Genomic DNA, 71,870 nt, shown 5'->3' with positions numbered 1-71,870 from the left:
TCCATTCCTCTGGTTTGGAACTGTGACTCTATGAGAATGTTCCATGGAGATCAACCTCTTCCACTTCAAAGGTGACTTTAAGATAAACCAAAGATGCTAGCTGAGATATCAGAGTCACCAAAAAACTGGCTAATTTAAATGAGATATACCATGCCTGAATTTTATAAAATAAACATATGCACTTTGTGATGTTTTCCCTTCTTTCTAAATTTTAAATACATATAGAAAGTGTCTTCAAAAATATCCAGAATTGTTCCAATGAGAACAAGTCCTGGATTCAGGGGATTTGTATAATGAATTCTTATCGGTCAATAATTTTATATCTGAGTTATCACTGGGGAAAAAACACCTTTATATACATTGTATGGCTAAGAATTAAAATTATATCTACTTACTGGAATTGTTGAGGATGGAAACTGGCAAGGGAACCAACCCCCGAAGTGTGGTGAGCTATCTAGGATGTGATTTAAGGCAAATCAAGTGAAGTCCAGGCATCACCCTTCTAGAATCAGCCCACTCTGGATTGGTTTTCACAAGGGAAGACCAGCCCTACACAGTCATCAGGCACACTGACTACACACAAATGCTCCGATGCACTATTGCTTAGATCATCTCATTTCACAACAGCTTAAGGAGGTGCCTGGAAGCCAAGAGCTTTATTATGCCAACTGCACAGAGCAGAAACCCTTGGCTGGGGTCAGGGTTCAGTAACTGGTCCAAGGTCACCCAGCAGAAAACAGCTGAGCTGAGACTTGACCAACATTGTATTCATACTTTCCATCTATTTTATTCCCCCTGGATATTCCTTCCACTAAACTACTGAGTGAATAAAAATGGAAAATTTTTATTCTATTCTATTCTAGAAATAAGGAGAACCATGTTCTATTCAAAAGAAGTTTTTCTCTTAGTGGGAGTTCGTCCAAAATATTAGAAACAGTTTGGCTGGTCATTAAAAAAAAAAAAAGAATATCTTTATAAAAAATATTTGCCAACTCTGGCTCAAGAACAAGCACTTGTCAATTTAGTGGAGTGCCTCTCTATAAAGCACTGTTTCTCAGAAGAAGTGGGTATGATGGGTGTCAGATTCACCCAGAGAACTTTTTCAAACCCCTACTAGAGTTCAAGCTTCAAGATGCTACCCTCAGTTAAAAAATCACTCTGGCTTGGGATTGACACGTCCACACTGCTATATTTTAAATGGATAACCAACAAAGTCCTACTGTATAGCACAGGGAACTCTATTCAATGTTATGTGGTAGCCTGGATGGGAGGGAGTTTGTGGGAGAATGGATACATGTATATGTATTGCTGAGTCCCTCTGCTGGTCTACCTGAGACTATCAAAATTGTTAATCCACAGACTCCAATATAAAATAAAAAGTTTTAAAAATCACTCTGATAGAACTGAGTTGCATCTTTCAGCTGTACTGAGGCTGGAAAATACTTAGACAATGAATGGGGTAAAGAAATACTGCTGCTGCTGCTGCTGCTGCTGCTGCTGCTGCTGCTAAGTCGCTTCAGTCCTGTCCGACTCTGTGCGACCCCATAGACGGCAGCCCACCAGGCTCCCCCGTCCCCGGGATTCTCCAGGCAAGAACACTGGAGTGGGTTGCCATTTCCTTCTCCAACGAATGAAAGTGAAAAGTGAAAGTGAAGTCGCTCAGTCACGTCTGACTCTTTGCGACCCCATGGACTGCAGCCCACCAGGCTCCTCCATCCCTGGGATTTTCCAGGCAAGAGTACTGGAGTGGGTGCCATTGCTAGTTGCCTTCAATTTAAGATCTGCAGCATACAGCCTTTCACAGGCCTCTGAATTACCTGTGGTTTCTCAAAAGAAAAAAAAAGTTCATATAGTAAACAATGACTCCCAAAAAATATGATCCACATAGTAGAGTATCATTTTAAAATATCTTAAAACATCTAAAAGTTCCTTCTAGTTTTCTATCCAGTCATCACCAGATGATTGACTTAGGATCTCATTTGTTTTGGTCATTTTTTTCATTGTTTCTTTAGCTGAAAGAGCTACGTTCTGAATGACACTTCACATAAACATGTTATCCTTTTTGAATGATGTCTGTATCTAAGTGGGGACAATATAATAGTGAAAAAGATGGGAATTCCCTGGCAGTCCAGTGGTTAGGACCCGGGCCTTTCACTGCTCAGCGCCTGGGTTCAGGCTCCGGTCAGGAAACTAAGATCCCACAAGCCCCCAATGTGGAAAAAGGTGGAGAGGGGGGCCAAGAGTCAGAATTACTAGCTACTGTCTGTTTTTTCCCCGAGGGAGAGAGTTAACCTCTTTGTCAGATGTTCTCAACAAAATAAAGCTGTCAGGACAGTCCAGACATCAGCCTTCCAATCCTTTTCTCCTCTCTCACACTCCTGCATTATGGTTTTTATTTTTGTTATTGTTGGTTCTTGGAGAATTTTCTTAATATGTGGAAATGTTTACAAAGCTAATAATCATTTACTGTGTTTACTATACAAAGCTAATAAACCTGGAAAAAAATGGATGCAAAAATCTGTACCGTACAGCACGGTCCTGAATGTTATTATGCAATTATGTAAATATATAGAAAAGAAACAGACCAAGGTGTTTACAAATAATAATCTGTGAGAAGTGAAATTATGGATTATATAGATTTTCTTCTTTGTGTTTATCTGCATTTAAACACTGCACTGTTACTTCAAAAATTATTTCTTATTTCTTAAAGGAATAATTAAGGTTGGGAGGAAATTGCCACGTAATGTCTAGCAGTTTCTTTAAGCCTAAACCACACACATATTCACTGAAAATTTAGGTAGAGACGCTCACCACTTCTGGCTATGTAAATTGAAATGAATTAAAATGAAAACTTCAGTTCCTTAACTGCACTGTCACATTTCAAGTGCTCATAGCCACATATGGCAACCACATTGAATCCTACCGGCAAAGAACATTTTTCCACCATCACAGGGAGCTTGTATTCGACAGTACTGTTCTAGGAAATAGAGATGAAAAAAAAAAAAGCTCTGACCTCGACACTATTATAACTAAGTCCAGCGAGATCAGAATATTAAATTTTAGGGAATTTCCTGTCGGTCCAGTGGTTAGTTTTTCCACTGCAGCAGGCACAGATGGGTTCGATCCCTGCTGGGGGAACTAAAAGCCTCTGTGCTGTGAGCTTGCCCTCCCTCCTCCAACCCCCGCAAAAAAAAAAAAAAAAAGAACACAATTAAAATTTAAAAGTAATAACAGACTGGACCCGGAAACCTTAATCTACTTCCAGTTATATTCAGGCCCAATATATTGGCACTTCTCACAACTGAACTATTAATAGTATCACACTAAGTGAAAACAGGTTGCTAGTCACTCCCAGGCATTTGATACCACAGGTCTAAGAGGAGCCTGAGTACCTGCATTTCTAACAAGCACCTAGGTAGTCCTGCTGCTGCTGCTCTGGGAACCACGCTTTGACAACCACTGGTTCCATTAAATGACCTTGCTCAGGAAAGTTAATTTCTCCTAACCTCAAATGTTTTCTCACCTGTAAAGTGAGATTACATAGTCACTTGGGTTCCCTTTACCAGTTTGTGGAGGAGATTTTAAATTTATAACGATTCGAATATGTCAAGGCTTGGAACACAGTTGGGAGAGCAACAATGGAAGTAAAAGAAACAGTATAATCGCTTTAGGAGAAATTTCAGAAACTAAATATAGCAGAGCAGAGTCTAATCATGTCACTTGGTTGGGGGGAGGGGGGAACCCAGCAAGTTGATTTCTGAGGCACACAGTGACATCTCTCTCGATCTAACACCGGTGGCGCACAGATTGACTTGGGATTAATTTCAGAAGACCTGATCAGGAGCGGACACAGGACACCCAGCCCTTCGCCAGGAAACAGTGTAAGCTCCACCGGGCTCGCCTGGAGAAGGAAGAGCTGGGGGGCAGCTCCACCCCGAGAGGACCCCTCGGCTCCTCCAGGTGGCTCTACGCCCCGGGTTACGTTTCTGTCTCTGGGCTGCCCGGCGATCAGGTGCGGTCAAGTACACAAAGTCAGGGCAGCAGAGAGCAGGCCTGCTTGGACTTCGCACCCTCCCCTCCCAAAGCCAGAGGACAGAGGGCCCGGGAGGCTGCAGCGACGCCACTCCAGGAGTTGGAGCCAGCAGCCGCAGCCCCACCGGGCGGAAAAGTCCCCTCTTGGGCCTTCAGGACGCATCTGCCCTGGCCCGCTAGCGCCCGAAAGAGATGTGATCATAACGAGGACAGAGGCTGCGGAGCCAGGAAGAACCAGCAAGAGTCAGCGGGGAGGTTATGCAATGCGCCCTGAAATCCGCCACCCTTCACGCTCGAACCCCGCGAACCCAAAGGATACAATGGTCCCGGCCGAGCGGCAACCGAGGTGTCGCAGCAAGACACTCAAGCGCGCGGAAGCTCGGTTTCGGTCCATGGCCGGCGGGCAATACCGGGGCGCCTGGCCTCCAGGCACTTAATTCAGTTGGGGGCCCCCGCCTCCTCTTAGAGGGAGGGGCTTGGAGCGGACGTGGCTCGACGAGGAGGCGGGGCTAGGGTAGCACCGCCTCCCACGTTGGCCAAGGCGCTGCCCGCAGATTCGCCCCCTGGGCCACTGGGAGAGGGTGTTTCCTGCCGGAGCTTATTGCTTTTGGAAGGAAGCGAAGTCGCTCAGTCGTGACTCTTTGCGACCCAATGGACTGTAGCCTACGAGGCTCCTCCGTCCATGGGACTTTCCAGGCAAGAGTACTGGAATGGGTTGCCATTTCCTTCTCCAGAGGATCTTACCCACAACCCAGGGATCAAACCCAGGTCTCCTGCATTGCAGGCAGACGCTTTACCGTCTGAGCCACTAGGGAAGTCTATAAAATGAAAGTCGCTTAGTCGTGTCCAGCTCTTTGCAACCTTATGGACTATACAGTCCATGGAATTCTCCAGGCCAGAATAATGGAGTGGGTAGCTATTCTTTTCTCTAGGGGATCTTCCCAACTCAGGGCTCACACCTAGGTCTCCCATATTGTAGGCAGATTCTTTACCAGCTGAGCCATCAGGGAAGCTCTTATTGCTTTTATGAGAGTCCAAAGACTGGCTCTGTCATACCGATCGGGAGACTAATCTCCAGGGGCAAATCTCCCCGGAGTAATAGAACCAGACAGAACTCACATTCTTAACTGCATCGTTCCACTTTATTCTACAGGACTGATCCTTCCAAACTCTGAATGCAGAGTTCCAAAGAATAGCAAGGAGAGATAAGAAAGCCTTCACAGTGATCAATACAAAGAAATAGAGGAAAACAATAGAATGGGAAAGATTAGCTATCTCGTCAAGAAAATTCGAGATACCAAGGGAACATTTCATGCAAAGATGGGCACAATAAAGGACAGAACTGGTATGGACCTAACAGAAGCAGAAGATGTTAAGAAGTGGCAAGAGTACACAGAAGAACTATACAAAAAAGATCTTCACGACCCAGATACTCTCAATGATGTGATCACTCACCTAGAGCTAGACATCCTGGAATGCGAAGTCAAGTGGGCCTTAGGAAGCATCACTATGAACAAAGCTAGTGGAGGTGATGGAATTCCTGTTGAGGTATTTCAAATCCTAAAAGATGATGCTGTGAAAGTGCTGCACTCAGTATGCAGCAAGTTTGGAAAACTCAGCAGTGGCCACAGGACTGGAAAAGGTCAAATTTCATTCCAATCCCAAAGAAAGGCAATGCCAAAAGATGTTCACACTACTGCACAATTACACTCATCTCACATGCTAGCAAAGTCATGCTCAAAATTTCCAAGCCAGGTGTCAACAGTACGTGAACTGTGAACATCCAGATGTTCAGGCTGGATTTAGAAAAGACAGAGAAACCAGAGATTAAATTGCCAACATCTGTTGGATCATCAAAAACCAAGAAACTTCCAGAAAAACATCAATTTCTTCTTTACTGAGTATGCCAAAGCCTTTGACTGTGTGGATCACAACAAACTGTGGAAAATTCTTCAAGAGATGGGAATATCAGGCCACCTTATCTGCCTCCTGAGACATCTGTATGCAGATCAAGGAGAAACAGTTAGAACTGGACATGGAACAACAGACTAGTTCTAAATCGGGAAAGGAGTACATCAAGGCTGTATACTGTCACCCTGTTTATTTAACTTATATGCAGAGTACATCATGCAAAATGCTGGGCTGGATGAAGCACAAGCTGGAATCAAGATTGCCAGAAGAAATATCAATAACCTCATATATGCAGATGACACCACCCTTATGGCAGAAAGCAAAGAACTAAAGAGCCTCTTGATGAAAGTGAAATAGGAGAGAGAAAAAGTTGGCTTAAAACTCAACATTCAGAAAACTAAGATCATGGCATCAGGTCCCATCACTTCATGGCAAATAGATGGAGAAACAATGGAAACAGTGGGCGACTTTATTTTGGGGGGCTCCAGCAGATGGTGACTACAGCCATGAAATTAAAAGACGCTTGCTCCTTGGAAGAAAAGCTATGACTAACCTAGACAGCGTATTAAAACACAGAGACATTACTTTGCTGACAAAGGTCCATCTAGTCAAAGCTATGGTTTTTCCAGTAGCCATGCATGAATGTGAGAGTTTGACCATGAAGAAACCTGAACCCCAAAGAATTGATGCTTTTGAACTGTGGTGTTGGAGAAGACTCTTGAGAGTCCCTTGAACTCCAAGGAGATCAAACCAGTCAATCCTAAAGAAAATCAACCCTGAATATTCATTGGAAGGACTGATGCTGAAGCTGAAACTGCAATACTCTGGACACCTGATGTGAAGAGCTGACTCATTGGAAAAGACCCTGATGCTGGGAAAGACTGAGGGCAGGAGGAAAAGGGGACGACAGAGGATGAGATGGTTGGATGGCATCACTGACTCAATGGACATGAGTTTGGGTAAGCTCTGAGAATTGGTGATGGACGGGGAAGCCTGGCAGGCTGCAGTCCATGGGGTCTCAAAGTGTCGGACATGACTTAGCAACTGAACTGAACTGAACTGATCCTTCCACTCATCTGCTGAAGGAATGAAAATTTACATGTTCAGCACTGAAAGTAACATGTGGTTTCCAAAAGTGCCCTTTAATTTAGCAGGAATCCAGTCTGAAATATTAGAAACCGGTTGGTTATTTTTGTTTAAAGTTGTTTAGGAAATGTGATTCTATGAAATGTCTAAGCCATGGTATAAGATGTAATTTTAAATTTGCTGAAGAACCAGATTCTTTTTTTCCAATTCATTGAGTTTGGGGAAGAGTATGGGTGATGGTGTTGACCCTTTAAATTCTACATACAAGTAGTATCAAGTAGCATATATCCTTCTGTGAGTAGCTTATTTCACTTAGCATAATGCTCTCAAGATTTATTCCATGTTGTTCCATATGCCAGAGTTACTTGTTTACTAAGGCTGAATAACTTTCCACGTTTATACATACTCCGTCTTCTCTACCCATTCATCCACTGATCACAAGTTGTTTCCGTATCTTGGCTATTGTAATACTGCTGCAGTGAACATGGGGGTGTAGGTATTTCTTCAAAATCCTGGATTTCAAGTCATTTAGAGAAATACCTAGAAATGGGATTGCTGAATCATATGGTAGTTCTATTTTAATTTTTTGAGGTAATGTTATATAGTGGTTACCATAGTGGCTGTAAGAACTAGAAATTCTTTCCATAAGATCTCTTTCCCATCCCATATCTACAGATAGCTGACTTACCATTTCATTGGGTGTTTTTCCTCTTAGTTTTTGTTTCTTTATCTTAAAGAATTACTATCAGAATGTCTCATATCATAAACCTGTTTTCATTTTTGAATGATGCCTTTATATAATGTGATGAAACTGCCATAGTCAAGGAGAGAAGCAGGACTTAGTTACTAGCTGCTGCCTGTTTTCTCAGAGGCAGAAAGAAGAAAGGGCTGCCCTTGGGCTTCCACCTGAGTTCTTTATTCTTTTCCCATGATTCCTCCTTACCAAGACTCCTAGATTCTTTTACTTAACAGGACCATGGTATCCTTATCAGCTCTTAATCTGATTCCCCTCAAACTTCTCATCACACAGCTGGAGCCTGATCCTGTATTTGTCAACTGGATCATCAAGCGTTTTCAAGAGGTGGACTTATGTTTATCATAGTTTGAAATGAAGTGTCTGGCTTTTGATAGCTACAGAAAAGAGAATCTGCATCTCTGAAACTTTCTGAGAAAAAGCCCTGCTGGATTGCACGTGTGTGCTTAGACGCTCAGTTTCGTCCGACTCTTTGAGACCCATGGACTGTAGCCCGCCAGGTTCCTCTGTCCATGGGGACATTCTCCAGGCAGAATGCTGGAGTGGGTTGCTATGCCCACCTCCAGGGGACCTTCCCGGAGGCAATGGGAATGGTCAAATGGGTGTCTCATACTTCCTTCACCTGGTGAGACGTGGGGACTGCGGAGAGGATGGAAAAATAAATAGGTCAATTCAGTTTGTATCTACTCAACATTTTTCATTTTTTTGTTTTTTATTGAAGTATAGTTGTATTGTGTTAGTTTCAGGTGTACAGCAAAGTGATTCAATTATACATGAACAGTTATGTGTATATAGTCTTTTTAAGATTCTTTTCGTTATAGGTAATTACAAGATACTGAGTATTTCAATAATTCTCTGTGCTATGCAATACTTGTTTCTGCCTATTTAATATATAGTAGTGTGTATCTGTTAATCCCATACTCCTAATTGATCCTCCTTCCCCCTTTAGTAACCGTAAGTTTGTTTTCTATACTGTCAAGTCTTTCTCTTTTGAAGTTCACTTGTATCATCTTTTAGATTCCACATGTAAGTAATATCATACATTTGTCTTTGTCTGATTTGTGAAAACCAAGTGGATTTCTCTAGAACCACCCATGTTGCTGCAAATGGAAATAATTCCTTCTTTCTTATGGCTAAGTAGCAGTCCCTTGAATATATATATATATATATATGTATAAGCTTATCCCATGAACAGAGGAGCGTGGTAGGCTACAGTTCATTGGGTCCCAAAGAGTCGGACACGACTAAGCGACTACGCACACACACACATTCTGGCAGGGATTTTTCTCAGAAGTTTCAGAGAGATGCAGATTCTCTTTTCTGTACATATCAAGTGTAGTGTCTACCAGTGGATGAATGGGTAGTGAAGATGGAGTATGCATATACAATGGAAAGTTATTCAGCCTTAATAAAGAAAACCCAGCCATAGGGGACAACATGTAGTAAATCTGGAGAGTATTATGCTAAGTGAAATAAGGTAGTCACAGGACATATGCTACTTGATACTACTTGTATGTAGAATTTAAAGGGTCAACACCATCACCTATGTTCTTTCCCAAACTCACTGAATTGAAAAAAAAAAAAAAAATCTAGTTCTTCAGCAAATTTAAAACTATACCTACACTGTGGCTTAGACATTTCTTAGAATCATTTAAACTCTAGTTCCCCCAGTAATCTCCTCGAGCATCATGACATTAAGTTCCCCTTAACTGGTCATCCCCACACTTCTATCTCTGGCCTAGGCTCTCCAATATAAATTCCCGACCCCACGTATCCTACTTGACATCATCGCTAGGATTTCTAACAGATGCCTCAGAATTTCTGATCTTCCCTCACAAAAGCCGCCCCTCCAAAAGATATGTCCATGTCCTAACACCTGAAAGGGTAAATGCGACCTCATTTGGAAAAAGGGCCTTTGCAGTTGTCGATTGAAAAAAAAAAAAAAAAAACAAACACCTTGAAGTGAAGAATTAAGTTTTATTCAGCGAACTTGTTGAGGACTTGAGCCCGGGGAGCCAGCTCTAAGACAACTCTGAGAAACTGTTCTAAAGAGGTCAAGGAGAAGCCTGGATATACAGTTTTTGGGACAACAGACAAAACAAAACCCCCAGGTAGTGCCGTATCAAAAGATTACCATTTATTAAGGAAAAAGGAGACATCTCAAGTTACTGATTTAGCCCTTTTCTTTTGCTTAGGAAGATGCAAGAGTCTGGGCTCATTGAAATCACTCCCTTGATATGGACCTAAACTATCTAGGGCCAGTATCCTGTTTTCTCCTCAACCCTGAATCCCCTCAGCCTGCATGGTCAGGGGCAGCTGCTGACTAGGTGGCCGCAACACCCTCTGGTTACTGCTATGGCAGGTGACACTTTGTCCACACAGATGTGATCATGTTAAGAACCTCGAGATGAGCTCATCCTGGGTGAGCCATAAACCCAAGGAAAACCCTCTCCAGGTAACTTTCACATATCATCACCCCCACTCTCATCCTGATGAGAACCATTGATCTCTGGCATTTTGTGGTGAAGATAGTAGGGTAGGGAGGAAAAAAAAACAAGAAAAAAAAAACAATCACACACTACTTATTTCCATTCCTTTAGCTCTGGATTACATTTTCTACCTCTATCCCATGAAGAGCATGGTCTTTTCTTATGGAAATAATTTAAGGAAAACAGGATAAAGATATTTCTAAGGGCACAACTATGCCCTTCATGAACAGTATGGAAAGGCAAAAAGACAGGACACTGAAAGAGGAACTCCCCAGGCTGGGAGGCGCCCAATATGCTACCAGAGATCAGTGGAGAAATAACTCCAGAAAGAATGAAGGGATGGAGCCAAAGCAAAAACAACACCCAGTTGTGGATGTGACTGGTGATAGAAGCAAGGTCTGATGCTGTAAAGAGCATAGGAACATGGAATGTTAGGTCCATGAATCAAGGCAAATTGGAAGTGGTCAAACAGGAGATGGCAAGAGTGAACATCGACATTCTAGGAATCAGTGAACTCAAATGGACTGGAGTGGGTGAATTTAGCTCAGATGACCATTATGTCTACTACTGTGGGCAGGAATCCCTCAGAAGAAATGGAGTAGCCATCATGGTCAACAAGAGTCCAATATGCAGTACTTGGATGCAATCTCAAAAACGACGGAATGGTCTCTATTAGTTTCCAAGGCAAACCATTCAATATCACGGTAATCCAAGTCTATGCCCCGACCAGTAATGCTGAAGAAGCTGAACGGTTCTATAAAGACCTACAAGACCTTCTAGAATTAACACCCAAAAAAGATGTCCTTTTCCTCATAGGAGACTGGAATGCTAAAGTAGGAAGTCAAGAAAAACATGGAGTAAACAGGCAAATTTGGCCTTGGAGTACAGAATGAAGCAGGGCAAAGGCTAATAGAGTTTTGCTAAGAGAATGCACTGGTCATAGCAAACACCCTCTTCCCACAACACAAGAGAAGACTCTACACAAGGACATCACCAGATGGCCAACACTGAAATCAGATTAACTATATTCTTTGCAGCCAAAGATGGAGAAGCTCTATATAGTCAGCAAAAACAAGACCAGGAGTGAACTGTGGCTCAGATCATGAACACCTTATTGCCAAATTGACTTAAATTGAAGAAAGTGGGGGAAACCACTAGACCATTCAGGTATGACTTAAATCAAATCCCTTATGATTATACAGTGGAAGTGAGAAATAGATTTAAGGGACTAGATCTGATAGACAGATAGCCTGATGAACTATGGACAGAGGTTTGTGACAATGTACAGGAGACAGGGATCAAGACCATCCCCAAGAAAAAGAAATGCAAAAAAGCAAAATGGCTGTCTGAGGAGGACTTACAAATAGCTGTGAAAAGAAGAGAAGCAAAAAGCAAAGGAGAAAAGAAAAGATATACCTATTTGAATGCAGAATTCCAAAGAATAGCAAGGAGAGATAAGAAAGCCTTCCTCAGGGATCAATGCAAAGAAATAGAGGAAAACAACAGAATGGGAAAGACTAGAGATCTCTTCAAGAAAATTAGAGATAACAAGGGAACATTTCATGCCAAGATGGGCTCGATAAAGGACAGAAATGGTATGGACCTAACAGGAGCAGAAGATATTAAGAAGAGGTGGCAAGAATACACAGAAGAACTGTACAAAAAAGATCTTCACGACCAAGATAATCACGATGGTGTGATCACTCATCTAGAGCCAGACATCCTGGAATGTGAAGTCAAGTGGGCCTTATGAAGCATCACTACAAACAAAGCTAGCAGAGGTGATGGAATCCCAGTTGAGCTGTTTCAAATCCTAAAAGATGATGCTGTGAAAGTGCTGCACTCAATAGGTCAGCAAATTTGAAAAACTCAGCAGTGGCCACAGGACTGGAAAAGGTCAGTTTTCATTCCAATCCCAAAGAAAGGCAATGCCAAAGAATGCTCAAACTACCACACAATTGCACTCATTTCACACGCTAGTAATGCTCAAAATTCTCCAAGCCAGGCTTCAGGAATACATGAACCACGAACTTCCAAATGTTCAGGTTGGTTTTAGAAAAGGCAGAGGAACCAGAGATCAAATTGCCATCATTCACTGGATGATTGAAAAATCAAGAGAGTTCCAGAAAAATATCTATTTCTGCTTGATTGACTATGCCAAAGCCTTTGACTATGTGGACCACAATAAACTGTGGAAAATTCTGAAAGAGACGTGAATACCAGACCACCTGACCTGCCTCTTGAGAAACCTGTTGCAGGTCAGGAAGGAACAGTTCAAACCGGACATGGAACAATAGACTGGTTCCAGATAGGAAAACGGGTATATCAAGGTTGTATATTGTCACCCTGCTTATTTAACTTACATGCAGAGTACATCATGAGAAACGCTGGGCTGGATGAAGCACAAGCTGGAATCCAGATTGCTGGGAGAAATATTAGTAACCTCAGATAAGATGACACCACCATTATGGCAGTAAGTGAAGAACTAAAGAGCCTCTTGATGAAAGTGAAAGAGGAGAGTGGAAAAGTTGGCTTAAAGCTCAACATTCAGGAAAAGTAAGATCATGGCATCTGGTCCCATCACTTCATGGCAAATAGACGGGGAAACAGTGGCTGACTTTATTTGGGGGGGGGGGGGTGCTCCAAAATCATTCATGTGATTGCATCCATGAAATTAAAAGATGCTTACTCCTTGAAAGAAAAGTTATGACCAACTTAGACAGCATATTAAAAAGCAGAGACATTATTTTGCCAACAAAGGTCTAGTCAAAGCTATGGTTTTGCCAGTAGTCATGTATGGATGTGAGAGTTGGACTATAAAGAAAGCTGAGCGCCAAAGAATTGATGCTTTCGAACTGTAGCGTTGGAGGAGACTCTTGAGAGTCCCTTGGACTGCAAGGAGATCCAACCAGTCCATCCTAAAGGAGACCAGTCCTGGGTATTCATTGGAAGGACTGATGTTGAAGCTGAAACTCCAGTTCTTTGGCCACCTGATGCGAAGAGCCGATTCGTTGGAATAAGACCCTGATGCTGGGAACGATTGAGGCCAGGAGGAAAAGGGGACGACAGAGGATGAGATGGTTGGGTGGCATCACCGACTCAATGGCCATGAATTTGGGTAGGCTCCAGGAGTTAGTGATGGACAGGGAGGCCTGGCATGCTGCAGTTCATGGCGTCACAGAGTCAGACATGACTGAGCGACTGAGCTGAAACTGAAAGGGCACAAGTATAATTAAGCTGTGTGTTGTCGTTAGAAGACAAACTTCCTATAAATTCATTCCAGACAAAGAGATTTGGGCTTTATTTTCTGGGAACCCATTTCGGAAGTCAGCCATAATTATAACCAGTTGAAGAACTGAGACAACGTGTGGTGTAGTTTTTTAATCTTTTAGTAGGAACTGGAAACTAAAAGATATTATATGTATGTATGTACAAACTCGGCAGGAGATGAATGGATAAAATTATCACTTATGGAATTGTTGGGATTGAAAACTGTCAAGAGGGCTAGGGTAAATTATCAGCCACGAAATGAAGATAAATCAACCAACACAACTTCACACACTTCTTGGGTACTGAATTTGCCCAGGGCTGTCTCCATCTACAGGGAAAAACAGAGAGGGATGCAGGCAACCATTCATATTAGCAGAGGGTTCAAAGTCTAGTTAAAGAGAAACAAAGTAAGTACCTGTCATTGCTTAAGGATCTTCACGAGGCACTTCTTGAGAAGTGCAGGCAGAGGGCACAGGGGATGGGGAGAGAAGCTGGTGGGTCAGAAGGAAACACCATAAACCAGAGGAGGGAAAGACCTTTAGAAGATACAGCAAATCCAGATTCTTTCTGTTTTACGATTCAAGGAGTTGGGGATTGGCATGCATGCGTGCTCAGTCATGTCCAACTCTTTGTCCATGGGATTCTCCAGGCAAGAATCCTGGAGTGGGTTGCCACATCCTACTCCAGAGGGTCTTCCCAACCCATGGTGCATTGGCAGGCAGATTCTTCACCAGTGAGCCACCTGAGAAGCCACTCGGGGGTTGGCTATTTCCAAAATATTTGTTTCCAAGAATACTGCTCACAATCTACTGGCTTATCCTTGCACCGCAGAAAGGCAGGGCCACATAAGCAATTTCTTGTTAATTTACTTAAAAAGTACTGTGTTTGAGCCAACACTTGCCTGGAACAGGAGTGAGCTCTAGCAGGCTGCCCTGGAGGGCTCTGTAAATAGCTACAGTACTTGAAAAATCCCCAAATCTGATTAGCTTGGGCATGGAAGAACAGAGGGTTTTCAACATTTTAAGGATTAGTGTTCCACAGAACTGAAGTGAGGGAACTGGACGATCAGAAATAACTTCAATATCTCTATTTCAAGGTCCGAGTACCCCACAGCCATACAATGGGACACAACATCAGGGCTAACGTGAATGGGGATATTTCTATTATTAAATATGACAGATTAGGTCCAGGCTATATAAAGTGAGAAGAAACAAGTTGCACAACAATGTATCTGCTGCTGCTGCTGCTAAGTCGCTTCAGTCCTGTCCGACTCTGTGCGACCCCATAGACAGCAGCCCACCAGGCTCCCCCGTCCCCAGGATTCTCTAGGCAAGAACACTGGAGTAGGTTGCCATTTCCTTCTCCAATGCATGAAAGTGAAAAGTGAAAGTGAAGTCGCTCAGTTGTGTCTGACTCTTAGCGACCCCATGGACTGCAGCCTACCAGGCTCCTCCATCCATGGGATTCTCCAGGCAAGAGTACTGGAGTGAGGTGCCATTGCCTTCTCCACAACAAAATATATGTCAAATTTTAAAAAGCTCCATTACCCGTTTGGTATTTCTCTTAGTTTTATTTACCTCCATTATTTCATACTCTGGAAGTTCTTTTCCGTTTCTTCCCACGAAGATTTAATGGGCTTACTATATGCAGTCCTCCCAAGCAGACTCCCTCTAAAGGCAGCAGGGCTAGAAAGACCATCAGAACCCACTGAAAACATCAACTGCACATTCAGAATTGGACAGCGAACATTTAAGGACCGTGAAACACAGGAACTCGACTCACCCAGTGTTTGCTAACCCACAGCAGGTGGCAGAATTTGATTCAGTCAATTCTTGAACGTCTGGAAACCTGTGAACTCCCCATTTTACCAATTATTTCATCGAAGGCCTGCAAATCCACCCACTCCCATTCTTTCCACACAGACTTAACCAGAGGCAAAATGGTATTTCCATGTTCCACCTTTAAGACTAGGGCTCTGTGGGTTTTACTGGAGGACCCTGGCATGTGTGGCCCAGCCAAACAGGGTGCTCATTTAAGGATTCCCTTAGTTCCACACCCCCAAAATTCTGTTGTCGGCCTGGGTCGGAGCCCAATAATTTGACTCTGACAAGCATCCTCAGGTGCTCCTAATGCAGGTGTGACCTGGACCCACTCTCTAAGAAACACTCCTGTAAAGCCTAGTTATTCCTCTTCAGTTACATGGACCTCTAAACACCCAGCATTTCCTCTTTATAAAACATGAATCTTCATGATCATTTCCTCAGAGTATCACTCAATCAGCTTACTTTCTCGACAGACCTGCCACCAAGGAAACCATCAGCATTCAAGACACGATCAACTCTGAAAGTAGTTCAGATTTAGCCATCACACCGAACCTTAAAGGGGGAAAAAAAAAAAGAAAGCTCAACAGTATGTTCATCTCACTCAGAGGTTTCCAACACATTTTATTTTGCTGATCACCAGTTTGCAGCTTCTGAGGACCGACACGGTTATCAGTCCCTACCCAATGTCCAGTTAGTTTCAGTTCTGCGGCAGCCCCTTGGTCCTACACACTGAAGTTAATGGCTTGAGTTCCAGTAACATGTGCGAAGAGGCTGTGCTTTGGCTCCTCAAGGAGGGCGAATCCAAGGTAGAGCCTCTTCCAGACTTCGCTCCCACGTGGTGGTTTCCTTTGGCAAGAAGTTGAGCCATTCTCGACTTTGGTGCCTGTAGGCAGGAAGCGCTCAGAAGCAGGCGGTGGGACATGCGGGGACAGTGTGACATGTGAGGAGAGGAGCCTCTCCTACTGGTTCAGTAGGTGAAAATAAAAGGAAGCCTCTGTTTTTAAGGAACACGGATAAACACCTTTTTAGATCACCTATTTGTTCTAGAACTACAAAATTTAATTCAAGAAAATATAGGTCCCATGAAAGACTTGAAAGTTTTATAAAACTAAAATCTAGTTTTCCCCCAATAAATTGTATTTTAGCCAAAACCCTCTTGATGCTTCTAAAATAATACTAAATGGGACATCTGATTATACAAGAGCAATAAAAAAAATTAAATATTTATTTGAATAACAAGTTGAAGTTCGAGCTGCATGGTTGGCCAATGTAGGTTTCCACACAGATCACAGGAAGCGTGCATGGAGAAGTACTGGCGCAAAGGACAAAATAATGCTAAGAATCAGGCTAAAGAGCTGGATTTTAAGGAAACAAAAGGTCTGAAATCACTATACAAAATATAAAATGTATTAAACACGACTATCCACAGAACAGTCTTTATTATTGATTATATTTAAAAATTATTTGTGTAGTTAATTATATGCTGACTTGTAAATGAGTATTATACATGAACCCCCTTTCAGAGGCAATTCCTTGCTGTGCTATTGAACATCTAATTACATTGCAAAAAGTGTCCTTTTTTGCTATCAATAAAGAAAACAGTTAATGATACTACTGCAAGTATTAGGAAGGCTACAAAAAAAAGAAAGAAAGAACATTTCTTTTTTGTCTTCAAAGTGCTTTCCATGCAGTTAAGCACTTGCCTGGTTTAGCTGAATGCACCCTTGGGTCAAAGAGATGCTCTTGAATCAGAAGACTAGAAGGATTCATGCAACCCTCTTGCTACCGGGACACCGTTGCGTCACTCCCTCACCAATCCTGTCTTTCCAGAATACCACCAGAATACCATTCCAGACACTTCAAAAAGGATCAGGAGGATAACGATAAATATACATAAAATGAAAAAACACAAACTGCTATGACACTACGACAGGTAATGTCTGTGCTACATGAAAGCACCTTTAAAAAGAGCCTACTCGGCAAGAGATAAGTGTCTAAAGATTCAAAATGAATCAACAGTATTGGATAACAATATAATTCTCAACTCAGAAGCTGCCTCAAGATTAGGTGCATCTTCAGTTAATGTAACGGGAAAAAAAGGCAATGGATTTTATTTGATTAATTGCATCCACTCACAAATCGACCTAAGGTCACCAGATGTGTAGACACAATGAGATTTTTCGTTGTTGTTTATAGTCTTTAATTGAAATGATGATAAAGGAAATAGAGCTATTTAAAAACAAAACCACACAGCTGCCTTGGCCTAGATTACGAGGTGGCACCAGGTGTGGGGTTCACATTCTGGGTGGCCACCTGTGGTGCGACCTCAATGATCCGGGGCTTGTCTATGATCCTGGCTGTGCGGTTACCCTTCTCCACGATCCCAATAATCCATGCTTGGTGGCCTTCACCATACTTGGGGGACTTGATCTCTGCGCAGAATCGAGCTGCTTGCTCACGTGGTAGACAGATCAGGAGGCCGCCTGGCAAAAGGGAAAGGGAGAAAAAAGGAGCACGGTTAGCGGTGATGCTGCTGTCTCCCCAGAAGAGGTCTGCACTGCCTGTGTCTATTCCACAGATTGCGCGGTGGAGTCGCTAAGTGAGTCCTTGCTCAACTTCTACCATATTTCAAAACACACACAACAACAAACTTAAGTCATGAAAACACCCTCCTTGTGAATCATCTGATGCTGTGTAGGAGTGAAGTGTCTGAGACGCAGTAACGTATGTGGTGCCAATCTTTCCCAGGCAACACTTGAAAGGATTCACAAAAGAAAACTTTTCATTTTCAATCTGATTCTCTACATGGAGTCCTCAGTTTACCAAAAAAGGCTTTCCATGTGGGGTTTTTTTTTTAATTTAAAAACTAAGGCCATAAAAGTGTGTGTGCCTCAAAATATCTAGGTTCTGTCACTGGCTCTGTCATTAACTTCAAAATAGAAAAATACCAAATATGTGAAAATAAATCTTCATTGGTACCCGAGTAGCTAAGCCAAAATAATTTATTTGTAAGTAGAACAAACACAATCAGGAAAAAAATATATATGACCTTTTACAAAAAATGAGAAACTTCTCATTTTTTAATAGAGACAGACTGTGTTAGTTGGGAATATTCATTAGTTTATTCACACTGATTCCACGCCTGCCAGGCAGCAGGTGCTGTTCTACCAACAGTTCAGCTACCCTCTTGTAGCACACTTCGAGGAAGTGATTTCATAATTTTGAGGTCAGGAAGTGGCAGGGTCCTCTCTATGGCTGAGAGGCCCACCTGAAACGAACCCCCCACCCCCACCCCCAGGGCTGGTGCATGGGTGGGGCTTCGTGGTCTTAGCTTCTAGGGGTCAGAATTTCTTATGACCAGGCCCACCTCAGATTGACTACCTAGGGGTTTAGTCTAGGCATGGGTACTTTACTTCATTCCCAGATGTTTCAACTCTTTTACCAGGACAGGGAAACAGTTCCTGAGTTAGAGAGGAAGTATAACAGAAGTAAGAGAGACTAGGGGGAGGAAGGGGGGGTGGGGTGGGAGATGGAACTGAAAGGATGAAACAGAGTCCAGGTAAAGCAAAAAAAAAAAAAAAAGGACAAAAAGAAAAATGGTAATTTGGAGATATCATATACTATTTCATTCTTAAAACACTAATTTTAGACTTTTGCAAGGAAAAAATACAGCCTCGTCAATGTAACCTATGGATACACTGGCTATTTCTTGAGTTTCCAATGGAAACTAGGTGATGACCTATTTTCCCCATATCCTCCCTTCTTCCCATCCCATCACCAAACAACACTGGACTGAAAACAATGCTGCTCATCACAGGAAGGATGGCGTGAGACACCGTGGCAGATGGCAGCAGGCTGAGATGCTCCCAGCCAAGACATCACACCCTGGGGCCCTGCTCCTGGACCTGGCTTCCTCCTCCTCAGGGAGGTCCCACTGGCCTCACTAGCGTTAACCCCTGACCCGGGCCAGGGACCTGGTACCTGATGTCTCTGGGCAGGTCCCGTGCATGAGCCCAAACATGTTTCCGCAGGCCTTGCTCACAGCTGCCATCTTGGCCAGGACAGGAAGGTTGTGAATCACAAAGGATACCTCGTTCCTCTGCTGTTTGGCCAGGTTCTGTGCGTGGCCCAGAATCCCGAAGCCCGTGATGTCAGTAGCCGCGTGGGCGTTGAACGTGTGCATGAGTCCTGCCGCTGCCAGAGGACAGAGAAGCCTTTGTCATTTGGTGTCATGAACAGAGAGACTCCTAGAAAACACCCCTCCTCAACTCAAAATCTTACAGATGCTTTAGTCTCAAACATACTCTCCTAAAATAAGAACAAGACCTTTTAAGACTGTCTGATCTAAAAAAAAAAAAAAAAAAAAGACTGATCTAAATTCAAGGTACATTCCTGATATCTGAAAGGTTAATCTTTTATGTTTTAATTAAAAAAATTAGTACATTTTATTTTTAGAATAGTCTTAGGTTTACAGAAAATTTAGCAGTTGCCCTACTGTCCCTGCCCCCACCCATCTCTCCGACAGTAATAGCCAGCATCAGTGTGCTACCTTGCCAGGTCAGTATTCATATATTACTGTTAACTCCAGTTCACAGTTTACACTGGGGTTCACTCCTGATGTCTGTGCGTGCGGCAGATGTATGAGCTCGTGTATCCAGTCATTAGAGTATCATACACAGTATTTTCACTTCCCTGGAAATCCCAAGTTCCACTCTTTCACCCATTCCTCCAACCCCTGATCTTTCAACTTTCTCCATCATTTTGCCTTTTCCACAAGGTCAGAGCTGGAATTATACAGTATTTGATCTTTTTGGATTAATATTTTTCACTCAGTAATGTGTTCTTAAGGCTCCTCTATGTCATGATGGCTCACTTCTCTTCAGCACTGAGTAATACTCCACTGTTTAGGTGGACCACAGTTTATTTATGTATTTACCAACTACTGAAGGACTTTAATAAATATTAATTTATATAAATATAAATTTATATATTTACCAACTACTTCCAAGTTTTGGCAATTTTGAATAAACCTACGACAAACATCCATGTGCAGATTTTTGGGTGGATAGAAGCTTTCAATTCATTTGAGCAAATACCAAGGCACACAACTGCTAGATCATATTAGCAGGTTTAGTTCTGTATGAAACTGCCAAACTATCTTCCAAAGCAGCTGTGCCATTTTGCATTCCCCTCAGCAACAGGTTGCTCCACACCCTCACCAGCATTTGGTATTGACTACAGCTATTCTAGAAGATGTGCAGTGCCCTAATGACGTAGGACGTGGAGCATCTTTTCATATAACTATTTGCCATCGGTATATCTTCTTTGGTGAGGTTTCTGTTCAGCCCCTCCCCCCGCCCCCCGTTTTTTAATTGGATTTTCTTATTGTTGGGTCTCAAGAGTTCGTTGCAAATTCTGGATACCAGTCCTCTGTCACATGTGTTTTGTAAACATTTTCTTCCAGTCTGTGGCTTGTCTTTTCATCCCCAGTCTCTTCTATAGAGAAGTTTTCTATATTGATTAAGTCCAACTTGTCCATTTTTTTCTTTTATGGATTTGTGCTTCTGGTGTTATCTCAGCAGCTATCATCAAACCCAAGATCACCCAAGTTTTCTCCTATGTCATCTTCTAGGAGTTTAGCAGGTTTGCATTTAGGTCTACAATCCATTTTTAGTTTATTTTTATGATGGGTTTAATACCTGTATCCAGATTCATTTTTTACCTATGGATGTCTAATTTTTCAAGAACCATTTGTTGAAAAGATTTATCCTTTGGTCCCTTGTCAAAATCAGTTCAACTATACTTATGTGGGCCCATTTCTCAGCTTTCTATTCTATTCCATTGATCTCTTTTTAACCAACAACACATTATCTTGATGTCTGCAGTTTTATATGAAGTCTTGAAGTCAGGAGGTATCAGTCCTCCAAAACCTCAACACTGTGTTGGCTGTTCTGGGTCCATTGCTTTTCCATATAAACTTCAGAATCAGTTTGCTGATACTCACAAAATAACTTGCGAGAACTGCAATTGAGATTGCACTATACCTACAGTTGGGAAGAACTGACATCTTGACAACACTGACTTCTATCCATCTGCATGGAATACCTCCATTTATTTACATCTTTAATTTGTTTCATCAGTTTTATAGTTTTCCTCATACAGAACTTGGACATGTTTTTAGAGTCACACCTATGTATTTCATTTTGGGGATGAGGGGAGTAACTGAATTGCTTATTTTTAAAAACTAAATGTCTTTCTGATGAAATGAAATATGCCATATGTTTACAGAAGTGCTCTGGGGTAAATGCTTTCTCTTTTTTTGGCTACACTAGGTCTTCCTTGGAGAAGGCGATGGCATCCCACTCCAGTACTCTTGCCTGGAAAATCCCATGGTCGGAGGAGCCTGGTGGGCTGCAGTTCATGGGGTTGCTAGACAGGACTGAGCAACGTCACTTTCATGCACTGGAGAAGGAAATGGCAACCCACCCCACTGTTCTTGCTTGGAGAATCCCAGGGACGGGGGAGCCTGGTGGGCTGCCGTCTATGGGGTCGCACAGAGTTGGACACGACTGAAGCGACTTAGCAGCAGCAGCAGGTCTTTGTTGCTGCACTCAGGCTTCTCACTGCAGTGGTTCCTCTTGTTGCAGAGCACAGACTCTAGGGTGTGTGGGCTTCAGTAGTTGTGACAGGCAGGCTTAGTTGCTCCATGGCATGAAGAATCTTCCAGGACTGGGGACTGAACCTGTGTCCCCTGCATTGGCAGGCGAATTCTTATCCACTATACCACTAGCAAAGACCTGCTTTTTGATATACATTTTTTCTCTTTGGGCTTCCCTGGTGGCTCAGAAAGTAAAGAATCCATCTGCAGTGCAGGAGACCTGGGTTCGATCCCTGGGTCAGGAAGATCCCCTGGAGAAGGGAATGGCTACCCACTCCAGTATTCCTGGCTGGGAAATCCCAGACAGAGGAGTGTGGCGGGAGGCAGTCCATGGGGTCCCAAAGAGTCAGACATAACTTAGTGACTAAGGTCCCAAAGAATCAGACATAACTTAGTGACTAAGGTATTCCATTTGACAAGTTCATCAAACCTCTCTTTTATCTTTCCTAACACCAGAATCTTTTACTTACGTATATCCTCAACAACACATGCTGAGGAGAACTGACCCTGGTTCATAGTGCTAGCTAAGCAACACTGAGAAAAGGCCATCCTATTCACACACCTACATCTGGCACAGTGGGGCAGTCAAGGACATTTAGCAAAGCCATGACCACTTCAGCTCTTCCCAATGCTGTCCTAGACAAGCTCTGAGTACCAGAGCAGACAAGAGGACATACTGAATCCTACGGTCAGTAAGTGTGTGTCAGGCGCTCAGTCGTGTCCGACTCTGTGACCCTGTGGACCATAGCCTGCCAGGCTCCTCTGTCCACAGAATTCTCCAGGCAAGAACATTGGAGTGGGTAGCCATTCCCTTCTCCAGGGGATCTTCCTGACCCAGGGATTGAACCCAGGTCTCTTGCGTTGCAGGCAGATTCTTTACCTCCTGAGCCACTAGGGAAAAGGGATTCTACTTTTAAAGTACTGGTCACCACTTCTCTTATATAGGGAATCAGTTCAGTTCAGTCGCTCAGTCGTGTCCGACTCTTTGCGACCCCATGAATCGCAGCATGCCAGGCCTCCCTGTTCATCACCATCTCCCAGAGTTCACTCAGACTCACGTCCATCGAGTCAGTGATGCCATCCAGCCATCTCATCCTCTGTCGTCCCCTTTTCCTCCTGCCCCCAATCCCTCCCAGCATCAGAGGCTTTTCTAATCAGTCAACTCTTCGCATGAGGTGGCCAAAGTACTGGAGTTTCAGCTTCAGCATCTTTCAAAGAAATCCCAGGGTTGATCTTCTTCAGAATGGACTGGTTGGATCTCCTTGCAGTCCAAGGGACTCTCAAGAGTCTTCTCCAACACCACACTTCAAAACCATCAATTCTTCGGCGCTCAGCCTTCTTCACAGTCCAACTCTCACATCCATACATGACCACAGGAAAAACCATCGCCTTGACTAGATGGACCTTAGTCGGCAAAGTAATGTCTCTGCTTTTGAATATTCTATCTAGGTTGGTCATAACTTTTCTTCCAAGGAGTAAGCGTCTTTTAATTTCATGGCTGCAGTCACTATCTGCAGTGATTCTGGAGCCCAGAAAAATAAAGTCTGACACGGTTTCCACTGTTTCCCCATCTATTTCCCATGAAGTGATGGGACTGGATGCCATGATCTTCATTTTCTGAATGTTGAGCTTTAAGCCAACTTTTTCGCTCTCCTCTTTCACTTTCATCAAGAGGCTTTTTAGCTCCTTTTCACTTTCTGCCAGAAGGATGGTGTCACCTGCATATCTGAAGTTATTGATATTTCTCCCGGCAGTCTTGATTCCAGCTTGTGTTTCTTCCAGTCCAGCATTTCTCATGATGTACTCTGCATATAAGTTAAATAAGCAGGGTGACAATATACAGCCTTGACGTACTCCTTTCCCTATTTGAAACCAGTCTGTTGTTCCATGTCCAGTTCTAACTGTTGCTTTCTGACCTGCATATAGATTTCTCAAGAGGCAGGTCAGGTGGTCTGGTATTCCTATCTCTTTCAGAATTGTCCGCAGTTTATTGTGATCCACAGTCAAAGGCTTCGGCATAGTTAATAAAGCAGAAATAGATGTTTTTCTGTAACTCTCTTGCTTTTTCCATGATCCAGCGGATGTTGGCAATTTGATCTCTGGTTCCTCTGCCTTTTCTAAAACCAGCTTGAACGTCAGGGAGTTCATGGTTCACGTATTGCTGAAGCCTGGCTTGGAGAATTTTGAGCATTACTTTACTAGCATGTGAGATGAGTCAATTGTGCGGTAGTTTGAGCATTCTTTTGCATTGCCTTTCTTTGGAATGGGAATGAAAACTGACCTTTTCCAGTCCTGTGGCCACTGCTGAGTTTTCCAAATTTGCTGGCATACTGAGTGCAGCACTTTCACAGCATCATCTTGGAATGACTGTTGCTAATTTTTATTATAAAAATTTCAATGAAACACAAAAGCAGAGAGAGGAACACACCACCACGAATTCCTACATACCTAACAATACCCAGCCTCAAGTGTTACCACCGATCTGCTGGGGTCTCATCTTTTCCTGCCTGCTTGTTGGGGGATGTGAGAGGTGATATGGAAACTTTAAAGCCAACCCTTCAGCTATCGGAATTTCTGTGTGTGCCTCTAAAAGATAAAAAAACTTGTAACACAGCCACAATATCATTATCATACCAACAAAATGAACACTACATTGATTGCTCTCTCTGAAACGTCACAACAGTTCCCTCTCAGAGTCATTTATTTGTGGAAACTGAGCCACTTTTTCCTAAAACATCTCCATTCTGGATTTGGGGATCTTCTCCGATTCGAGCATGTTTTACCATCTTCTCTACTTCCTGTACTGGTGTTTAGGACCAAGGCTTGAAGAAACTCAGGTTCATTTTTTTTGGCCAAGAATCCTTCACGGGGGATGGGGGGGTAATATCATCAACATGAACCTTTCACCAAAAGCTTTCAGCACCCACTGATGTTTGGTGTTGAGGTTCATTTAATCAAGGGGACAGCAAAAATGGCAACACTGTAATTCAACCATTCTTCCTGTATTTATTAGATGTGATTTCGATAAATAATTTTTTAGAAAATTCAGTTTCCCTGAAATTCACCCCATACAAGACAGGTAAAATAAGAGGATGACCACTTTTATTTCAGAACAAGTTGGTGACCCAGGTGACCAAAAAGTTTTAATTATCATTTGTTTAGATACTTGATATGGTCACTCTGGTCTTTGATATTCAAACTGTACCCTCCACCTCCCATGAAGTGGGAGCCCCTTGAAGTTGTGGGAATGTGACACCACCACCACTTCCAGGCACAGGAAACCAAGCTTATCTTCCATACTTCCTGCCCCAGAGCTGGAACCTGCCATTACCCCAGGGAGTCCTGGTACTTTTTAGTGGAAAACGGTAACTTTCCGACCAGGGGCAGTAAGACTTCACCCTTCACTGCTTCTAAGTCTTTTCAACAGGTTCAGAAATAAACATTTTCAGAGGAAAAAAAATAATCCTGAGTTCACACTGATAATTCAAAATTAAAGATGACAGTTTTTAATTAATTTAGCTTCTTTGACCTTACTTCTCTCTAAAGTCTTTGTTTCTAACTACATTCACTTATCTATCTCAATATACAACATTCTCACAAACACAAACCCACTGAAAACAATGAAGTATTTTTGTGGATTTTTGTCTTCAGGATGTACACAGAAAATACCAGGCTCAAAGAGATCTGAAATAATTCTTCATGTGGTTTTGCCACTAGCTTAGACGTATGTTGGACAACCTTAAAAAATTTGGTTTGGATTCATAAGATATGCTCTTTTCATTTAATTTTTAAGTGTAGAAAACTACATAAAACATTTGTTTCCAAGTTGAACTTATGAAACAAAGCATGTTCAAAGGGTCTGCTTCCTCCCTGTTCTCTTGTATACATAGTAATTTTTGTTAATGCCTTTATTTTTCCACTGTTTCTTTTTGAAAGTATAAAATACATATTATTGCTTCATATTTATTTATGAATACACAAAACGCAGCATACTACATATATGCTCTGTCCTTTGCTTTTTTCACTGGCCATATCCTACAGATAGCTCCTGGTAATAAAGCTCTCTCATTCCTTTTTCTAGGGCATAGTATTCCACTGTGCATGGAGACCAGATAATCCCAGTCAGTCACCTAGTGACAGACCCTTAGATTACACCCTTCTTTTGCAATTATAAACAGTGCTTCAAAGAGTAGTGTTGTACACATGTTATTTCATATTTTGTCCATTGTAGCTTTGGGACAGACTCTCAGAAGTGGGACTTCTGGGTCAAAATAAACGTACACTTAATTTTGCCACATACGACCAAACATGCCTCCATAAGTGTTCTGCCATATCCCTATCAGGAATGTCTAAAATTTAAGGATAGAGGAATCTTAAGTGCACAAATAAGTAAGTAAACTAATAACCTATATGAGTAAAATTAAATCCATTACAAATCACTTTCTAACTGTTAAACTACTTAATTTGAAGGACAAGAAAACCCACAAACTTCTTAAACATGGCACAGTAAAAGTAGGTATGAAAAACCTTGGTTGTAAGTGATGAGAATATCAGAAAACAAAGAATTAAATAATTACAATTCAGCTTAATTTGGAATAAGCCAAAGAAATACTCTTGGAATGCAGGAAAAAAAAATTACAGAAAAATTTTATCTCAAAATAAATTCTTCAAAAGTACGTAAAAGGCAAATTAGTTACAGCATACTGTCTGATAGAACATCTAGCCATTAAAAATCATGTGTATTAGAATTATATCATATGGAAAAAAGAATTTAGTAATATTAAATGAATAAAAGCAAATTCCAGGGACTTTCCTGGTGGTCCAGTGGGTAAGACTATGCGACTCCAGGGGGCATGGGTTTGGTCCCTCCCTGGTCGGGGAACTAAGATCTGGCATGCCGCTCCATGACCTGCCCCAGCCAAACTCCAAATACAAGTAAAATGTACGCTAACCTTTAGTTTACAACATCAACGGTAAGATAAAAGTAAACTACCAACCAACCAAACATGGATAAAAATCTTGGAAAAATACATAAAAGTATTAACGGAAGTTATTTTGGGGTGGTGGGGCTATGAACAATGTTTTTCCTTTCCTTTTTATATTTTCTAAAAACTTTCCTAAAATAAGGATATGATTTTTTTTCCTCTAAGGTAAATCACATTTACCCCGTGCTTATGCCAAGAACATGCAATGTGTCTGGATTGCCACCAGGGCTCTAGGCACCAACAGAAGGGGTTGTGCAGTCACTGGCCAAACCTGGCTGATGGCCAGTTCCTCCAGCTAAGATATTTTTTTTTTTTTTTTTAAAAAACAATGTTAAAAGAGTCATGAGGAGAAAAAAAATCAGTGCAACTGAGGCTATGGCCCACAAAGCCTGAAACAGCTCCTTTCCTGCATCTCAGAAAGCTTGCTGACCGAGCCTGGCTGTACCTGTCCTGTTGAGCCTAGCCATGTTCATCATTGCCTCCTGGTACGCCAGCTCCACATCCTCCTGGGTGACCACTAGCTTGATTTTATTCCACTTCTCAGGCTGATGACAGGAACACAGATGAGGGAGAAAAGAGAAAAAATATGATCAATTTTTGTTTTTTAACCACTGAAAGAGCCTATTTTTTCCTTAGTCATCTTGAGGAGTTTTACTTATCTAATTCTGCACACAAAATTAAGTTTTCTAACTCCCCACTCCCCCAACCCCCGAGATTATTATTTTAGGTGTCCGCTAGACGTTATTATCATGGCATCTTCTCTGCTCTCAGCCACACCTCTGTAGTCCAACACTGCAGTTTACTGGAGACGTGAGACCAGCAGGACAGCTGTGAATGTCCTTAGGTTCTCCTCTGCATCTGCCCTTGTAAGCTGACAACTTTAATGTTTCTCGTGTTAACTGTGTTAATATTCTTACTGACTCTCCCTGAATTCTGTGATCAAGTCCTCTTGAGGAACGAATGAATGGGAAAGAACTTCAACTTAGCATTGGCTCCGACGACGTTGAGAGTGACCACACAGTACATCCTCTGAAACGCCGCTGTCTTCCCTCTTCTTCCCCAGTCTGATAGTCAAAGAGCCTAGCATCACGATGCTGGGCTCATGACATACAGTCATGGTCCATTAACGGCCAGCATTCATGAATTCACTCATTTTTAGCAACACTCAATAATCTACCGCCCAACGGAAATCTATCTCTGTGTACCTCCCTTATTCCCTGCCCCTCAGCCCTCCCCAAGAGGTAACAACGATTCTGAATTTTATACTTGTCATTTTCCTGCCTTTTGAAAAGCAGTATCCTTAGACATACAGACGCCCAAACAATACTCTGGTTGCTTCCGACCTTTATGAAAGGGTATCACACTGTTACTTAGTCATTGAAACTTGCTTTTTTCCAGTTCTGAGCACCTTTAAGAAATTGGTAAAAAGCAAAGTCCTGTGGACTGATTGACAAGTGATCATACTAGATGGAACATGTCCCCATCATTGCTGAATGAGAAGAGAAAAATATCTAAAGAATATGGCCTCCTTAGAGATTCTCTCTGCTGTTTGTCAAGTTAAGATCTATCTGTTTGATGAGTAACCTAAAATTACTCTTTTTCAATTGTTTCTCAGGACTAGTGGTTTCAGATGTCAATTGCAGAAACTGAAAGCACTGAGATATGTGAGAATATACCACAATCATTCATTTTTGAGTTGCTACAGCAATGAAGAAAGTCTTAAAGGAAGAATGATTGATCATAGTACAGTACAAAAGTGACTCAGGATAAATACCTTTATATTCTAGATGCTTTCTCCATGAGATGATTATTTATCAAAATGTTCTGATTTACTAATTAGCTTAAAAAAGATAAAACAAGCAACCAGAAATGACCAAAAAACTCATGACTAAAATAATTTAATTGTCAATAAGCCTGGCCTTATTTATACCTCAAATATCAAAGTTTGCACACATTCTCTTACGTATTAATTTTCAGTGATAAGATAGAGCCAGCTCAGTAACTAATGAACAGATAAACTCAACTGTTTCCCAAATTCTCTTTATGGAGTGCTTCTGAACTTTAAGCACTTAATACATGAAACTTGGATTTAATAAAAGAATAGGGACAACTCCCAGGATTTCTATAAGGTCCAGATTGACACTATACTCTCTGGTACTACAACTAGAAGAGTGCATTAAAAAAAAAAATTTTTTTTTTAAATATCTATGTATTTATTTGCCTGGCCAGGTCTTAGTTGCAGTACATGAGATCTTTAGTTGCAGCATGCAGCATCTCTAGTTGGGGCATGTGGGATCTAGTTCCCTGACCAGGGATCGAACCCAGGGCCCCCTATACTGGGTGCATGGAGGCTTAGCCATGGGACCACCAGGGTAGTCCTCAAGAGCTCATTTTAGAAGCCACCGGAAGGTGAAGGTCACTTACAATATCCAGCCACTGGTGCACAGCCACGGCCACTTGCGTCCCCAAAGGTTTTGTCAGGACAAGCACGTCACCCGGCACTGCATTATCTGGCCTGAAGAAGAGAACATTGGCAGTTTCTCATCAAATTAACCAAGGAGATAAGCTCATCATTGGCTAAACAAAAGAAAGAAAAGGCTAGTAAAACCACATGTGTGTTTGCAGTCACTTACTCATATTTAAGCCAACTACTTGCCATGTATCGACAGCAGAGCTTTATCATTTACTACTGGGACGACTGATGAACAAAACAAAACATTAAATGAAAAGTGGAAAGGCCACGACTTCAACACTCAGGACAATGACTTACTAGTTTCCCAAAAAGGCCAACTGCTTAGACTTCAAAGACATCATCAGGCCCTGATTCAGTCATGCCGTGTACTTTTCAACACAGACCCACCAGGGTTCTGAGGCAACAAGACTTCTGAAACAAACACTGTACTTTCTTTTTTACAATCACTTATATAGCAGAGATGCAGATGGGATTTCTCAGGCTGTTCGATTATGGGTCTAATGTTTTGGTAATTTTAGCATCAGTGTGTCAAATTCAGAGTTATGACCAATAAGTTTCCTTGGTACACAGGATCCCTGGTTGGGCCCTGTCTTAAAGACAGAAGGCAAATACCAAAAAAAAAAGGCACCCCTAAAAACAGAAAGACTGCCCCCAGAACAAAACTCCTGTCTCACTAAGTACCCTCACGACTAGCATTCATGTCTTTCTTGTCCTGGTTCAAGGAACTGTCCACACAGTCATCTGGTCCCCTGACACTGGACAACAATCATCCAAGTGGGTTAAAAACCCACAGGCACACCTTTTCACATTTCTGGATTTGTGAAACACATGGACCCAGCACCCGCTCACAAAACCCACTCCACAAATAGAGCTTCTGATTCCTTCAGAGAACAGGGCAAGGTGGTTTTCTTAACAGGATGTCAAACACGAAAAGTGACAACTTGTGTTAAGAGAGAAACTTCTCCAAAGACCTGGCAATAGCCCGAAGGCACATGAAAAGATGCTCTTAGCATTAGCCATCAGGGAGATGCAAATCAAAACCCACTGAGGTTGCATCTCACACCCACTGAGCCAGCTATTATCAAAAAAGACAGTAAACAAGTGGGGGATGCTGCTATACACATTCATGTCCACGTTTTCTGTGTGGACATACATTCCAGTTCCCAGGGGCAGATATCTAAGAATTACTGGGTCATGTGCTGACTACTGAACCTGAGGAACAAAAGCAGCTGCACCATTTTACATTCCCCACAGCCACGGACAAGGTCTGCGATGTCGCCACACGCTCACCAAGACTTGCTTACTGTCTTTTTGATACCTATGTCCACACGGAAAACTTGCACATGAACGTTCATAGCAGCATCACTCACAACAGGTGGAAATAACCCAGAGGCCTGTGACCTATGAATGGATGAACACACTGTGGTCTGTCCAAACAATGGAGTGTTTGTTACTCAGCCATAAACAGGAATGAAGTACCAACACACGTGCAACATGATGAACCCTGAAAACATGCTAAGTGAAAGAAGTCAGACAAAAACATCATTTGTTGCATGGTTCCATTTATATGAAATGTCCAAAACAGGCAAATCCATGAGACCGAAAGTAGATTTGTGGATTTCAGGGAGTGGGGGAGAAGGGAGTTATTAGTAGCTGCTATGAATACGAGGTTTCTTTTTGAGATGAAAATGTTCTGAAATTGGAAAGTGGTGATGGTTATGTAAGTCTGTGAATACTAAAAACCAATAAATTGTTTTTTAAATACTTTAAAAAACTGAATTTTATGTTATGTGAAATTTTGGGGAGCAAACCAGGCCAGGTGACATGAAACAAAAAAATGACTTACATGATAAACTCGTTGGGCTGGCAGACAGTCGTAGCCACACCTCCTAAAACAATCCAGGGGTTTAGCACTGTCTGGCCGCCCGTTACAGATGTTCCTGCCTCCTCTGCTGCATCTTTAAAACCCTGTATAATTAGGGGCATCACTTTGTCCCTTTCCTAGGGTTTAAAAGGAAAATTAAAAGTCACATCATTCAGCTGAAAACCTGGAAAAGAGAGTCTATACACTTATAGCTATGAAAAGATCATAAACCACAGTTTCCAGAAGGGACAGGGAGTAACAGAAAGAGGTAGGAACAGCTCACTCTGTAGCCCTTTTATCACAAGCTGGAAGGGGCTGCAGGTTACAATGTGAACAGAGCTTGGACAAGAGAAGTGAACTCTGGAAATGGGCTGGGTGTTCAGGGCTGCCTGCATCTGAACGGGCTCTCTACACGGTCCTCAACCACCCAAGACCAGCTCACATGCACCCCCACGTCAGCCCCAGATGGCTGTGTCCAAGCAGAGGCCCAAGAGCACCTTGTGGGGGCAGACAAGAGCCTACCGAACGCTCAATTCTTATGCGCAGGGAGAACTATGGCGGGGATGGGGATGAAACCAATTACCTGTCAAAAATAATCTAAACAGGAATTCACCTCTGAGTCAAAGAACAGGCCAGGCAGCGAGGCCACGGATGCTCCAGGTGAGCAGTGGGACACCCCGACCCCACCAGTGTCTATGTCGCCATCCAGGCAGTGACCAAAGGGAAGGGTGACGGCCTCAGTGCCACACCTGGGCTGGAAGGCTCCTACTCACCCTGTCGGTCATTTTATTACTGACTCCGAGGAGCATCAGCATGTTGTCGCACTCCGTGACCCCCATGGCGTAGAGGTCACTGAGGACGTTGGCACAGGCTATCCTGCCCTGGAAGAGAAGGCAGACGTGAGCAGGGACCCCAGGGGACTTTCCGGGGCAAACACAGAGAGCTGGGCTGCCCAGAGGCACCCGGGAGGGGACTTTCCAGGACGTGGGCCTCAGCAGCTGTGCTTCACACACTCGCTGCCTTTCCTCCACCACAGAACCAAGCTCAGACGTTCCTGCCACCACCTCTCCTCTGTGCAGCACAGGGCACTTCCACGTTCTCCGCCATTCTAAAACATCAGGAGAAACCTGCCATTTATTTAGGTGCAGAACCCAGAGCAGAGAGATGGTGGAGAGAAGCGGGCGTGGTACAGATGGTTGCAGAGAGCCAGAGTGGAAATGCTGGGAAACAACCGTCGTAAAGAAAATGTAGAAACAGTCACTTATCCTGAACAGATTCTTAAAAAGGGCCAACTTTTATTGGTTACAGAGAAGATGGGTTTTATGTACTCGGAGAAATTTTTGGACTCCTTTCCAAAGTTGTACGAGATAAACAGGAAAATCATCTTGGTTAAAAAAAAAAAAGAAGAAATGAACACCACCTAGCCCTGAAACCAGATTGTTTTTTAAAGAAAAAGGGAGGCAATTCCTAGTAAACTACAGTTTTATTGAGGAACTTTGAACTAGTACTCAATAGAAACATGGAAAATAAAATTGAAAATAATTTATAATTATTTTAATAATTATCAATAACCTTAATAATTATTAATAATTTATTTATAGAAAATAAAAGATTTTCTCCTGCCAACAGAGATTGAAAATTTTTTTTTAAGTTGCCTTTCTCTAAACAGTAAAGGAGAAAATGACACACTTTTCTTCTGACATAAGGGTAATCAAACTGCAAGTTACTATCACTTCCAGTGGCCATTTCATTGCCAGTTTATCATTATGTTGTCTTACAACTTCTGGGCAGGTTGGCAGGGAGCTGGATCACCTCCTGTGACTCACTCACGAGGCAACAGGGGCAGTGTGGTCGGCATGCTGGGAGGTGCCAACCACAGGCTGGGCTGCAGAGGTGTGCTGCCCCTTCTGTGCTAGGCTCTCAGGTCCTTTAGCAAGATGCTGGCAGAGGATGCATTCTGGTTCCAGCCACCTGGGCCCCCAGTCAGGTAGGATACCAGGGGCATGGCGTGCACGGGAGCACTGCTTTACCGGAGAGACAGCTGGCTGTGTGGGCAGGAAACAGGTTCCTGGGAGCCCATGTGCTTGTCTTGGGACCTGAGTGGTGAACACTCCCTCCTCGCCTCGTTCCCAGTGCCCTTGGCACCAGGAGGGGCCTTTGGCACTTCCTACGGATAGGATGTTCCCAATCTCTTCGCTGGCTGCTCCCAGCTGCCAGGGTGCAAGGAAGGGTCCAATTGGGTAGATGGAGGGACTGCTGGCAGCAACCCCACAATGAGCAGGCGGGGATATCTGAGCGGAGCATGATCAGCAGGGAGACCCACGGGTTACCCTATGGAATACAGACACAGCGAGAGGAGTGACCAGAATCAGGGTCAATGGTCAAGTTCATTGTGATGAGACGCTAAGCTCTCTATTTCTGGACAGAGACATGCAGGATCTGTCCTATTACAGAGGAAAGTGCAGTTTACAAATGTCAAAGAAAAACATGGACAAGGAAACAAAAGGAGAACACTAGAAACACATCATTCCATAGACACACTGAACAGGTGCTCTGACAGAGAGATGTGCGCAGGTACAAGGGCACCAGGGGATGCCCTACATCCGCCCTGCCTGCCTCACACATGGTACCAAGGGTGAGCAAGGGAGCAATCAAGTCGGACCCACAATGGTGGAGTCACGGTGGGAGGAGTAACAAGAGTTTGTACAGAACAAAAACAAAAAACCCACCCACACACGCACGTACAAAACCCAGCCACCACTCCAAACCCAGAGACTAAGCAGTTCCAGATGTAAAAGTACATCGGGTCGAACTCACCATCATGTAAGGGTCATCGACGATGGGATAAATGTAATCTGTGGTTTGAACCAAGGAAAGGCCGCCGTGCCTCAGAGGAATGACACAGGTGTCCATCCCGATGCCTGCAAAGATGGGAGTCACCATCATCCAGAAGTCAACGGAAGAGTGGGGTCATTCTGTACCTTCAGTGTACTGACAGGAGGGGTTCTGCACAAGACTCTTATGAAACTCTGCTCACTGCCAACAAACCAATGTGTTTCCTATCAAGAAGTATAACTGAAATAAATGTGAAACAAAACCAGCTTAAGAGAGCAAATGAGAAGACAATCTGTTAGTCATGAAGAATCAATGTCAACATGGTACAATTCTGAGACTCGAATGATGCCTTGAAGAGAAATCTTCCTTTCTTTTACTGTTATCCTGTGCTTGGCACCACAGAGAGTTTCTGCAAAGATGAGAACAGCACAGATGGAACTTGGGTTGTCTTCTCCATAGTTAGCCAAGAGTACATCTTTGGGCATCATTCTGTTTTTCCACCAGAAAATCTGTAAAATATTTTACACATATAAAATGCTATTCTACATTTTAGTAAAAAAATGACCAAAAAAGGAAAAAAGACAAAGCTAGAACAAGTATTCATCGACTCCAGTCAAGCATGCACATAAGCACTATGGTACCCACAGGGTCTTACAACTGATGGACTATTTAGAAATAATTCCCTTTTCTTGAAATTGGTTTATAAACAGTCAAGACTATTTCTTAAAAAAAGAAAAAAAAAATCACTTGCAATGCAAACACTAAGTTTAGACTGGCCTCCCGCCTGAATGGAGTGCTTTCCCAACAATTCTCTCCAGGGGACACCCCCTGGCCCTTAGGAAGCATTTAGACTTTGCAACACAATGGGCAAAGGACAAATCAGGAGGAAGTACGAAAGGAAGCAGGTAGATTCACCCAGAATCCCAAATGAAACAAGAATAAATCACACCTGAATCCCACAGACAGGACTACCTGTGAGCTTTCACAATTGCCCCCGCAGACAGGCTGGGTCCCAGGGGCAGTCTGTCAAGGTCTGATCCATTATTACTAACATAGAAATAAAATCAAGTTAGGTAAAACATCACTCTGTGATGGCAGGCTGATTTTTTTATTACCACACTAGATGGCAAAGCAGAAACTCTTGGTGGAAGATCCAGTTAGGGAATGGAGGATTTTGTTTCAGAATGGCAAGCCTCACAAATTTGTGACCATGGAACACTCATTACCAGTGATCAGAAAGTGTGCAACAGTTCCTCTCATTTGGTGCATGTGCACAGAAATGCCCACTAACGATACTCTGCAGCACTCAAGTGGAAACAGGGCAAGAACTACAATTAAACTCACATGATTCTCCTGAAATTGATCATTCCAACAACTGGGTATTCCAAATACATTACTATTCACTTTAGAAAAGAGGTAACGTTCCCTTTTAGGTTTCCATATAAACTATAGGACTATAGAAAGAGACACTAAAAGAGTTGCTGAAAGTTAGCTTTAAATATTTCCCAACATGGGAATCTTAAACTTGAATTCAATCTTCTTGATTTGTAGAGCAGTTATTTCTCTATCCAGCATCAGAGTGTGAACCATGACTCCTGAGCACACTCCTGGGGCTGACAATAAGCTCCCATCACCCATGTGTCCTCTCTCCATGAGGACACCACTGCACGCTTAGGAGGGTCTAGCGCTGTCCACATGGGAACTGCCACCCACACATGGTAAGATAAGGCAATTCCAGAGTGACACGTGCTGCAAGTGTAAAACACACACTCAGTTTTAAACACTTGGACCTGAGAAAAATCTCAGCTAGCATCTTGTTAGCAGTGTTTTATATCAATTATGCATCAAAATGACATTTTCATATATTAAGTTAAAATATAGTAGAATTAAATTCACATGAACTGGACATGGAACAACAGACTGGTTTCAAATAGGAAAAGGAGTACGTCAAGGCTGTATACTGTCACCCTGCTTATTTAACTTATATGCAGAGTACATCATGAGAAACGCTGGGCTGGAAGAAGCACAAGCTGGAATCAAGACTGCTGGGAGAAATATCAATAATCTCAGATATGCAGATGCACCACCCTTATGGCAGAAAGCAAAGAGGAACTAAAAAGCCTCTTGATGAAAGTGAAAGAGGAGAGAGACGCTTACTTCTTGGAAGCAAAGTTATGACCAACCTAGATAGCATATTCAAAAGCAGAGCATTACTTTGCCAACAAAGTTCTGTCTAGTCAAGGCTATGGTTTTTCCAGTGGTCATGTATGGATGTGAGAGTTGGACTGTGAAGAAAGCTGAGAGCCAAAAGAATTGGTGCTTTTGAACTGTGGTGTTGGAGAAGACTCTTGAGAGTCCCTTGGACTGCAAGGAGATCCAACCAGTCCATCCTAAAGATCAGTCCTAGGTATTCATTGGAGGGACTGATGCTGAAGCTGAAACTCTAATACTTTGGCCACCTGATGAGAAGAGCTGACTCACTGGAAAAGACCCTAATTATTGGAGGGATTAGGGGCAGGAGGAGAAGGGGACGACAGAGGATGAGATGGCTGGATGGCATCACCAACTCGATGGACATGAGTTTGAGTGAACTCCGGGAGTTGGTGATGGATGGACAGGGAGGCCTGGCATGCTGTGATTCATGGGGTCGCAAAGAATCGGACATGACTGAGCAACTGAGCTGATATATTTTTTAAAACTATTTATTTACTTATATGGCTGTGCCGGGTCTTAACTTTAGCATCAGGATCTTCCATCACAGAATGTGAATGCTTAATTGTGGCATGTGGGATCTAATTCCTCAATCAGGGATTAGACCCAAGCCACCCGCATCAGGAGCAAGAAGTTTTAGCTACTGGACCACCAGGGAAGTCCCTGATTCTTTTTTTTTTTTTAATTGGAACTACCTGTAGTAGAAAAATTTAAATGACACAGGGGGCTCATCTCATCTTTCTTTGGGACAGCACTAGTCTGTAGTGACTGGTTTACAAATCCCCTATCAAATTTCAAGAAAGGAAGACAGAGAGGGTGAGCCTAGGATAGGCCATGGGCTTTCAAAACGAGTATATCAAGTACGAGAGAGCAGGACAGAGGCACAGCATAGGTGGAAATAAAGGAAGATGCCAGAGTGGAGGAAGCCTCAAATACAGAGCAGGGTGTGCTTAATCAGTGGCTGAAGGGGAATTCTAGAAGGTTTCAGCAAGACTGAAACCATCCAGCAAAAAAATTAAAAATAAATTTTAAAAAATAACCTAAATCATCAAATTACCTCCATAGCCAGCAGCTGTCAACATGTGATAAAGCTTATGCATCAGCAACAGATGTACCAAGTGTTTTTTTTTTAAGAATTTTTTTTTTTAATTAAAAAAAATTAATTTATTTGGCTGAGCTGGGTCTTAGTTGCCATACATGGGATCTAATTCCCTGAGCAGGGATCAAACCTGGGCAGAGTCTTAGCCACTGGCCCACCATGGAAGTCCCACATGTACCAATTTCCAAGACATACTTATCATAACAGTTCATTAGAATACAATAAACATGTATCTTTAACAACTGTTACGGCTTATCCTTAGAATGCCAAAAATATGACACTTTTAGACAAAATTTTAAAACATGTCAACAGACTTATGTGTATACATACATACATCATACATAAAAACATGTATATATTATGTATGTGGGTACAGATACAGTGCACATACATACACAGATAATTTCTGGTACTCAGAACAGTTGCAAACCACAGGTATTATTAGCCCATATTACAGATGGGGAAACTGAGGCTCAGGAGGGTTAAGAAGAGTGTACAGAGTAACACTTATTATCTCTTTCTCCTGGCCTGTTCCCTTGCTGTCACTGCTGAGTTACAGCTGATGCAGCTCCTTTCCCCACAAACATGTCTGGACTGAAAAATCAGATGACAAGCAGTATGGTGAGCAGAGGAATGGAAAGATGTGGATTTCAAGTTCTGACCCCCACCAAGTGACAGGAAACAGGCTACCCAGGTTTCCTGAGCACCACGGGGCTGCTGGAAGGACCAACTGCCTGAGTGCTCAATAAGTCAATGAGGACAGTTATAGAGGGGAATCACTGCTTTATCCATAAAGTTGTTGGTTTTTTAAAAAATTTAATTATTTATTTGGTTGTGTTGGGTCTTAACTGCGGCACTCAGAATCTTCATTGCATCACGCAGGACCTTTCTCTAGCTGCAGTGCATGGACTCCAAGGCTCATGGGCTTCAGCACCTGTGGCACACGGGCTCGAGAGTGCACTGGCTCAGTAACTGTAGGCTGCAGGCTTAGTTGATCCAAGGCATGTGGAATCTTAGTTCACCCACCGGAGACTGAACCTTTGTCCCCTGCATTGCAAGGGGGATTCTTAACCAGTGGACCATCAGGGAAGTCCCACCCATGAGGTTTTTACTGCATTTGTTGTTGCCCAGTTACCTAATGATTTTCTCAATATATTCTCATTCCTTGACAAGTAAGCTGACATCCACTCCACCTCATTCACATGTTATTTTTCCACACTGAGACATCAGATAGATGAGGACGGTTTTCTTTTTCTACAATTTATTTGGCTACACCGGGTCTTAGTCGTGGCATATGGGATCTAGTTCCCTGACCAGGGACTGAAAACGGGCTCCTTGCATTGGAAGCTCGAAGACTTACCCAAGGATCCCCAGGGAATTCTCAAGGGCAGTTTTCTAACTGAGCTCCTAGGAGCCCTTACAGGCCCTGAGAGTGCAGGAAGTGAATTTTCCTCTCTCCTACCCAAAGCAACTCTGCTTTATACAATCAGGAAAGAAGGGAGTACCCTGGGTTCAAAACCAATGTTATGATATAGAGTGTGATCATATACAGGCAAAAAGAAATGCAATTAAAACCTTATGCAGGAAAACTGATCAAGTCACACACTGTAACTACAAAACATCTACAAGCTCCTAGAATATACAACTAACACTCAAAAAGCAAAGTGATCACCAGTCTTGCATCACACACTGAACAAAGCACACACACACAAGCTAACAGACACCCCAGCAGCTGAGACTTTCTTTCTGAGCTCAATGTTTGGGGAAGGGTAAATCACTAAGGACATCGGGAACTGGGTCAAGGAAACACAGCTCTCAAGTCCCGATGTCAAGCTGGGGTCAAGTATAGACCCAGTCCAGTGTTCCTGCCTTCTGTGTCTGGAGCACTTTTCTTCTCCCTCCTCCCATGGGAACTTTTCTAGTGATGCCTATTGCAGAGGAGCCCTGAGTTCCCCCAACCCAGTCACTGCTCTCCCAGTCCTGTACAAGGATGCAGAACCACTATCTTTTCTAATCTGATTGAATAAAAAATACCTTTACTGTTAACAGTTGTCTAAAAATGGTTAGAGCACATTTCTTGGTGCTTTTCAAGTAGTTCCTCCAAATAAGGACTTCCCTGGTGGCTCAGATGGTAAAGCATCTGTCTACAATGCGGGAGACCCGGGTTCAATCCCTGGGTTGGGAAGATCCCCTGGAGAAGGAAATGGCAATCCACTCCAGTACTACTGCCTGGAAAATCCCATGGACAGAGGAGCCTGGTAGGCTACAGTCCATGGGGTCGCAAAGAGTCGGACACGACTGAGCGACTTCACTCACCATTGCTTTGCTCTGAATCCTTCTTGGAGAAATTTTTTTTTTTTTTTTAAGGCAATATGGGAAAAGAGAGCTCCAGTTTTTGACTCACTGACAACAATGCATCCAAGATGCTCTACTCGGGAAATATGACAGAAAACAGTGGTTCACATACCAAGTCTTGGCATAACTGCTCCAAGAAACTGCTCATCTTCTTGGAAGTGGTTCTCCTGCAAGGACTCCAGCAATTTCTGCAGAACATCTTGGGGCACTTTGCAGCCAGTGCCCTTCAGTTCAGTGAATCTGGTTAACCGGAAACTCTTGTCCAATTCATAACTTTCCGGGTTAAAGGACTCCCGTGCAGACATGGTTCTTGGGCCCACACACCTCACGGCCGGGCTCCTCCCCTCCCTTTCCTACGCAGCTGGTTTCTTTATAGATCCACCTGGGTAGCACCAAAACACAAAGACACCATTGAGTTCTCACCAGTACTTGCCAAGAATCAAGTGAATATATGACAGTGAAGAGTAAACATGAAATGGGCTGAAATCACCAAGACCACAGGAAAACTGCCATCTGGGGCCAGAATGGTTTGACACAGTGATGTATAAGCCAGGTAAGTCTTAAAAAGTGACTGTACCATTAGACACGTTCTGAGTCTGTGTTGTTATAATTGTGGCTGTGAGGGGCAGCCAAGAAGACAGAACTATGGGCCAGCTGGCTTACAGGACACAGTACCATCTTGAGCAAAAAGTCCCAAACGTTCTTCTAGCTGGTGGCATTACAGGAAAACGAGTCACTTCACCTATCAACCAGGAAGTACTATGGTTTAGAAATGAGATGCCCTGGCTAACGTGACTTTTCAGGAAGACCTTTTGCTATCTAAAAGAAAAATAAAATACCTAACAGGCATTTTTGGTGAAATGGAAGTTGATGGATATGCATTTGATAAAATTCTTTATGATGCTAAATTCGATTTTAGAAAAACAGATTTTGATTCTAAGTCAGAAGTACACAAAATGATCCAAAACTAATAGGAAGCCTGTCTAAACAACACAATTTGAAACCTGGAATGGCTGTTTTAACACAGCAAGGTTCATTTTCTACAACAGAGCAGTGGAAAGTTAGTTCTCTGATGTTTTAATTCAGTGCTATTTCCTAGAAAGCAAACGCTGCCCAACTAACTAGTAAACACACATCATTGACAAAGTATACTACTACTACTTAGTTTCATTGCAGATCTATAGTGATAAATTGTACTAAATCACTAGCATTTATAGTTTGGGGTACCACTGGAAGTTTCTGGAACAAATCTTTCCAGATTGAAGCCTTGGGGCTAAATGAAAACCTTTCCTGTGCTCCCAGGGTTTATAAACTTCCAGACTGATGCTTTATTGGGCACAGAATAACAGACACCCTAAGTTTTAAGGTTAGTTTCCCCTATAAAATTCATGATTAAGAACATAATTCCCATTTATAGAGTTTTCGATCCCTTGGGAAGCACATCACTCATTTAAAATAAATCTCACAAAGCCTGAGTTCAGGGAGTCATCCAAACTGTCTTTACAAAACCATGTTTGGGGTGAGCAATGATTTTGGTCTGAAATACAACTGTAAAGGAGTGAACCTTCCGACAGTCCAAGAAAACACCTGTGCAAAAGGAGGGGGCGAGGTTAATCAAGTTACAGACTTGGGAATTCTGAAGCCATTTTATAGCTGGGAAAGTCCAACAGCACTTTGACTTGGAAGGGTTTGCAACAAAAACAACAGTCCTTTCCTCACCAAATGCCTCGCACTTAACACTGCCTCACTCCTACCAGGGGCAGAAAAAAATCCAACTCACGAGGCATCCAGTTATTTTCCTACCTCCAATCTCTATCCAAAAATAAAGGCGGGGAGGAGAATCTGGAATTCAGGAGACTAGCTTTCTTTTAAATCTTCCAAGATTTTTAACAGCAAAAAGTTTAAAACACCTTAAGCCCAGAAGGCACTCAGGAGTTTCAAAATTCCAAACAGAATGAAGGACGTAGATCACACAAATCTCAATCCGAAAAAAAAAAATCTTACTTTTTTTGGAGATGGGGGAGGCCTGCAGAAAGGTGAAATTAATGGCGGGGGGGTGGGGGTGGAGGTGGGTTGCATAATATGCAGTCCACTAGAACCCCAAAGCCGCCAGTTTACACCTTTAAAACAATGACATGAATATTTAAAGCAACGGTTAACCCTTTCTTTCCCAGCCACGTTTTAATTTTTCAAACGAGGGCGCCAAGCGGGCCGCAGAGCCGGGGGAGCGCGGTGAGTGGGGGCGGGAAAGAGGGCAGCCCCGGCCCGGTACCTACCTCCCCCAAGGTCCCCAAGCCCAGGAAACAAACAACGGGAAGGACGCGACGACTTGGGCGCAAGAGGCGCGTGCCCAGCTGGAAGCACACGTCGGGGCGGCGGAGGGCAGCGCTCGGGGACACCTTAAATCCCTGGCTGCCGCCTTTAAAGGCCACCCGGGCCCGGATTCTTTGTGCGGCGCGGCCAGGAGGAGGCGGAGCGGGGCGGCCGACGGGGCCATGCCCGCCCGCCCGCTCTCTGTCCCGGCGGCAGCGGGAACAGCGCGGCCCAGGCCGCGGAGAGGGCGCGAGGCCCGCACGGCCCCACTAGCCGCGATGGGTCTTCGGTTTCGCGGGCCGGCCAGGCCGGGGCGCCAGGCATCAGAAGGCGCCCGCGGGGCCGAAGAGAGGGGGCGCGCGGGCGGGGGTGTTGGGGGGAGGCGGGGAGGGCCCGAAGGCGCCGCGCCCCGGGGACCGGGCTTGGCTCTCTCGCCGCGCGCGCGGGCCGCCGCCGCACAAAAAATGTCGGCGGGCGAAAAAATTAACCCCTGCGTCGCCGCCGCCGCCCTCCCCCTCCACTCCTCCCCCGCCCTCTCCTCCCTCCCTCCTTCCCCGGCCCCGCGCGGCGGCCGCGGCGGCGGCGGCGGCGGCGGCGGCGCGGGCGGTGCTTCTTTTTTAAAGCGGCCCCACCAAGCCCTGGCTCGGCCCCTCTCCAGGCAGCGCTGCAGAGCGCCGGTTGTGCACGGCTCCCGGCGCGCCCGGGCGGCCCGCGGGGGGATCCGCACGGCCGCCTTGGGCCTGCGGACGAATATTCCCCTTTAAGCCTGGTGTCTCGCCCCCCCTCCCCAAGCCAGGCGCTTACCGGTTCGCTTTGCGCCCTCCGCCTCCTCCCGCGAACGGGACTCCGCCGCTCCCACAATGCACCGGGCGCGGCCGGGCTCCCTTAAGCGTCGCCTGAATAAAAAGGCCTCTCCCGGCGGCGGCGCGGAGGGCGGGAGGGCCCCGGGCCGCGCCTGGGCGCCGCGGGGGCTCGGCCTGGCTCGGCGGGCCCCTGCCGGGAACCAGGGCCGCCGCGCTCCGCCGTGCGCCGCACGCGAGGGGCCTTTAAGGGCCGGCTCCCTCCCTTTAAGAGGCGGCGGGCCGCGGCCGGAGCAGCTCGGTGGCTGCGTGCGGCCCGGGAAAGGGGGCGGGGGCGATGTGCAGGCCCGAGCGCGGCAATGATTGGTCTCGGGGGAGGGGTGGGGGGTTGCAAGCCCGACGAGCGGTGGCATCCGTTGCACGATGCAAAAAGGATTGATTTCAAAAGTTGCGAGTTGCATTGGCAGCAGCCTTTGGCGCCCGGGCCACCTCCTTTTCCTTGACCCGCTGGAAGGGCCGGGAATGTTTCCCAAAACCTGGCGGGGTTCAACCGTGCTGCGTTCTGAGGGACGCTGTACCTGCTCCCCGAGCGCTGCCGTCGTTCCTACCGGCAGACAATGAGCACGGAGACAATTTGAAAATCGGGTGAGAGCAGAGGAAATGCCCCCTCTGCCGCGACGAAAGATTTAGAAACACAGACGGCGCGTTTGATTAATAATGACTCTCCCTTCTATTGTTCTATTGCTCGGGAAATCACCCGAGCCTTGGTGAACACGCACACGTCCTGCGAAGTTTCTTGAACGTTTCATGCGTTTGGTAGGAAGTCAGAGCTTAAGGTTCCTCAGTTACATTGTTTGCTCTCCACAGGTCCAAGTCAACATGGCAGCCTAGTACTGCATGTGTTTGAATGAACACCCAAGGGAGAGATTCAGCTTCTGAGATTACTTTTTTCAGGTTTTCAACTTTCTAATACATGGCTGAAGACAATAAAGTAAAATGCTTTCCTACGACGCCTTTTCGTGCTTCCTTTGAAACCGAGAAGTTGGAAACTCTGACCAATCTTTTCTAGAGTGGTTCAGCATTTTCCAAATATGTTTCGGGGCAGGACTGTTTTTCTGTTTTGTTTTGTTTTTTTTTTTTTTAACCAAAAGGTGCTGTAGGTTCTGTTGTCAGGTTTGTAGGCTACGCAGATGCCTATTTCATTCTTAAAATTTCTGCTTGGAAGTTCCCCAGGGTTTTGATCTGGGCGCAGTCTAGGAGACTGGGCTGTTGCAGGCTCCTCGCGGTCTTTTCTCCGTAGCACTTCGGGAAGTTAGGAAAGAACAAAGTAGCCTAGATTCTCTAATGTGATGTGTTGGAGTTTTGTCAGAGTGACATAACCTACTGGTTGACAAACCTAGATTTGCCTCTGAATCGCCTGGGGTAACCCACGTGCAGGCACTCCCCAGGCAGCACTCCAGATGTCCAGAATCTGGAAAGGGGGATGAAGATCGCTTAATTCCTCTCAAGTCCGCCCTTTTAAAATCGATTTTGTGAGTTGTCCGAGGCATTTTGGTATTGTGTGTTTACTTTTTAGCAAAAAAAAGTCACAACTGAAAAAAAAAAGATCTTGGGAGATTAAGGGTAAGGTGGCTCACTCAAGAGAGGTGAACAGGACCCTCTCTGAAGAGTCATGTCTCATGCTGAGTTTGGTGTTTCTGCCGTCGTCAGCAGAGTTTGGCAGATTTGGTTTTTACAAGTTTAGCTTGTAAAAGAAGGCTGTACCACATTTGGGAGGACATCCTCTCTCTGCCAGAAGGGAAACAGGGCCACAATTACAGTGAGGAGGGAGTCGTGCAAGTCAGTCGTAGAGTCGAGTGCATCTGACCCAAAGCTGCAGGAATTCAGACCTAGGAAAAGAAATTCAGATGATTTAATGTGTTAGAAGAAGAAGAAGTGTAAGATGACCCCCAGATTTCTGGTTGGTGGGGAACAGTGAGGCTACTGTTGAAACAGGAACTATTAGCAGGCAAACAAGTTTGAGGTGAGTTCAGCTTTGGAAATGTTAAATTATAGGTGCTCAACTGATATTCTAGGCAGAAGGCAATTGGTAAAATGAGGTCTGCCACTTGGGGTGGGGGTGGACTCTGAGTTTGAGATGCAAATGTGGGGACCATCGGCATGTAAATGGGGTTTGAAGCCCCGGAAAGGGTTGAGATTAACCAGGAATGAGAGTAGAGGGGGGTAAAAAATGAAAGAGACCTTGGACAGAGCCCGGCGGAGCTTCAACCCTGAATGGCTGGGCGAGGCTGAGGCTGATCCTTGCTTTGTGCAGGAGGCAAGCGTTCTCAGAAACCGCTCCTTCCTCCCCAGCCCCTGGGGTTGGAGCCCTTTGGCAGCTCCAGAACACCTTGAGTCAAATTCTGCCAAGTGGAGTTTGTGGACTCATATAAGCCACGATGCCTTGATGTCTCGGGGTCAGATAATCCACCAGATCTCTCATCCCTCCCTTCCTTTGCCCTAAACACAAGCCTCTCTCTGTGCTTCCCCCCATCAGCTTTCTATGAGTGTTCCCCAGGGGGTTCATCAGAGTCACATCCTGTTGAGAACCTCCCCCCTGTGGTCTCAGGTCCTACCAGCTCCTACTGAACAGATGGTTCTCCCGGGTCACGTTACCTGCTGGAGGCTTGTTACAACTAAGAATTTACCAGCCCCACCCCAAAGATGATATCTATCAGGTGTAATGGATGGTATTGTGACAAAGATTCTTTGCTTGGCTGAACCTGTAGTGGGTCTCCTGAACTTCCTCCTAGACCCATCCATGCACTTCCTTGTAAAATCCAGTCCTAGCAAATCTGATCACCCTCAATGTCTGAACAGGATCCTTGTCCTCCACCCTTGCCCAGGTGCTTGATCACCCTGGCCTGCCTTCAGCAAGTGCTTCTAGAGCCGTTCTGTCCAATAAATACAGTAACTACTCTTCACAGTCCCTTGTGAGAGCTTGGAATGTCCCACACACATGTAATGTGCTCTCTGTGGAAAATGCACTGGATCTGGAAGACTTAAACAAACAAAAAGTGTAAAATAGCTTAATGATTTTTATACTGATTCCTCTTGAAATAGAATATTCTTTTGAAGCCACATGGAGTCCAGAAATAAACCCACACATAAATGGACAACTGATTTTTCTTTTAATTAATTTATTTTGACTGTGTCGGATCTTAGTTGAGGCACTATCTAGTTGTGATGCTCAGGCTTAGTTGCCCCCTCTGCTGCAATGTGGCATCCCAGTTCCCTGACCAGGGCTCGAACCCAAGTCCCCTCCTTTGGAAGGCGCACTTTCAACTACTGGACCACCAGGGAAGTCCGTGAAATAGAATATTAGGGATATGTTTGGTTATATAAAATACATTATTCATTTCCTTTCTTTTTAAACGTGATCATCTGACCTTTTAAAGTGACACACATGGCTCACAGCCTGTTTCTCCTGGACAGCTCAGCTCTGGATGATGCCCCAGTCCAGAGCCCCAGACACAGGCATTTCCGTACTTACACGAGTGTTCCACAAACACTTTGACCATGTTCCAGACCAAAGCAATTATTTCTCTTCCAACCCTGCCCACTCTTCCCCGCCCCACCAACTCTCCCTCTGTTTGCCATCTTGGTGGACGGAAGATTATCTGCTGAACTGCACGTGCCAGAACCCTGGCAGTCTGCACGTGCTGTTATCCATCAGCTCTACCACTTTCATACTGTTCATATCCAAACCCTCCGCTCCCCTCCCACAGTCCCTGTCTCTGTTTATTTCTCGTCTCTCCCCTCAACTGTTGGAAAGTCTCATTTATGGCATTTTCACTGATTTCCATTCAGTTCAAAGCGATTAATGCTGTGGGAATGATATTGATCCAAGGCAAACCTGATCATGTTCTTTCCCTGTTCCAAACCTTTAGGTGGTTTCCGTGCCTCTGGCTCCGTGTCTCAGAGTATGGCGTTCATTCATGGGTGTGTGTGGATGATTTTAAGGATACGGAGAGGAACATCTTACATACACATCTTGACATACACTGGAAAGATAGAACAGATAAAACCTGTGATTTATGAGGATTATTCTTTAGGATAAAAAGTGTGTCAGAGAAGGTTTTTTGATTGATTGATTGATTTTTGGCTGCGCTGGGTCTTCGTTGCTGCACATGGAATTTAGCTGTGGCGAGCGGGAGCTACTCTCTAGTTGTGGTTCAGACTTCTCATTGGGGTGGCTTCTCTTGTTGTGGAGCCTGGGCTCTAAGGTGAGCAGGCTTCAATAGTTGCAACCTGTGGATGCTAGAAGCTGGGCTCAGTAGTTGTGGCGCACGGGCTTAGTTGCCTTGCAGCATGTGGAATCTTCCCAGGCCAGGGATCGAACCTGTGTCCCCTGAATTGGCAGGTGGATTCCTAACCATTGGGCCACCAGGGAAGTCCCTAAAGTTTTAAAGAAACTATAGCACAGTCTAAAGTAATGGGGTTGGTCAAGTAAATGCATTTCCAATAAATTTCAGACTCAATATGGTTAAAAAAAAAAAAAACTTCACAACCCAGCTTCTAATGTCCTCTCTAATATAATCTCCAGAAGGTATCCCCTTTCTATTCTTCAGCCATACAACCGTGCCACGTACTTGCAGGTCTCCAGGCTCAATTTTGCTTTCTCTACATAGCATCTCATCAGGTGCTAGTTCTTTGTGGTACCACCACATCCCCCTCTTCTGGCAAATAAGAACTAAACCTGTAAGACTCTTCTCTGAGAGTCTTCTCTCTCTGAAGAGTTCTCTGGCAATGCATAGGGGAACCCTACCTATGGTAGGCAGTATAATGGTCCCCAGAGTTATCATCCACATGTGAATATGGTATCTTGGTCAGCAAAAGGGATTTTGCAGAGGTGATTAAATTAAAGATTTTTTGGCGGAGGGGATGGTGGTGGTGAGATTTCCCTGGATTATTTGGATGAACCAATGTAACACCAGGATCCTGTCAACTTGAAAAATATTCACAACCTAAAAGTTGGGAGTTATGTTTTCTTGGGTAGGAATTTTTAGGACTTCAAGCCCTGGAGGCAGCAACTCAAATAACCCTGAGATAACTGTTCCAAGAGGTGAGGGGGTGTGGGGCAGCCAGGTTATATAGAAGTTTTGCAACAAAGAACAAGTAGTCTGAATGTCAAAAGATTATTGTTAATGAGTCGGATACAACTGAGCCTGAGCGACTAAACTGAACTGAACTGAAAGGAAAACTCTGCCCTGATGGCTCAGAGGTTACAGCGTCTGCCTGCAATGCGCGAGACCTGGGTTTGATCCCTGGGTCCAGAAGAGCCCCTAGAGAAGGAACTGGCAACCCACTCCAGTATTCTTGCCTGGAGAATCCCACGGACGGAGGAGCCTGGTGGGCTACAGTCCATGGGGTCACAAAGAGTCAGACACGACTGAGCGACTTCACTTCACTTCACTTCACTTCAAAGGAAAACCAGACATCCCATGTTAAGGAGTTTAGTGCTTTTCTATGTATGGGGAGATACAAGAGTCTGGACTTAATCATTCCTTCCGCATGCACCTCAGCTGTCTGGGGCCAGTATCCTGTTTTTTTGCATCCTGTTTCCTCAGGGCTCACCGTAGGGAGTGGCTGCCGACTGATGGCTAAACTAGACGGCAGGTGTTCTTTCTTTCCAGAGTTTCTTCAGGGCTCGCCAGCTCACACCGGAGGGCTGCAACTGCTGATGACTGTGACATCCTTTGTTTATTGATATGGAAGAAAATGTTCCATTTCTCAGAACTGTTACCACCCCTATGTTATACTTGAGGAAATTGAGACACAGAGAAGGTAAGCAACTTGTCCAAAGTTACAATGGTGAAAAGTGGAGGACTTGGATTAGAACCTGGGGTGTCTGTCTCCCAAGTCCACACTCAAAGCTGCAGGCATTCACTGAGTGAGTGGCTGAGAAACAGAGCCCACTTCTATGCTCCCCCTGAAAGAGCAGGATGGGTTTACTCTCCTGCAGCTGCCCCCTCCCCCAAGTTGAGCATTATACATCTGAGTTATCTGCACACACAAAGAGGCCTGACTGAAAGGGTGGCAGTTGGCTGGACCATGGTTGCGGCCACAGAGATGCCTGACATATTATCCCTTATCCTCCACTCTTGACAGGAGCTATGTATACTCAGGTTTTTTAGGAAGGACACCTCATTCTCCCCTCTTCCTCCCTCTCAATCCAGGTCGGAACTTAAGATTCCCAGGGGTCCCCAACCTCCGGGATCTAATGCCTGATGATCTGAGGTGCAATTGATGTAATAATAACAGAAATAGAATACACAATAAATGTAATGCATTTGGGTCATTCTGAAACCATCCCCCTTCCCCCACCCACAATCCATGGAAAAATTGTCATTAACAAAACCATTCCCTGGTGCCAAAAATGTTGGGGACTGCTGCACTCAACCATCACTTGCTTCCCCAGCAGAGGACAGGAGATTTCTTTCCATGCCCTTCACTGCCTGCAGACCTGTCTCTGCAGCCCTGGATTTCTCTGCGAGCAGGGCTTAGGGCCAAGGGCAAGTATGACAGTCCTACTGAAGGCAGGCTGTTATAGGGGGTGAGGGGGGCAGAAGTTCAAATCCAGAAGCAAGAGTACCAGAGGTAGTAGGTTCAGAGCCTAGAAAGGATAGATAGAGCCTTGGCAGCCCAGGTGGGAAAGCAATTTAGGAGTCTGTGCCTGGAACCACTCATTGTTGGCCCCCTCACACCCAGCATCCAAGGCGGGGTGGATTCTAGAAAGGAGCATGATTCCTAAGGCAGATTTTAGGCTGCATCCTGATATTTGGGGGGCCCTCCCTATTTCCCCTGGGGCTTTCCTGGTGGCTCAGTGGTAAGGAATCCACCTGTCAATGCAGGAGACTCGGGTTTAGTCCCTGGATTGTGAAGATACCCTGGAGAAGGAAAGGCCAACCCATTCCAGCATTCTTGCCTGGGAAATTCCATAGACAGAGGAGCCTGGTGGGCTAGAGTCTACAGGGTTACAAAGAGTCAGACACAACTTAGCAACTAAACAACAACTCTGCTCCCCTTAGGCCCCTCTCTAAGCTTACTCCTGTCATCCTATACAGATATGAGAGTTGGACTATATAGAAGCCTGAGTGCCAAAGAATTGATGCTTTTGAATTGTGATGCTGAGAAGACTCTTGAGAGTCCCTTGGACAGCAAGGAGATCAAACTAGTCAATCCTAAAGGAAATCAATCCTGACTATTCATTGGAAGGACTGATGCTAAAGCTGAAGTTCCAATACTTTGGCCACCTGATGCAAAGAACAAACTCATCAGAAAAGACTCTGATGCTGGGAAAGATTGAGTGCAGGAGAAGGGGGCAGAGTGGATAAGATGGTTAGATCGCATCACTGACTCAATGGACATGAGTTTGAACAAGCTCCAGGAGACAGTGAAGGACAGGGAAGCCTGGCATGCTACAGTCCACAGAGTGGGAAAGTGTTGGGCACAACTTAGCAACTGAACTGCTGCTGCTGCTAAGTAGCTTCAGTCGTGTCCAACTCTGTGTGACCCCATGGATGGCAGCCCACCAGGCTCCGCTGTCCCCGGGATTCTCCACCCAAGAACACTGGAGTGGGGTGCCATTTCCTTTTCCAATGTAGCAACTGAACAACAACTTGAAACTACAGAGCAAGGCTCCAGATTCCTGTCTATATAAGAGAAACTGGCTCTTTTTTTCACACTGTGAATGTTTCCAGTGATCCAAATCCCCCCAAAACAGGGAAACAGCTTAAAGGCCAATCTTTTTTTTCTTGCATGACATAAACATGCTTTCTTCTTATTTTTAAATATCATTTCATCATTCTTGCCTAAAAAGTCAGGTCAACAGTAAGCCTTACTTTCGAGCAGCTTCTGGTTTGCAGGCACTGTGCTCAGTATTAGAACACTGTGAACAGGTCAAGATCCCAATCAGTGACAGAGAAATGCTGTAATGCCAAGCGTGAAGTCAAGGTCTCAGGGATTTTTTTTGAGGAGCAGGAATATATGAACCTTCTGAAATTATGTGGAAAATTCTATCTCCTTGTGCATTTCTGGAAAGAGCGTTCCTAGCTTCTGTCAGATTCCCAGCTATGATAATAGCTTTTATCATATTCCTGGGTAATATGGTGACAAGTGCTGTGGGAGAACAGAATTTGAAGGAAAAAGTGGAACAATAGGGAGTGCATTATTATTCCACTAATTTATTAATGCTACTGTCCTTACAAATAATCATCAATTATTTTCTTCAGGGATCTTTTACAATCTTCAGTAAAAGATTTTATGGTAGTTTTTGGGCAAGAAAAAAAATCACATGAAATTTAAGTCATGGTGTTTAACTTCAGAAGGAGTGATTGTTTTTTTTTTAATTGGAGGACAGTTGCTTTACAATGTTGTATTAGTGTCTGCTGTACAGCAAAGTGAATCAATGGTATGTTTATATAGACCTGCTCTCTTTTGAATTTGCTTCCCTCTTGGGTCACTGAATTGGTTATTGCCAAAGGAAAGGAGATCCTTGGAGTGGACCATAGTTAGCAATCCCCTGAAAGCTTGATGGAGGGTCTCCCCTTCCCTAATCAAGCCTGGGGCTCCCCCCTGAGACCTGCTTTCTGCAGCATCCCCGTGCATGGCTCTGAGTGGTAGGTCCAGCAGGGTACCCTCCACTGAACTACAACTAACACTATCTTGTTTTCTGAAATTCTGGCTTTGCACCTCCTCAAATGTACCCACATCCCACTGTGCTGTGGAGTTATCCCTGGCGAATCCCTCTTTTCCTCAGCACAAAAGTGATTAATCTGGTACTATATAAAATGAAGATTTTATCATTTGCACCCAGAGAGTAGTAAAAGTTACAAAGTTAGTTAGGTTTTCCCTTTGTCTCTTTTATTTTATTTTATTTTTTTTGACTCAAGAAAAACATTTATTATTCTTAATTTTTGACTTGCTCTCTAGATTCTTTTCTTTTTTTCCTTCCCCCCATGCCCGTTGCAGTTGTCGATTTTATTGGTACTAAGAAATTCAGTTAAGCTTTTGAGCTTTTTTTTGGTTTCTCTCAGTCATGTTTTTTATTGCTATTATAAACCTCTGCCTCTACACTGGGCTTTTGCAGTTCTTTGGAGTTTTCCTTCTCTCTTTTTTTAATTTTAATTTTTTAAACCTATCATAATTTTTCTACATTTATTCCTTTGTTTGCTTTTCCTACTGATCTTTTCCTCTTGCAGTTAATCTTTAATGTATATAAATCTTCTTTATCTACCTCTATTTAACTTTGGATATCTATTCTATCTTTCTTTTCTTTCTCTCCTTTCCTTTCAACATATTTGTTAATTTTATTTTCATTGCTTTATTCCCCAATTGGGACCTTGCTTTAGTTTTGTTTTCCAGTTTATGCTTTAGTTAGTTTTGTTCTGGTAGATATAATTTTTGGCTTCCTTTGTTTGTCAGGTCAATCTATTGTACTTTATTTTTGTTGGACTGTTTTGATTTTGCTTATGGGTGAATATGTATATGTGTATATTCAGCCACACTTTTCATTGTTATAAATTTCTGCTTCTATGTTGGGCTTTTACAGTTCTGTGGAGTTTCCCCCCTTTTTTTCCCTTTTTTCTTTCTTCTTCCATTTTTTTTTATAATTTTAATTTTTAATTGTTTTAAACCTATTATATTTTTTCTACATTTATTCCTTTGTTTGCCTTTCCTACTGTTCTTTTCCCCTTGCAGTTAATCTTTAATGTATATGAATCTTCTTCATCTACCTCTATTTAACTTTGTGTATCTATTCTTTCCTTCTTTTCTTTCTTCCCTTTCCTCTCAACATTTGTTCATTTTGTTTTCATTGCTTTATCCCCCAATTGCACCTTGCTTTAGTTTTGTTTTCCAGTTTGTGCTTTAATTAGTTTTGTTCTTAACTGGTAAATCTCTTTTATACAGGGGCGATAACTAGGGGTGACGGGGGAGAAAGCCCGTTTATTTTCTTCAATTACGTTTTCACATCTCTGTCTTCCTGCCTTCACTCATTAAAATGAGTGAGGTTTTGCACACAATTTCCAAAATGCATAGACTACTCCCCGCCTCCCACAAATCCTGAGACGCAGAGAGCCAGCCCCTCCAGATTCATTGTTCAGCTCCTCCCTCGACCCTTCCATTCCCACTTCTGTTGAAGAAAATTGCTCTTGCCTTTTAGCCAGAGATCCTAACCCAGTCATTTCTAGCTTCCTGTCCTTCAGGGGTTGGTTCTGCAACGTAATAAACAAAGGGTGCATTTCTTCCCATTTTTTCTGAATCTGCAAGGGATCATATTGTAATGAACAATGAGTGTTAGATGCTTGATCCCCCCTAGTATTTGATGGGGCAAGAGGAAACAGGGAGAGGTGAGGAGGGGAAGACACAGAGAAGACAGGTAGAGAGGATGTGTCTGTGAGAACATAAGTTTCAGGCTTATGTTCTGCTGTCAGAACTGTTTAAATAAAAATTGGCTCCATGGTGGTCCAGTGGCTAAGACTCCGTGCTCTCAATGCAGGGGGCTTGGGTTCAATCCCTGGTCAGGGAACTAGGTCCCACATGACACAATTAAGAGTTTGCATACCACAACTAAGACCCAGTGCAGCCAAAAAAAAAAAAAATTGGCTCTAGAACCAAGCCCTCCGTGAACTGAAGTTCACTGTTCTGCCAGCAAAGGAGCAGCTATTTATTCACATTCTTTGTTCTCCACATTTAATTCATGGCCAGCTTTGCCCTTCGCCCCTAAATACACCATCTTCCTTAATTATCTCTTCTGGTCAGAGGCTGCTTGGGAAAAGAATTACTGATTGAGCTCTTCCTACCTGAGGGTTCCCTGTCCTTGTCCAGCACCTGCTCTGTGCTGCAGCATGCAAGGCCCAGGCCCAGGCTCAGGAATAAACCTGGACTCGGGACTTCTAGACGCCAAACTAGACAGACAGGATACAAGGGAGGACTAATAAATAATAATGCCAGAGACAAAAGTCTCTCAGGGTGCCCCACTCTGAAATGCAGGGGCCGTGTCTGATTTGGGATGAAGTTCCGGTTTGGCTCCCCTTGGCTTGGACTGCTCTGAGCAGGGCCAGTCCTCTGGCTGTGGTGGTACTGTTTCTTTCAAGGAGAGTGAGTGGCATGTTTCCTTTTCCAGGCTTAGCAGGCGGTCCAAGCAACACGTTGGGGGTTGGACTGGATGAACCTGAAGATCTTTTTCCACCTGGAGGTTCGGTGGTTCCTTTAAGGTGAATGAATTGTCAGCACTCCTGACGATTTGTTGTTGATGGTGACTATTTCCTCTGCTGGGTCTGCATTGTCGGGCGGATTCTTTCCCCCCTCACCACTAGGTATATATGATAAATACATAAGACAAAGATGAGAAGGAGTCACGCCAAATCCAAGATATGCTGACCTGTGGAAGGGAGAGGAGGAAAGTCTGAGGCGGTGGCTGCAGTAGAATTCTGCCTGTGGTATTTTATTTGAAGAAAGATCTAGGGGATTCCCTGGCAGTCCAGTGCTTAGAATCGCCAGTTTTCACTGCTCTATGAAGAGTTCAATGCCCAGTGGGGGAACTAAGATCCTGCAAGTCACATGGTGCAGCCAAATTTAAAAAAAAAGAAAAAAACTAAGAAAACTCAATAAATGTTAAAACAAAATAGATGTTACACCCATCTCATCTGGTTAAGGGAGGAAGGACAGGGTGAGATGTATGGAGAACGTAACATGGAAGCTTACATTGCCCTATGTAAAATAGATAGTCAATGGGAATTTGCTGTATGTCTCAGGGAATTCAAACAGGAGCTCTGTGACAACCTAGAGGGGTGGGACAGGAAGGGAGGTGGGAGGGAGGTTCAAGAGGGAGGGGACATATGGGTACCTCTGGCTGATTATGCTGATATTTGGCAGAAAACAGCAAAATTCTGTAAAGCAATTATCCTTCAATCAAAAAATAAATAAATTTTTAAAATTCTTCCATCTGAAGACCAAGGCAGTCTCTCTCTCTGTGATTGGGCTATATGGGTCATGTGCTCTCTGGCCTTGCATTTGTTTAGGTCCAGGTCTCACCATGTATTTCAGGAAGTCCTCTTATGTCTCAGGCATGTTCCTAGGTGATAGGAACTCCATGATGAACAGGACAGACGTGCCTCCCACTCTCAGATAGCATTTTTCTCCCAGGGATGCTCTTGCACGACAGTTTTCACTGGGCCAGCAGTGTCAGCCTCACCTCAGAACTTATGCAGATTTGGGGTCCCTACCCAGACCTGTAAACTCAGGATGCTATGGGGGTGGGGCCCCATAGGGGGCACTTTCACAAGCCCTCCTGGTGATTCTGGTGCACCCTCAAATTTGGGAACCACTGCTCTTGTATGAAAAAGAGAATGCTCTCTCCTTTTTACACCCAATTTGGGAGGGGGAAGGGGGTGTCCCTCACAAAGTTGCCTGTGTCCCAAAGTGTTCCAGAGGTGAAGAGAACACTGTTGAGTCCTATGTGCAGCCCTTTCATCACGCTTGCATACGCCACCCCAGTTCTTCTGTCACCCTGTTCTGGGGCCCACTGCTCTGGGGCGCTGAGAACCCCTTCCCCGACCCCTCCCTCAGGCTTGGCCTCAGGACTGTGCCAGGTTCGTCAAATCAGAGTCTTTCCAAGTCAGACTCGTCTTCCATGGAGCCTCCGCTGAAGCTGCTGCACCAGGTCCTATGTCTGTGTGTGTCCAAGCTCCTGGGGCAGACTGAGTTCAAGTCGTTTTCGCAGAAGTACTATAACTCCCATGGGAAAGTGGGGCACAGTTGTATACCTGGGTACAGGAGGGGCTGTGTCCACCAGCACCCTGACACTCTACCCCAGCTTCCACCTTGTCAAAATATCCTCCTTAGTTTGGCACTTAAGACCCTCAGTGAACTGACCCTATCTATGTTTCTCTCTCTCCCTTCTGAAAGATGACTGTGGAAAAAATGCATTTGTCCTTGCTCATAGAAGATATTCACACTTTCTGTCTCAGAGGCTTGTATTTTATTTAATTTATATTTCTTCTGTCTGAAGTAGTTTCTGTATATGACAACTCCACTGTTCCCACCTCAGCCCCATCCAGGCTTATCAGTTCAGATCAATCTCAAATGCCATTTCTTCCCTCTCTAGCTGGAGGCAGTTGCTTCTTCCTTTGTGTTTGCCTTGTCCAAGGCTTTATCAGCTTCCATAAACTGTCATTTATCTCTCACATTTCATCCTGTATTCCAATGTTTTGTGTGTATGTCTTATTAAGTTATGAATCTCTTAGACATCTTAGTCGAGATAATTCCTTAATAATGCTGAGCATACTTCCAAGCTCAAGTGATATCAGTAAAGGTGTTCCAAAGGGTCTGAGACATGGTCTTCTGTCCTCAAATTACTGTAAGTCTAGAGGGGAAGACGGATATTTTGTTTATACAAGGTGACTGAGCTCAGAACAGGGTGATGTGTTTGCCTGGAGAAGAGAAAGGATAATTCTGCTTGTGAAGGCCTTGGAGGTGGGAAGGGTTTACGGAGAAGGCAGTACTAGAAGCTGTTGGAGGGAGGAATTCTCATTACAAGAAAGTATAAGAGAGACTTCCCTGGTGGTCCAGTGGCTAAGGCTCTGCGCTCCAAATGCAGGGGGCCTGGGCTAAATCCCTGGTCAGGGAACTAGATCCCACATGCTGCACACAACTAAAGATCCTTCATGCCACAACTAAGACTCCTGTGCAGCCAAACAAGTAAATAAATATTTTAAAAATATATATTTTAAAAAAGGACTTTCTGGCAGTCCAGTTGTTAAGACTGTACTTCCAGTCAGGGCATGGGTTTGATTCCTGGTTGGGAAACCAAGATCCTGCATGCCAAGTGGTGCAGCCAAGAAATAAATAAAAATAGATTTAAGTTTTTTAAAAAAGAAAGTGTAAGAGGATGAGAGACTAAGAAGGGGCAAAGACACTCTCTCCTGTTTTCTGGGAAAAAAAGACAGAAAGGTATAGACGGTAAAGAAAAGTAAGTACAGTTTCACAGACGCCAAGGTAAGAGTTTGTTCGGTGGGAAAAGAGTTAGAGTCAGCACCAGAAGTGAAGTAGAGAGATGCATGTGATGTAAGGTCATCGTTACTGCCAGCCTTATTCAGGAAGAGGTACATAATCCTGAGAACAAACCACCGCGCAGGGGCTCCATGGAAACTGAAGGCACCTCTGAATTTCAGGCGTGGTTACTGTCCATGGAAACTGAAGGCACCTCTGAATTTCAGGCGTGGTTACTGTTTGAACTTCTCATTTCCATGATTTAGGGTGGTGTTTTTCAGTCCGGGGACTATGTTGTTCAGTCTCTCAGTCGTGTCCAACTCTTTGCAATCCCATGGACTGCAGCACACCAGGCTACTCTGCCCTTCACTATCTCCCGAGTTTGCTCAAACTCATGTCCACGGAGTCGGTGATGCCATCCAACCATCTCATCCTCTGTCATCCCCTTCTCCTCCTGCCTTCAATCTTTCCCAGTATCAAGGTCTTTTCCAATGACTTGGCTCTTTGCATCAGGTGGCCAAAGTATTGCAGTTTCAGGGTCAACCTCGGTCCTTTCAATGAATATTTAGGGTTGATTTCCTTTAAGATTGACTGGTTGGATCTCCTTGCAGTCCAAGGAACTCTCAAGAGTCTTCTCCAACACCACAGTTCAAAAGCATCAATGCTTCAGCACTCAGCTTTCTTTATATTCCAACTCTCGCATCCACATGACTACTGGAAAAACCATAGCTTTGACTAGACGGACCTTTGTTAGCAAAGTAATGTCTCTGCTTTTTAATATGCTATTTAGGTTGGCCATAGCTTTTCTTCCAAGGAGCAAGCGTCTTTTAATTTCATGGCTACAGTCACCATCTGCAGTGATTTTGGAGCCCCCAAAATGAAGTCTGTCACTGTTTTCATTGTTTCCCCATCTATATGTCATGAAGTGATGGGACTGGATACCATGATCTTAGTTTTCTGACACTAGAAAAACTAGATCTTAGTTTTCTGACATCTAGTTTTTTTAACACACTAGATATATTTAAAAGATTTTTCCCCCTTTGCTGCTGCTGCTGCTAAGTCGCTTCCGTCGTGTCCGACTCTGTGCGACCCCATAGTCGGCAGCCCACCAGGCTCTCCTATCCCTGGGATTCTCTAGGCAAGAACACTGGAGTGGGTTGCCATTTCCTTCTCCAATGCATGAAAGTGAAAGATGAAAGTGAAGTCGTTCAGTCGTGTCCGACTCTTAGCTACCCCAAGGACTGCAGCCCATCAGGCTCCGCCGTCCATGGGATTTTCCAGGCCTTCAGAAAGAGTCTATAGTAATTAAGTTGAGAAGTGTTGAAAGACCGTTTCCTCCTGCTGTGTTTCATGCAGAGTCTCCCTCTGGCCAGTAGGAGGCAGCATAACCTAATGCTCTGAGTCAGGATTGTTGCTCCAGTGGGCTCTGGCCCAGGGGAGCAGGCTGTGGATGGTTCTGTACTTACATTTCCTTCTCTGCATCCTGAGAAAGGTAGGAATTAATAATAACTCATTAACAGCCAAGCATCTTCAAAATGTTAAATGATGTGGGCGAGCTGGTCATCATTGCAGGAATCAAGGCTGAATAAAACACCAGTCTCGCCAATGTGGCCCTGAAATCTGAAAAGCTCAAAGCTTTTTACAAGGGAGTCTTGTTCCTATTTCTGCAAATGGAAACTCTACTATGTAAATTCACAAAAGACATGAATGCCCAATATGTAGCTATAACTAAACTAAAATAAGCATTACAGCCAACTTCTACCTGTAGGTATGAAAAAATGGAAAAGCAAGGGTTTTCTGGCCATATGCTCTAAAATTGTTTAAAATGATTATATTACTTTTGAGTATATTAAAGCAGTTATTTGTCTGTTGCAAACACTGTATATTACTACCTGAAAAAACTGAAATATTAGGTCTGATGTATTTGCAAGTCTTTCTACTTCCCAAAGGCAGCAAAGCATAGTGGAAATGCATACCAGTCTTTCCCTCCAGCTGTGTGACCTCAGAGAGTTGGTCCAACCTCTCTGCTCTTCCCAGCACCTATGAAACTGGACTGTCATGATAGTACCAACTGGCTAAGCATGTTGAAATAAGAGCATGAAATAAGAGCCTGGAACATAGTGGATACTCAGTAAAATATTCAACATGTTATTAGTACCTGGATGTTTGGTCCCTAATCTAGACTATGATGTGGGGCATTGGGTTAGATACCTTCTAATGTCAAGTTCTATGATTCCATGGGATATGGTGAAATGATAAAATGGGCTTTTAATTCAGTTTTGCTAAAACCTCCCTCATGTTGAACACGAACAGGAAAGTTACTCTGCTCATCTTGACCGTGTTAAGGTTGTCAGGATCACGAGCTACAGTCTCAAAACGCCCCAGCTGCTTTTTTCCCCCCCACATGTTAGTTTCTTGGATGCAGGCCTCTGAGCTGAATGCTGCAGCTACTGCTGTTCACTGAGCATGACTCATTAATGGACATGATCATGTTTGGGGGGACCTGTGAAGGAGAATCAACATGTAACTAGAGCAAGATGCCATGTGAAAAATGGCTATCTGGTCATATGTGCTTGGAAACTCTGCTTACCACAGTCTCCTCCTAGAAATTTCCCCACTATAGTATGGAAACTCTACCCAGCAGAAATGGAATGCAAGCCACAGGTGCAGTTTAAAATTTTCTAGCAGCCACGTTAAAAAAGTGAAAAAGGAACAGATGAAATTGATCTTATTTACCCTTTTCTTTTTCCTTCAGCTGCACCCAGTGGCTTGCCAGATCTTAGTTCCCCAATCAGGGATTGTACACAGGCCCCCAGCCTTGGAAGCGCCAAGTCCTCACTGCTGGACTGCCAGGGAAATCCCTGAAATAGATTTTAATGATATATTTTATTGAACCCAAGTTACCCAAAATATAACCAATATTTTTAAGTTATCTCCCTAAATCTTTGATAGTTGGCATGTATTTTACAGCTAGTGCACTTCTCAGTTTGGATTAGTCATGTCTCAAGTGCTCCGGCCTCATGAAGCCAGCAGCTACGTTATGGGATGGCTCAGGCTCCAAGAATCCATGCTTGGAGGGAATCCCAATATAACCTGAAAAGGCCCCACGGAGTGACAGGGGAAATTACGGAAAAGAATAGAAGGTCCATTTAGGTTAACTTAAAAGCTGTCCGTCTACTCAAGGCTATGGTTTTTCCTGTGGTCATGTATGGATGTGAGAGTTGGACTGTATAGAAAGCTGAGCGCCGAAGAATTGATGCTTTTGTACTGTGGTGTTGGAGATGACTCTTGTGAGTCCCTTGGACTGCAAGGAGATCTAACCAGTCCATTCTGAAGGAATCAGTCCTGGATGTTCATTGGAAGGACTGATGCTAAAGCTGAAGCTCCGATACTTTGGCCACTTCATGTGAAGAGCTGACTCATTGGAAAAGACTCTGATGCTGGGAGGAGAAGAGGACGACAGAGGATGAGATGGCTGGATGGCATTACCAACTCGATGGACGTGAGTTTGAGTGAACTCCAGGAGTTGGTGATGGACAGGGAGGCCTGGTGTGCTGCGATTCATGGGGTCACAAAGAGTCAGACACGACTGAGCGACTGAATTGAACTGAAAAGCTAAGATCTTGGAAGAGAGTCTGTCCTGAAAAGGCCTAAATAACATAAGTTAGGGTTTAAAATTTCTCATTGTACATTAATGACCAATATCAGCATTTCTCCTAAAACCCCTGGCAGAGACTAACAGAGACACTTGTGGTCCAGGCAGAGATGGGGAGAGGCACCTGTAGTCCAGTCCAGATGATTTGGTCTTGTGTTTATTGACTGTTTGAATTCTTATTTAATCTTGTGTTTCTCTGCTCCTGGGTGTCTATAGGTTGAGGCTGTGTGGTGTTGGGCAATTTTTTTTTTTTTAATCTGCAAATCGTGTACGTTAGGAGCAACCACTTCTCAAACTCTTTGGCAAGAGACAACTTTTGCTCTGTGTCTCATCCCACTTTTCTGGTCCCAACGTTTTCACTGTGTCTGTGCGCTGGCGTTCTCTTCACTCTCCAGCCTGACTGCCCCACCTTCGTCTCATCTTCCAGCCAGCTTTCTTCCCCCAGATGGAAGAAGCCACAAACTTGAAATATTTGGTCCCCTCCTGACCTGCTGTGAAATACTTCCTCTCACATACCTCTGTTAAAAACGTTTTATGATCGCGCATATTAATCAATGTGATTCTTTATCAGCGTCGCATAATTGTGCCATGAACCGCAGCCATAAGTCAAAAGACCTCTAAACTTTCAGTGATTGCTCTGGACAGTTTTGTAGGAGGGAAGACGGGAGACGTTTAATCAGACTGGGAGTCTTTCAGGAGCGCATCCAACCTACCTCAGGACTCATCCAAAGGCTGTTTGCTTTTCCCTCCCAAGCATTTCGCTTGATCCAAGGTCTGTTAACAATTTGAAAGTCAAACCCCTGTCTCGGGTTACGAGATGGGTATCTCCTTTTGTTGTGTGGGATTAGACACCCGATCCCAGCTGGTATATCCCCCAAGGATGCGCCTTCCGCACGAAGCTCCAGAATTACCTTCTCAAGTGGGCAATGCCACGTAACCACACTGGCCATCCGATCGCCCCTCCTGGAAGGCAGCAGACATCTGCCAGGATCCCAGGACCGTGTTTTATAGAAACAAGCCCAGCTCACTCCATCATTTGGAGATGTGTGTGTGGAGACAGGCAATCGCCTTGGGACCACATGCTTTTGATAATCTTTTGGCAAGTGAGCACTTCCCCAAGCCAGGATTTGTCATCATCTTTTCTCTTTCTTAGTGGTGAGAGAATAGATACATGTTTTATTGGTTCCACTTTTTTGAAAGTCACTGGTCTGTTTTTTGCTGCCTGACTTTCAAGGCTAAGAATGTCGATTGTGGTTACTTTCCATCTCTCAGTGGAGGTTATTTCCCTTCTGAAGTTGGAGAGGAAAGATGAGCAGGAAAGATGACTTAAAATGACCAAGATAGAAAGAAATTTAGGGCGAAGTGCCCATTTTCCTGTCTGGGTCTATCTACTCCACCAGCCTGGAACGCCTACCACTTCCTGCTGCTTCACCCTTACCCCCCAGCTAAGGTGTGTGCTCAGAAGCTGATAAAGGTGATTTATACCCTATATCATGAAACTCATGCATTTTAAATAGTTACTCTATTCTAAATTTGTGCAACCATTACCACTAATTCCATAACGTTTTCATCACCCCGTAAAAGAAACTTGATGTTCTTTAGCCATCATTCCCTTCACCCCCACCACTAATCTATGTTCTGTCTCTAGAGATATGCCTCTTCTGGACATTTCCTATGAAAGGAATCCTACAGTATATGAGTTTTGTGTCTGACTTTTTTCACATAAAACAGTGGTCCCCAACCTTCTTGACACCAGGGACTGGTTTCATGGAAGACAATTTTTCCACAGATGGGGCGGGGGTGGGGGTATGATTTCAGGATGGTTCAAGCACCTAACATTTATTGTACACTTTATTGTTACTACATTGTGATATACAGTGAAATAACTATGCAGCTCATCACAGTGCAGAATCAGATCATCAGGCATTAGATTCTCATAAGGATCTTGCACGGTAGATCCTTAACATGCTCAATTCACAGTAGGGTTCACACTCCTTTGAGAATCTAATACCTCTGCTGATCCGACAGGAGGCAGAGCTCAGGTGGTAAGGTGAGTGATGGGGAGCAGCTGTAAATACAGATGAGGTTTCACTCGCTTGCCCTCCACTCACCTTCCAGTTCTGAAGAGGTCATGGATCGGTACTGGTCTGTGGCCCAGGAGTTGGGGACCCCTGACTTAGAAGAATGTTTTCAAGGTTCATCCGTGTGTGTAACATGAATCAGTACTTCATTCCTTCTTATGGCTGAAGAGTATTCTGTGCTCCTCACTTGGCTCATCCATTCATCAGTCAATGTACATTAATGTTGTTTCACCTTTTGGCTAATATTAATAATACTGTGATGAACATTCCTGTGCAGGTTTTCATGATATAAATGTTTTCATTGCTCCTGGTTATATACTTTGCAGTGTAATTGCTGGGTCACATGGGAACTCTATGTTTAACTTTCTGAGAAACTGCCAAACTGTCCTCCTAAGTTGCTGCACCATTTCACATTCCCACCAACACCACCTGAGGATGCCATCTCTCCACATTCACATCCTGGTTATCTACTGCCTTTTTGGTCACGGCTATCTGCGCTGGGCTGGAAGAAGCACAAGCTGGAATCAAGGTTGCCGGGAGAAATATCAATAACCTCAGATATGCAGGTGATACCACCCTTATGGCAGAAAGTGAAGAGGAGCTAAAAAGCCTCTTGATGAAAGTGAAAGTAGAGAGTGAAAAAGTTGGCTTAAAGCTCAACATTCAGAAGATGAAGATCATGGCATCTGGTCCCATCACTTCATGGCAAATAGATGGGGAAACAGTGGAAACAGTGTCAGACTTTATTTTGGGGGGCTCCAAAATCACTGCAGATGGTGACCGCAGCCATGAAATTAAGAGATGCTCACTCCTTGGAAGAAAAGTTATGACCAACCTAGATAGCATATTGAAAAGCAGAGACATTACTTGGCCAACAAAGGTCCATCTAGTCAAGGCTATGGTTTTTCCAGTGGTTATGTATGGATGTGAGAGTTGGACTGTGAAGAAAGCTGAGCGCCGAAGAATTGATGCTTTTCAACTGTGGTGTTGGAGATGACTCTTGTGAGTCCCTTGGACTGCAAGGAGATCCAACCAGTCCATTCTGAAGGAGATCAGCCCTGGATGTTCATTGGAAGGACTGATGCTAAAGCTGAAGCTCCGATACTTTGGCCACCTCATGTGAAGAGCTGACTCACTGGAAAAGACTCTGATGCTGGGAGGAGAAGGGGACGACAGAGGATGAGATGGCTGGATGGCATCACTGACTAGATGGACGTGAGTCTGAGAGAACTCCGGGAGTTGGTGATGGACAGGGAGGCCTGGTGTGCTGCGATTCATGGGGTCGCAAAGAGTCAGACACGACTGAGCGACTGAACTGAACTGAACTGATCTGTGTGGATGTGAAGTCCTAGCTCATTGTGGTTTCATTTGCATTTCCCTAATAACTAACGATTTTGAACAGCTTCTCAGGTGTTTATTGACCATTTGTACATTTTCCAAGAAATGTCTTTTCAAATCCTTGGCTCATTTTCCAATCAGCTGGGTTATTTGTCTTTTCATTGTTGAGCTCTAAGAGTTTTTTGGGGTTTTTTTTAGACTTTCTTTTTTGATTTAGACCATTTTTGAAGTCGTTATTGAATTTGTTAGAATACTGCTTCTGTTTTATGTTTTATTTTTTTGGTCAAGAGGCATGAGGGATCTTAGCTCCCCAACCAGGGGGTTCAATCCCTGGAAGGGACTGGAAGGCAAAGTCCTAACCACTGGACCACCATGAAAGACCCTAGACCCTTAACTGATATAATATTTGCAATTTTTCCCCCCATTTTGCAGATCACTTTTTCACTTTCTGGATAGCTTTCTTTGAGGCAAAATATTTTTAATTTGGATGAAGCCTGATGTATCTATTTTTTAAAATCTGGTGCCTGTGTATAGGATACTTTTTAGGCTATGTCACCTCTTTGAGTGTACTTATGTTTTAAATTTTAGCTTTAGTTATAGACTGTCATTCTCTGCCTTGGGTAAAATAACAGAAGCCCAAGAATCAAGTAGGCAAGGATTCTGAGGGGCTAGGAGGTCACTCAGATTACCTGCATGTTAGAAAGCACTTAGTTAGTTAGTTAGTTAGTGGTAGTCACTCAGTAGTGCCCAACTCTTTGGGACCCCATGGACTGCAGCCCACCAGGCTCCTCTGTCCATGAGATTTTCCAGGCAAGGATACTGGAGTGGGTTGCCATTTCCTTCTCCAGGGGATCTTCCCAACCCAGGGATCGAACCCGGGTCTCCTGCACCGCAGGCAGATTCTTTACCGACTGAGCTACAAGGGAAGCCCTGGTCACAGCTTAATACTGAGACAGGTATCTCAGTGTGTGTGTGTGTGTGTGTGTGTGTCTGCACCTACAAATTGGCATTGCTTGAGGAGCTGATAGATACGGCATAGGATTAAAGAAGTCGACTCACAGACTAGGGTTGAAATCGAGGGTGAGAACACCACCTCTCACACATGTGTGGTTTACCCCACTGCTGATTCTTCCCAGTCCACGGTGGAGAAGACTTCTCTAAACAGATGACCCTCTAAACAGGGCCTCCACATTTATTGTGTTGTCCTTCTGCGTCTAATACTCACGTTGCCACCTTCATCCTGCTTGACCCCTATCAAAAGCAGAGGGGCACTGAAGCCTAGACCCTCAGTTAGACCATGTTTACACTTTTTATTTGCTCACTTATCATACTCTGTTTTGTACACTCCTGTGTGCACACCCTCCTTGAGAATCTCAAGTTGGAGGAGGGGAGGCTGGAGTGTTCTTTGCCTCCCCATTGTGCTGGGGATTGGGTCTTGAACACTGGGTTCTCAGTTAACACTTGTGGCCTTGACCTGAACATCTGCTGACCAATTCTCAGAGCCACTTTATCTAACGTACACTTTTGTCAATTACGACTTTCATCTTCACAGCCTTCTAGTTATTTTTTGGCTGTGCCATAGCATGCAGAATCTTCGTTCCCCAACCAGGGATCAAACCCATGCCCCTGCAGCAGAAGTGCAGAGTCCTAACCATTGCACTGCCAGGGAGTTCCCTCTTCTGGTTATTTTAGAAGCACACACACAAAACCCTTTTAAGGTGTTTGACAAGAATTCAGATCGTATATTACTTGGGTCCATTAAAGAATTAATACAAAAATTAAAGATCAATATCAGGTGAGCTCTTACTCCCCTGTCTGTCTTTCTCTATACATATTTTAATTGAAGTAAAATTCATATAGTGTAAAGTTAACCAGTTTAAAATGAACACTTCTGTCATTTAATATATTACCAATGTAGTGCAAATACCACTTCTAATTCCAAAACATTTCCATCACTCCTCAAAGAAACCCCACTCCCAGTCACTTTCCATTCTCCCCTCTCCCAGCCCCTGGCAACCACCCATGTGTGGGCTCTTTCTGTGAATTCCCCAATTCTGGATATTTCCTATAAATAGAATCATATCATCAGTGGCCTTTTGTATCTGGCTTGTATCATTTATTAATAACTTACTGTTTTGAAGTTCATTTATGTTGCAGGATGCCTCAGTACTTCATTCCTTTTCATAGCTGAATAATATTCCATCGCTTTGCCCTCCTAATTTTTAAAAATAAAGTTCAAGTTAATTACCTATATCCATAAACAAATAGCCCAACTGTCTCTCCCAGGCCCCCATAGTGTTATATAATCAAAATCTGACAGGCAGAATGTTACACTAACAGGATTGGACCTCTTCATCACCGTAGTCAAAGCTGAGTCTAATTAATCAGATAATGTAAGCTGTTCCAATTTAATCCTACTCAAATAACATCATGAAATTTGGGCACTAGGAAGGATTAGTGGCAGAAGAAAATAAATAGGAATAAAGCATCTGAACAGATTTGATTCCTGTTAGAGGCATGTCCTGCCCCCATGGTCTACCAGCCTGTCCCCATCATCAGTAAAACTCACCCAGCCTGCACGCTCATTCAGTGGGGAAAACACTCCTGCCCAAGGCTATTCTAACTCTAAATAACTGTGATTCTGTAGGTCCTTAGTTTGTTTCTACCCCAAATGGCTCACATATCTTGATATTGGAATGTTTAGAGAAAATCTTATTTGGGGAGACTCAGCTGGACCATCAGCTCAGGAGCACCACCCTGGAGGCAACGAGGACAGGTTTTGGATTCTGTGGAACCCTGGAGACTAAAGCAGAAGGTGGTCACGAGCGCAAGCTTGTGGATAAACCATGGGGTACAGAGATCAAGGGCAGTGTTGTGGGTTCTAATTATGGCTGCAAGAGTTGAGCTTCCTTTGGGTCTCTCCTTGTTTCAGTGTCTTTCATTCTTCTGCTCTGGGAGATTGGGAGAAATCAGAGAGGAAAAGCCAAGGGGTCCCCACCATGAAGGTTAAGGAGTAGAATAGATCTTTTAAAATAATTTCAGTGGTGGCTACATGAATAATATGGAAAGGGGAGAAGAGTGAGATTATAGAACTGACAAGTTATGAATGGAATCATTTGGAGATCAGATTAGACAAAGAAGAGGATTACCTCTCAAACCCACAGTTTACTAGACAGAAAAATGGGCCTGCTAATCAGAAAGTAGTGCTCTCTGTAAGGCACCAGTAGAAAATGTCAGCACCATAGCACTTACTGGTGGAACCATTGAAGGAGATCAGGGGGTGCCCCTTGCCCAATATGCTGCTTTAGCATAAAGATTATTTTGAGCTGAAGGCAACTGAGAATCAACAGGTACAGGAAGAGTTCTCTTGCTCACTAAGTCACTCCAGTCATGTCCGACTCTTAGCTACCCCATGGACTATAGCCCACCAGGCTCCTCTGTCCATGGAATTCTCCAGACAAGTATACTGGAGTGGGTTGCCATTCCCTTCTCCAGGGGATCTTCCCAACCCAGGGATCGAACCCGGGTCTCCTGCATTGCAGGCAGATTCTTTACCATCTGCACTTCCAGGGAAGCCCTAAGAGTTCTCTGCGGCTCTGGCCTCCCCTTATCTACCTAAGAGCCGAGCATAAATTTCCCTGGGTGACCGAAGTCCCTTTTTCCTGTACCAAGAGGAGGAGGATGACTCATATCACCAGAGAAAGAGAACTAGCACCAAGAAGAGTCTGCATAAACAGACTTTACTGAAATAACCCTTATTTTCCATTAGCTCTTCTGCCATGGGATTCTCCAGGCAAGAACACTGGAGTGGGTAGCCATTCCCTTCTCCAGGGACTCTTCCCGACCTAGGAATTGAACCTGGGTCTCCTGCATTGCAGGCAGATTCTTTCCTGTCTGAGCCACCAGGGAAGCCCCATATCCCAGCCACTTTCCAAAACCCCCTTCCTTTCTTAAAATGATATATAAGCCCTCAAATCTGATAACCTCTTTTAAGTTTTATTCTTTTCTATAAATTCCCATGCATATAAAACGTTAGTAAAAATTGCATGTCTTTTCTCCCGTTATTTTGTCTTTTGTTAGTTTAATTTACAGGCCCATATGGACAGACTTTAAGAGGATAAGAGGAAAGGTTTTTCCTCCCTGACACCATGCATCCTACACGATGTGTGGATGGGGTGGATCCAGAAGGGTGCTAGGCATTTTGTGATTACAAGTGAGGGAGACTCCTCCCAACTTGATTCAGTGCCCTGGCATTGTGGGATTTTGCCAAGGCAATTTTTGTGATGACTGTCCACGAGAATAGCTTGGTAAATACCGAATGGCTGATGGCATACTAACAGCAATTCACAGAGAATAGCTTTCTCCTGATGAGTTTTACCTACAGACCTAGAACAGAAAACAGATAGAAGCAGTCAGAGATGTTAAGGTGGGACTTGGGAGAAGATGAAAAATTGTGCTTAATAAAAGTCATAGAGAGGTAAAAAGTGATACTGCGTTTCTTGTTTTCCTTAAGGAGAAAGGACTTAATGGAAGTTGTTGACTGATTTGAGAGGAACTGATCACCCAGTCATTCAAAAAGGGCATTTTGTCATCTGAAAAACATTCCAAGGCAGGAATTTTGTTTAGAGTTAGAGTACAAAGTCTTCCACTATAATCCCAGAAGACACATTGGTGAAATTTAGTTTCCCTAGAATAAGTGGTACTGAGCCTTCAAAGGAAGACAATACATGAGACATCTGAAAAAATATTTGGGGATTGAAATGGGTGCCTGTGACTTAATTTTCCAGTGGCATTACACCAAGCAGGACGAGAAACAAACGTTTTTATGTCTAAGATGAGAAATAGTGTGGTTATGAAAGATGCTAGTTTGGTATGGCTAATAAGCCACGACCCATGAAATAAGCCAGGGCAATGAAATGAAATATATGACAATGAAATACCAGGTGAAATACTGGGCCAGACTGGCGAGTGGGCAGAGGGATGTTGCACATGGCAGAGAGATGGCAAAATGATCCTTCCACCTTTCAGAACTGAGTAGGGGTATATGATTATGAAGGACCGGGGCACTTAACCTGCAAAGGCGGACTGAAGGAGCTGGGCTCCTGAAATCGACCGATTCCTGAAGTTGACCGGCTCATGTGTGCAGACGGCTGGGGGAAGAGGGGAACCACCTTCCACGAGGAGGTACCTGTGGGATGAAAGGACGACTGGTTTGCCCGGATTCAGAGTCAAAAAGGTGGGAGGGACCATGGAGACCAGATAGCAGAGAAAAAGGAAACAAAGACCACCGAAAGCTGAGTCTGGACACGGAAGGAAAAGTTAGGGCAGCTAACAGGGAAGACAGAACAGCGGGGAGAAACATGCAGCGTGGCCCGGCCCGATGGTCAAAGGCGAGAAAGGACGGAGGCTCGCTGGAAACCGGTCCTCCTTCTTTGTGGGCAGAAAGTTCCCGCCGGGCCGCGGGCAGATAAAGGAATCCGAGGCTGACTGCCAAAGACCGGAGGTAAGAGACGCAAGAAGAGTTCAGAAGTTCAGGAAAATAAAAGAGGATTATCATTCAAGGGTTCTGTGGACCAGAGAAAAGGTGAAATGACAGGAAGCTCTGAGAGCGGCGGGGGAGGGGGCGTGGGGGGCAGGGGTGGGGGAGGGGAGGGGCGGTCACTAGGTTGACCTCCGCCTGCTGAGGATGGGAAGCCAGCTAAGTAAACAGGCTGAGGTGCGCCGGCGTTCTTGTCCCGGAGCACCTAATCAACCAAATAAGCTCCTCACAAAAGACCGGACAGTGGAGGACTGCTTCTGAGCAGGCTCCATTTTATAGTCTTGGGGAGAAAACCTTTCTGCCTTGGCGTTTCAATTAAAAAAAAAAAAAAAAAAGTTTAAGTATTGTGTATATATATGAATGTGTATGTAGACGTACATATACACACACACACACATATATTTTTTCTATTTTAAATAAAGCCACAGCAGATTTGAAAAAGCATTCAGAGGGTTACATGTAACAAAGGAAGACAGAGGGATGGGAGATATCAGCTGGGATGCCCTGGAGCCCCCCTTTCCATGAAATAGAGGGTGACAGAAGATAATGAAAAAGATGTAAAGGAAATCAGAAGTGCAGTGAAGGCAGGGCAAATTAGAGAAATAAATTACTGCCCCAAACAGGAGACAAATCTAGGAAAACATTGACAGCAAGGAAGGAAGAGAGAAATCTCTGTAAATGATGGGGATGAAAGAACAAATGAAGATGTATGTTAATAAAATCCAGAGGGGAAAAAGCAAGACATGTTCTGATGAATGCCTGAAGCATGAAGGAGCGTAGAAAGAAAGGAGTCAAAATGTTGGTTAAAATTAGGACAAATAAAACCAATGAGCAGAATTTTTAAAAGTTATAATTTTTAAACATTTATATTGAAGTGTAGATGATTTACAATATTATGTTAATTTCTGCTCTACAGCAAAGTGATTGAGTTATGCATATATATATTCTTTTTCATATTCTTTTCCATTATGGTCTATCATAGAATATTAAGTATAGTGCCCTGGGCTATACAGTAGGATCTTGTTTATCCGTCCTGTATATACTAGTTTGCATCTACTAATCTCCAACTCCCAATCCGTCCCTCCCTTACCCCTCTCCCACTTGGCAACCACAAGTGTGTCCTCTGTGTCTATGAGTCTATTCTGTAGATAAATTCATTTGTGTCATATTTTGATTCCGTGTATAAGTGGATATCATATGGTGTTAGTCTTTCTGTTTCTGATTTACTTCACTTCGGATGATAGTCTCTAGGTTCATCAATGTGCTGCAGATGGTGTTATTTCATTCTTTTTTATGGCAGACTAGTACTCCACTGACATATATGTACATCTTTATCCATTCATCTGACAAGGACATTTAGGTTGTTTTCATGTCTTCACTTTTGTGAATAGTGCTGCTATGAACATTAGAGTGTTTGTATCTTTTCAGATTATGATTTTCTTTGGATGTATGCCCAGGAGTGGATTGCTGGATCATATGGTAGCTCTATTTTTAGTTTCTTGAGGAACCTCTATACTGTTCTCCATAGTGGCTGCACCAGTTTACATTCCCACCAGGAGTGTAGGAGAGCCCCCTTGGAGAGTTATAATTTCTAGTATACTCACAAGTTTTGAAACTTTGTCAAGACAGAATATTTAGATTTTTAAAGGCCAGAATTAGAGAATTAGAGCATAAAGAATCTGTTTCTCCTTTGGATAGACTTACAGTTGGTTTAAAAAATGGGGTTTGTTATATTTGGTTGTAGGGTTCTGATGCACTCTTGAAAATTTGAAATGACTGCAAATAAGGAATTCAAAGATCATTTTGTAAAAATGGTATATTTTCTCTGTTTCTTCCTTTCAATCTCTTCCTGTACACACACATATACACAAACTTGAACATTCTTTTTCCTAAACATTTGCAGACATCATGATACTTCAGTATGCATTTCCTATTAGAACATTCTCCTACCTGCTCACAAAACCACTATCACACCTAACAACACAAATAATAATTCCATAATATCTAATAGGCGGGCAATCATATTTAAATATCAGCAATGGCAGAAACTGGAGAAGGAAATGGCAACCCACCCCAGTATTCTTGCCTTAGAAATCTCATGGACATATGAACCTGGTGGGCTGTAGTCCATGGGGTCACAAAAGAGTTGGACAGGACTGAGCAGGCAGGCACGCACACATCATTTCTGATATGATAAAAATATTGTTGAGACAATGTGATTTGCCTAAGGCTGATACACAGAACATTTGCTCCATTTCACTTACT

The 71,870-nt window shown here is 43.9% G+C and overlaps 2 protein-coding genes and 1 long non-coding RNA gene across 4 annotated transcripts in view; 1 reads left to right on the top strand and 2 right to left on the bottom strand.

The window, feature by feature from the left end:
* The window catches only part of PHYH (phytanoyl-CoA 2-hydroxylase), a 25,049-nt gene extending 20,530 nt beyond the window's left edge, over positions 1 to 4,519 (bottom strand). Inside the window, exons 1-2 of the mRNA XM_040248564.1 lie at positions 4,352 to 4,519; positions 396 to 454 (exon numbers count right to left, since the gene is read on the bottom strand). Of these exons, the coding sequence (XP_040104498.1) occupies positions 396 to 454; positions 4,352 to 4,426 (134 nt within the window). The 5' untranslated portion in view covers positions 4,427 to 4,519. The remainder of the gene's footprint in view (positions 1 to 395; positions 455 to 4,351) is intronic.
* Positions 4,520 to 15,956: 11,437 nt separating this feature from the next.
* On the bottom strand, positions 15,957 to 43,180 carry SEPHS1 (selenophosphate synthetase 1). Of its 2 annotated transcripts, none has more exons than XM_040248551.1 (9): positions 42,963 to 43,180; positions 39,958 to 40,227; positions 34,163 to 34,266; positions 32,119 to 32,226; positions 31,328 to 31,482; positions 29,433 to 29,523; positions 27,454 to 27,553; positions 19,347 to 19,559; positions 15,957 to 17,848 (listed from the first exon to the last, which is right to left on the bottom strand). In XM_040248551.1, the coding sequence occupies exons 2-9, from the start codon at positions 40,148 to 40,150 to the stop codon at positions 17,634 to 17,636; spliced, it is 1,179 nt and encodes a 392-aa protein (XP_040104485.1). In that variant the 5' UTR covers positions 40,151 to 40,227; positions 42,963 to 43,180; the 3' UTR covers positions 15,957 to 17,633. The 2 variants fall into 2 exon arrangements, with proteins under 2 accessions (XP_040104485.1, XP_040104486.1); XM_040248552.1 differs by lacking the exon at positions 42,963 to 43,180 and adding an exon at positions 42,122 to 42,330.
* Positions 43,181 to 43,283: 103 nt separating this feature from the next.
* Positions 43,284 to 46,045, top strand: LOC120869308. The gene is made up of 2 exons (XR_005722518.1): positions 43,284 to 43,603; positions 43,826 to 46,045. It is a non-coding gene; the product is annotated as an uncharacterized LOC120869308 (long non-coding RNA).
* Positions 46,046 to 71,870: the final 25,825 nt, after the last annotated feature.

This window comes from Oryx dammah, unplaced genomic scaffold (genome assembly GCF_014754425.2).
Source record: "Oryx dammah isolate SB20612 unplaced genomic scaffold, SCBI_Odam_1.1 HiC_scaffold_10, whole genome shotgun sequence".
Lineage (NCBI taxonomy): Eukaryota > Metazoa > Chordata > Mammalia > Artiodactyla > Bovidae > Oryx > Oryx dammah.
The sequence above is the reverse complement of the archived record's forward strand: the minus strand, read 5'-3'. Positions and strand labels throughout refer to the sequence as shown.

Coding starts and splice junctions, on each gene's coding strand:
- SEPHS1 (XM_040248551.1), bottom strand. CDS start 40,150: ATGTCTGCACGGGAGTCCTTTAACCCGGAAAGTTATGAATTGGACAAG. Junction 32,227..34,162: donor TCGATGACCCTTACATGATG/GTGAGTTCGACC, acceptor CTTCTCTTCCAG/GGCAGGATAGCCTGTGCCAA. Junction 29,524..31,327: donor CAGCCCAACGAGTTTATCAT/GTAAGTCATTTT, acceptor TCTCTTCTTCAG/GCCAGATAATGCAGTGCCGG.